The sequence below is a fragment of the Malaya genurostris genome, chromosome 3 (genome assembly GCF_030247185.1).
Source record: "Malaya genurostris strain Urasoe2022 chromosome 3, Malgen_1.1, whole genome shotgun sequence".
Classification (NCBI taxonomy): domain Eukaryota; kingdom Metazoa; phylum Arthropoda; class Insecta; order Diptera; family Culicidae; genus Malaya; species Malaya genurostris.
Genome location: NC_080572.1, coordinates 51,882,789 through 51,954,877, shown reverse-complemented (window position 1 = coordinate 51,954,877; position 72,089 = coordinate 51,882,789). Strand labels below are relative to the sequence as shown.

General features: G+C 36.9%; 3 protein-coding genes across 16 annotated transcripts in view; 1 reads left to right on the top strand and 2 right to left on the bottom strand.

The window, feature by feature from the left end:
- Nucleotides 1-4,176, bottom strand: part of LOC131436784 (protein Cep78 homolog) — a 5,202-nt gene extending 1,026 nt beyond the window's left edge. Inside the window, exons 1-5 of one of the 11 annotated variants that reach the window (XM_058605693.1) lie at nucleotides 3,759-4,176; nucleotides 3,521-3,702; nucleotides 1,108-1,174; nucleotides 444-1,047; nucleotides 1-387 (exon numbers count right to left, since the gene is read on the bottom strand). The exon at nucleotides 1-387 is cut by the window's left edge and continues 1,026 nt beyond it. In XM_058605693.1, coding sequence (XP_058461676.1) covers nucleotides 1-387; nucleotides 444-1,047; nucleotides 1,108-1,174; nucleotides 3,521-3,702; nucleotides 3,759-4,065 — 1,547 coding nt within the window. In that variant the 5' untranslated portion in view covers nucleotides 4,066-4,176. Of the gene's footprint in view, nucleotides 388-443; nucleotides 1,175-1,239; nucleotides 1,982-3,520; nucleotides 3,703-3,758 lie in introns of those variants that run through there. The other 10 variants (XM_058605692.1, XM_058605696.1, XM_058605699.1 and 7 more) reach the window with 10 other exon arrangements.
- Nucleotides 4,177-29,713: 25,537 nt separating this feature from the next.
- LOC131438231 (putative helicase MOV-10) lies at nucleotides 29,714-63,703 on the top strand. Of its 2 annotated transcripts, XM_058608104.1 has the most exons (9): nucleotides 29,714-29,880; nucleotides 29,933-29,966; nucleotides 41,055-41,162; nucleotides 41,226-41,402; nucleotides 51,685-51,750; nucleotides 51,807-52,524; nucleotides 61,409-61,697; nucleotides 61,755-62,056; nucleotides 62,185-63,703. In XM_058608104.1, exons 1-9 carry the CDS (start codon nucleotides 29,851-29,853, stop codon nucleotides 63,698-63,700), a joined length of 3,240 nt encoding a protein of 1,079 aa, XP_058464087.1. In that variant the 5' UTR covers nucleotides 29,714-29,850; the 3' UTR covers nucleotides 63,701-63,703. The 2 variants fall into 2 exon arrangements, with proteins under 2 accessions (XP_058464087.1, XP_058464088.1); XM_058608105.1 differs by lacking the exons at nucleotides 41,055-41,162; nucleotides 41,226-41,402.
- A 3,831-nt stretch (nucleotides 63,704-67,534) lies between these two features.
- LOC131438894 (putative helicase MOV-10) lies at nucleotides 67,535-71,637 on the bottom strand. 3 transcript variants are annotated; one of them, XM_058609272.1, is made up of 5 exons: nucleotides 71,486-71,637; nucleotides 70,509-71,427; nucleotides 70,318-70,455; nucleotides 69,784-70,260; nucleotides 67,535-69,183 (listed from the first exon to the last, which is right to left on the bottom strand). In XM_058609272.1, the coding sequence occupies exons 1-5, from the start codon at nucleotides 71,529-71,531 to the stop codon at nucleotides 67,779-67,781; spliced, it is 2,985 nt and encodes a 994-aa protein (XP_058465255.1). In that variant the 5' UTR covers nucleotides 71,532-71,637; the 3' UTR covers nucleotides 67,535-67,778. The 3 variants fall into 3 exon arrangements, with proteins under 3 accessions (XP_058465255.1, XP_058465256.1, XP_058465257.1); XM_058609273.1 differs by lacking the exon at nucleotides 69,784-70,260; XM_058609274.1 differs by lacking the exon at nucleotides 70,509-71,427.
- Nucleotides 71,638-72,089: the final 452 nt, after the last annotated feature.

Here is a 72,089-nt window from a genome sequence, read left to right as displayed (position 1 = left end):
ACTTTTGTAACTTTAATGTTGTCTCCACAACCACCTTCAGTGAAACTGTTATGTACAGCCCCCAATTCTTCGTTTAGCTCAGTGATATCGTTTAGTTGACTAGTTAGGCCACCATCTCCGATTGCTCGCTCCAGCATGTGAGATCGGTTAGGCTGTCTCGTGCTGATTGTTTCTAATTCTGAGTGCGGATCGCGCATCGCACGAAGGAAAATCTCCGACTTAGTTATACCGATGATACCGTCATTGCGCTGACTAGTGACTCGTCTTGGACTGAACAACTGGCACGGCTTCGGTAGAGCCTCACTTTTACATTTACGTGCGTTGGATCGTCGACTTTTTGGGCGCTCCTTGTTTCTGTTCTGTCTTTGAATAAGTAAGTCGTCACGCCTACAGAAATAGAGTTTTATAAAATCTAAAAATCATTAGCAATAATATCTACATACTCATGAACAATCTGGTTGAAATCATGCTTCAGCTTGTTCATCTGCGTGTTAAACTCTGTCTGCTGTAGATGCAATGTTTCTACCATCAATTGAAGCTGTGTACTTCGGTGTCGCTCGGCCGCCAGCTGGTGCTGTAAAAATTTTATTTGTTCCGAAGGTTTCAACTTTTTTCCTCCGGCTGTTCCGGTCGTAAATGATTGGTTACTGTCTGAAGATTCCACCTCAACTCCAAGCTTTATTAAAGTTTCGTAACAGGTTTCATTCGAGATTCCCAAATTTGCACGGATGTCGAACTTTTCAATTGTCTTGTTAATATTTAAACAGTCTACCAAAGATTTAGCACCCTTGTCAGTGAGACCACAGTTTCTCAAATGCACTTGCCGGATCCATTCATCATCCTTTAGAATCTCTGTTAGTTCTATCAATCCTTCATCTCCGATGTTTCGATTACCATTTAGCAATATATTTCGCAATCCTTGCATATTGTTGGTGTCTATATTTCTATATCGAAGTGAATGTTGCCAACTCTGAGCAAAGCGCTGTATTTTTTGATATTTGATCAATTCGGCTACTGAATGACAACCTCTGGCCGTCAGATGACAAGCTGAGAGATTTAAGGATTCTATTTTTGGTAGATGCATTACGGTATTGCAAACTAACTCACAACCTTCATCTCGGATCGCACTACGCGCAAAACTTAGCTCGGTGATGGAGCAATTTTGTTGCAGGCCCTGAAAGTAAACATTACTATTAGAACGGTAGAGGTCTGAGAAGCAAAGCTATAATCTCATTTTACACGCAAGACTGATGCGTCAGTATAATCATTAACACATATTTGAAACGAAAACATTCTATCGCATGTTATCTTCATTGATTAAACCCAGTTGTTCAAGGTCGCCTAGTAATGAAAGGAAGGGCTACGCAATCACTGTGATAACCGACTTTTAAGAACAGGCCCGAAGGGAACGTCCACGTCTGGTAGCTACTCTACTATTGATCGGGATTAGCTGAAATTGTACAGAAAATTCCTAGATGATCAGACCTGAGACTGGCATCATCTTCATCCTTCAATGTACATCTTCTGGTAATCCCAGAGTTCTTTGATCAGTACCGGTGCCGGCCAGGCCCGAACGTAGATCGTCTAAGTACTGGGAAGTGATGTTAGTCCAACACTTGTTACTAGAGGTATATATTACTGCGCACCCTTAAAGTGTCACGGGAGAAGGATATTTGTTAGTAAAAATTTCAGTAATGGACGTATTCGCGCGCGACTAAGTACGTTCCGGTTTCAAGATGCTCGGATGCACCACTGAATTCACAGACTTCCCGAGTGAACGGGTAAACAATATTCTATACTGAAGTCCCGGGAAGTCTTTATTCACAGTTCTTATTCGAGGAAGCTGAAGAAAAATTTGAAATACTATCGCATAACGGATGAAAACTATATTTTTAAAATTGGAATTACTTGCTACGAAATAAACGAGTAAATAGAATTTAGACAAAATAGTAGAATAATTGTAGTGACATATTCTTTAAACTATATCAAATCATTTTAAATCTTCAAACAAATATAAACAGATTTGACGCGCGTCTAGATTGTTTATTTTTTCCACTTTATTATTTACCGCGAAAAATGACGTATTGATTTTTCGATCGAATGTGGTTCGATCATTCAATTTATAATCTTGAAAGATAAGCAATAACATGGAAGAAAGAAAAATAATGATAAGTTGAATGAATGAAGAGATAATTTGGTAAAATAAAGTAATCAGATGTTAAACGTTGAAAAAATCCGGTAACTCAAAAAAAAATCTTGCAATTGTTGCCGCCGGATTTCGTACGACATCTAGGCTGGTACTGTCCGGAGAAAGATAATTGGTACTACCAATCTCCTAGTAGACTCCAGCCCCTATACCATTCAACTCAGCGCGTCGAGATAAAAAAAATGTTGGTGTCTAAGTTTTCACAAACTATTGACTTCTGATTCGAGAATAGTGAGGTAAAATGAAAAAAAAATACTCGATTTTCTCAGAGACCGATTTTATCGACTTTTTTAAACTTTTCTTTAATTAAAAGGCCCTTCAGTCATATAGCCTGCTATTGAATTTTGTCTGGATCCCACTCCGGGGTAACGGAGTAAAATGAGAAAAAAAAGGTCATCCAATTTTGTCAGACCGATTTCACATGCTTTCAAATGAGAGGTCCCATAGAACATTATGGAATTTTGTTCGGATACGACTTCTGGTTCACGCAGCCTGTCTGGGTTCGATTTTTCGAAGAGGCGAATGACCTTAAGGTTAAAACCTCTATAATCGAAACAAAAAAAGTTTGCAACGGGTTTTGCACCTAATGTTCTTATGCGGTTTTACATTCGAAAGTATATAAGCGGATTTTCCAAACTAAGTTGCACTTATCCGATTTTTGCATCCAGCCATTCATTTAGAGAAGCTATGCATGTAACGTAAAAAATATTCTAAACTGGGATCAATCTCACAGTAATATGATAAAGGTATATTTATACAACAAGGTGGATTACGAGAGGTTTTTGAATTTGTTTTGATGTAGAAACATTTCAATAACACAACAGCAAAAGAGTGCTCAAATTTTTATCTGAAAGCATACAATAGAAATTGACATCGTTGGGTTACATGGATAATTTAACACTCCAAAGACCAAGATAAAAATTAGCATTACTTCGAGTTGGTGGCTCAAAGTGTAGGGCGCTAGTCTTACAAGCTAGTTGTCGTATGTTTGAGTCCTGACCTGGAACGACTCTGAGTGTCGGTAGGATCAACCATGCAATGGTTCTGTACACTATGATTCGGCTACGAAATCTGTTGGATCAGTCGAGGGCATTATAGTTTTTGTTATTGTTTCATGAAACGGGTTCATCTCAAGTGAGGCCCGAAATGACAGTACTGACTCCGATAGCATCGAAATCTTCACATAATATCGGGTAATTAGTTAAATAATATGATGTCTCGACTAATGACTACAGATAACTAAATACAATAATTTCTCGAGTTTTTTTTGTAAATATTGCTTACACGATTTTGCATAAATTGTTTTTTACTTACATTAACGAGAGTTGACATATGTGTTCCGTGGATCGGAAGCGCTTCTAAGGTGAAAACGCTCACAACTTGATTCTTCACTAAAAAATGTCCCAAACTGTCGATTAAACGTGAAAACAAGCGGTTAGTCAACACGGTTGGACGTTCCGTAACCAAGTCCATCCGTTGACAACGGTTATCAGGTGCTGAAAATAGTGCAGGATTAATCCAGCATATTTGTCACGTTCAAGGTATTGCTCACTATCGTTAGGAACTTTTCGTAGTCGAATAGCGACCATCTCGAGCGAGGTATCTTCAAGCAGTGCATCAATGATCAGCAACCAATCACACTCTTTGAAGCGATCACCGTAAACATTTAGCGACGGGAAGTGTTGTTCGCAATTCGACCTACGCACTGTGCTCTCGGTTACGGCAAGCTCCGATAATGGTTGAAAATTCTTTGCACGACATAGCGCCAGATAACGGCGGTGAAAATCTTTAGAACGACGATTCACACCGTTTATTCGCTTGCCGTTTTTTATTTCGATAGTCGGTTTATCGGACGTCATATTGGACTGCTGGATTTTTTTTTGGTAATTTTCGAGATTATCAAACGAGTTGCGAGAGAAAACGCGAGTAGAAATTGCAGTGACAGTTGCAAATTTCTAATTGAATTGGGGCGGATTGCTACGATTACAGTACAGTGTTAGTAGAACCGTTATATAATTATAAATCAAGTAGTAGATTGTTTATTTTCTTTGATAATTGCTTTATGATAGAGATGGGCATTTCGCTCCTGAGCTGTTCCAGTGAATCGAATCATTGAAGTGAGTGAGCTGACAGCTCACAGCTCTTTTCAAAAGAACCGTAGCTCATCAGCTCACTCATTTGCTACCCCCCGCATACGCATGGCTGACAGATGGCTGACTAAACGCTGCCAGCTGGAAAAATATGGCTGGCAGACATTCTGGTGACCGGCTGCCTCACCGCTGCCAGGAATACAACTCAAACGATACAACCGTATCCACCAGGATTTTTCCACATTGAAATCTTTGACATTTTCAGCGAAGGTGAGAAGATGAAAACGCTCGGCTAACTTGGATACAGGCGACTTTGTTTTGTCAAATTGGATTTGACAACCGTAACTGAATCAATTTTGGTAGCCTTCTGGTGGCCATGGCTGCCCAGGTAGCCAAAACGCTATGCGGGCCAGTTTACTGCATTATGACGAAGGGAACACGCTACGAGCTGATCGGATCTTCGGCTCTTTAAGAGATTCAATTTAGTCGACATAAATTAAAGATAAACTAATTCGCATTGCATTCATTGCATCATATCAAATCAATGATTCAATTTCGATCATGCATACGAAAGAAAACCGGTGCATAAGAGAAACGGCCCACAAAATGAACCTTAAGTTCAAACCAAAAGAGTTGAGCGAAGGCTGCACTGAAACCGTTCGTTTTTACCAATTGCACTACACCAGTGCACCGTTGTAGCTCTGTGCAATGGAATCGTTTAGTGTAGTCAAAGGTTACTGTTTCTTTTTTCCATAAATATGTTTATTTCATAGGCAATATACATAAGTTTTTCCTCGCCGTTGCATCATAAATTAAATAAACATATGTCGTTTTCGTTTTTAAATTGCACTACACCGGTGTAGCGAAAACTGCACCTAAACCGTTCGTTTTTACCAATTGCACTACACCAGTGCTACACTTTTTCTGCACCGATACCACTGGTGTAGCACTCATCAAAAGTTTGGTGTAGCTCTGTGCAATGGAATCGTTAATTGTAGTCAATGGTTACTGTTTATGTTTTCGTCATTTTTGTTCGTTTATTCATGCCTCAGTGTAGCACTGCACCGGTGTAGTGCAAATTAAAAACGAAAACGCCAATAGATTTCCCAGTTTAATAGTAATGTAGTTGAGCAACCCGTGAAAACAAAAGCGCCGTCTGGTGGAGAATGTTGCGAATACCTCTGAGGGAGCCAAACGAACCGTCAAACTCCCATGCTCTAGCATAGGAATTTGACGGTTCGTTTGGCTCCCAAAGAAGTTGTGGCGTGTGTGAGTTCTTTCTGGTTTGTTACAAACAAAACAAGTTCTAATTTTGTACTACCACTTTATCAATAACATTTTTTTCCTTATATACTATAAGATAAAAAACACTTACATCTAATAGCGGCCCTTACACGAGTCATTAAAAATGTCATTAGTAAAAAAAATATATCATTTTAATGAACGTGTAGTGGTGCACTAATGACGAAATTTCTAACAAATTTGAATTACATCATTAGTTAGTCATCATTTAAAATGACATTTTTAATGCTCGTGTAAGGGCCGCTAATGATAGATTTTATTTTATTCCCGCGCTTTCGCATAAGCCTGAATTTCGTGTTTCTTACCTTTCTTGGCTTGTGCGCATGCGCGGTTGTACTATAAGGAAGAGAGAGAATACAGGCGTTACAAAACGATTCCCTATTTCCTTCTTTCCATTACATTTTCCAGCTTGCGATCCCAACTACGACAAGTTAAATCACGCTGTTTCTACTCCCTTCAAGGAGGTCATTAACTTGTTTCGAGGCATGTGTTTTATGCTATTCCTTCCTTTTTCGAGAAGGTTATAACCCTGCCCGAGATAAGTGCTTACATTACTTTACTTTAGCCCTTTGAATGACGACATCGGTAGTTGCTCTTATTTTCTAACGGATTTATGATTCGATGCCGTTACCCGGGAGCTAGACGATGCGCGAGATTTCATTATTCGCTAGCTTAAATTTAGAATCCTAGTATGGGACTTAATTCTAGGCACGCTGGTGAAACTGTCAACCACAGAAGTATTCGCCGGTCTGTTACTATGAGAGTCTGTACTATACTACTATGTATTGTGGATACAACCATAAATCGAATAAACATAGATTTCCCATTGTACGGAGACACTAACAGCGCTTCTAATGAGAAACGGGTGTACTTTTTCCATTAGCTACCAAAAAAATATCATTCATCCCAGCATATGAAGCAGAAGCTGCGCGGGATCATGCTTTCTTGAAAAGACGACCAGCTCTGTTTTCTCCGTAGAGAAATCGAATGAACAGATGAAGAGCAGAAACAGACAAGTTATCTTGCAAAGGTTTTTGCAGATCAATAGATTTGGGTCCAGTAACTTTTTAGGGTGATACAATGGTTCCCACGTTTTTCCAATTTTTCAATACCATGTTTATAAAAAAAATTATCTTTCGCTTCAAAATAAGCTTCAGTTTCAGCGATGACCTCCTCATTTGAGCCAAATCTTTTTCCCTGGAGCATTTTTTTAAGATCAGCAAAGAGCCAGTAGTCACTGGGGGCTAAATCTGGCGAGTAGGGGAGGGGGGGGGGAAGCAGATCAAAGCCCAATTCGTTCAATTTCTGAATCATCGACTCGTTGCTGTTTTTGTTCCATCGAAAGCAATCGCGGCACCCATTTGGAAAAAACCTTTTTCATGCTCAATTTTTCATGTAGGCTAGTAAATACACTTCCATATGATATCTATGTCATCTCAGCAATCTCACGGAGCTTCACTTTACGATCTTTCATTATAATTTTTGTCACTTCACTCACATTTTACGGTTTAACGGCTTCCACAGGTCTACCCGAGCGTTCCGCGTCATTTGTGTCGGTACGATCACGTTTAAACTCGGCGAACCACCGACAAATCGTTGATAACATTTTTCAATCCATTGTTTCTCTTGCACGGTGTTTTACCCATTAATAAACAATGTTTTATCAAAACACGAAACTCGGTTTTTTCCATTTTTTAAACAAACTACAAAACAACTTTACTCCAACCTCGATAACTCAGCTTTTTCTGGTCGGATCGACTTAAAATTTTGACCCGTTTCAAGCAAAGGTTAGTACTCTAGAAAGACGTGGTTACTGGTTTACTACGAGCGCCATCTCTGCTTTAGTCTCGGGATTTATTGATCCATGTGTTAGACAGTTGTTAATGTCATTCACGTAAAAGTTATAGAGGAGCGGACTTAGGCATGAGCCTTGCGGGAGACCTAATGTAGCTAATTCTGAATGTTGTTAAATCGTCATGTGAAAAATACATGCATTTCTCTGACAAAAGGTTGTGCAAATAATTATTTATAATCGCTTGAAGTCCATGTTGATGAAGCTTGTGTGAAAGAACATGCTACTTTAATGTCTAAAAATACAGATGCCATTTGTTGTTTTTGAGCGAAAGCAATTTGGATGTCGGACGAAAGTACTGCAAGGCAATCATTCATCCCTTTATTTCTACGGAAGCCAAACTGAGTATCTGACAACAAACCGTTCGTCTCGACCCAAGTGTCGAGACGTCAAAGAATAATTTTTTCAAACAATTTTCTGATGCAGGGCAACATTGCACTGGGTCTATATGAGTTGTGATTGGAAGCTGGTTTCCCCGGCTTTTGAATGGCGATAACTTTCACTTGCCTCCAGTCGGGTGGAACAATATTTTGCTCAAGAAACTTGTTGAACAATTCCAACAAACGTCTTTTTGCAAGGTTGAGCAGATTCTTCACCAAGTTGAATTTAATTCTGTCGAACCTAGGAGCGTTATTGGTACAAGACATGAGTGCTATGCAATATTCCATCATTGAAAAGGTGCTATCAATGGAACCATTATTTGGAGAAGACTCCCTAATAATGCTATGGTAGGAACATAATCTGGACAAACTTTCCTCGCAAATTCAAATATCCATCGGTTCGAGTATTCCTCACTCTCATTTCCTACGTTACGATTCCTCATTCGTCTGGCCGTATTCGAAAGAGTGCTGATCGAGGTTTCTCTTGAGGTCTTGGGATCCGTGTCATGCTACCCATATTTAATATCGCCATGCTAAAATTGTCGCAAATATTATATATTATAGATGATCTGCTATCATTGCATTCGCGTGCTAATTAAAATCTCCCAGAACCAATCGTGGAGCAGGGAGGGCTTCGACCATTTCATTAAGCTGTGGTTGACCAACTTGAGCTCTTGAAGGATTATATACCGGAGCAATGCAAATATCCTTTCCTTTAATGTTTATTTGGCAAGCAACAACTTCTATACTAGAAGTCGAAGGTATGTTTAATCTAGAAAAGGAATAACATTGCTTAATTCCTAGAAGCACTCCGCCATACGGAGAGTCTCTATCGAGACGTATAATGTTGAAGTCATTAAAATTTAAGGTTATGTTTGATGTAAGCCATGTTTCGCACAAAGCAAATACATCACATTTTTGACTATACAACAAAATTTTAAATGAATCAAGTTTTGGCCTGATGCTTCGACAAGTCCACTGCAGGACAGTGATTGAATCATTTGCGCCGGATGATAAATTATCCATCAAATGATACAAAACCTGAGAGAACTGGTCATTGAACTGATAACTGTTTAAAAAAATGTCTAGCTATTGGAAGGAATGCCGTTAAAATGGTCTTTAGAGGTTCAGAAATATTGAATGCTGCGAAAATTCATTCTACAATTTCTGAAAACTTCAGTAATCCTATTGGTGAATGTGAATCGGAGCCCACTGGATTATTGTCTTTTCTTGTGCTAGTTCCAGCATTGGTTTGTGAATTTGACAAACCAGGAGGCACAATTTTTGCTTTTAAATATGGCTTTTTAGATTTAACACGGGGATCGTTTTTTCGAGGTGTAATTCTAGGTGTCTTCTTTGGTAATTCGGAGGAAGACTTCCTCCTCTTAACAGAAACTTGATTAGTGACTTCACTATTTTCATCAGAATCAGATTCCTCTGGCTCTAGATTTGAAAAACCGTTTTCTGTTTCGAGTGGGGGACATCAATAATTGTTTTAAGCATTTCTGCATATGTGCGCTTAGACCGTGCTTTTTGAAGAAAGCTTAATTTTGTCTCTACGCAACTTAAATGCTGCGCATACTGAGAGATCATGAGGACTTTCCCCACAATAAACACATTTTTCAATATCTTTATCGCAAAGATTATCATTATGAGGCCCTTGACATTTTATACATTTAAACTATATTACTACAATAAGTAGTATCTGTATGTCCGAACTTTTTACAGTTCGTGCAATTCATAACATGCTGTACGAAAAGCCGAACAGGAAGACGAATTTTATCGATATAGCCATGGCTAGGCAACGCAGATTCGGCAAATGTTACTCGAAACGAATCTGAGGGGCGATAAGACCTATTTACATCGACAATAGATGCTGATTGCAATTGCTTGCATTTGTTTTTGCATGGAGTTTTTGAAACGACCAACTACATTTTTAATTATATCATCAGCTGTCAGACTTGCTTCAGTAACAACACCGTCAATTTCCACCTCCTTCGATGGAATGTAAACTCTATATTCAACAGAAATAATTTACAGGTTACAATTTCGTTCGCCTGTTTCAAATCGTTAACAACAACTCTAATTTTATCTCTATTAATATGAGAGATTTCTACAACTTTTGAAAAATGTGATGTCATTTCTTTTGTAATTTGCATCAAATTTAAAACGTTTTGTCGTGAATACGACTTACTTTACTATGGGGTGCCTTTTCAAAAATTACCCTCTGAGAGAGTGATAAGTTTTTGATCGTGAATATCTCTTGTTGTATCTAACGAATCAACATAATTTTTGCTACATGCCATCGGAAATATGATCACAATTTTATGATCAAATTTGGAGTTGTGTGACATAATCTTAAATAATTCAAAATTAAACTTTTCTGAAATGTTTAGTATAAACGATTATCAAAGAGAATAATTCATAAGGCGCGTTTGCCTTTCTCGTATTTTCAAAGCTCATAGCTCAGTGATCTGTGAAAGGATTTATATAATCTAACTACCAATAGAATCGAAATTTTTCAACTTAAGCCTGTAAAGAAAAAGTATGGAAGTATTTCAATAGTACACTATTGAAAAACCTGTCTCATTTGACCCATGTCAACACCAGCCAATCAGAACGCGTTCTGAGGAAGAGAACAAAATATCTGCTGCTGTACAACAAATCGTTCGAGAAAATGTTCCGAACAGTGTTTAATATCGTAGTGAGTTCCACAATTTGGTCCATCTGAAAGGCAGGAATGATTCCCGTACAGCATCCGGATAGTTTCTTTCAATGAAATGAAAATCCGAAATGGAATAATCGACATTGAAATTCTGTACGCGGCTATTTTTATAGCCGTTAGGACCGCCCATTAGTGAAAAAGCCACAAATGAAATCAGGTAAAAACAAGCCTCTCAACAAAAATTGGATCAGTTTGGATTCTATCGCCACTGCGAGCAGATGTATTTTGTGTCGTTTGCAAAGCTAGTTTCGGCTCCGACAAGAGCGATCACGTCACCGCTGCCAGTCATTTGCATTGGTAAAAAAGCAACGGTAGAGATCAGCCGTTCTAATGGCTCTAAAAGTTTTTCAAAGAACTATTAGGATTTGTTGTTCGCAAATCGAAGGTAAATATCCTCAGTTTAGTGCAAATCTAGAACAGTTTGGTTAGATTTGTGCACTTTTCGCTGTGTGAAATTCACAGTAATCGAGATCAAGTGAACCCTTCTTTGTTTTTGCGAAAAATGTGAAAAAAGGGAATGCTCGCATAATTCATGCAATTGATCATTGTTTTTGATTGTTTCCGTATTCACGACATCCAGTTATGTCTCTGACATTACCCACCCGCCTTTTTCTTTTTTCGAAAATAGACTATCCAAGGCCCAGTGGCACCCTCTGAATAATGTTTAGCCCTTGGAGTATTTAAGATCTTACAAGTATCCGGAATCGGATTCGGATGATCTTCTATGAGATCATTTTTGTTGCTTCAGCACCTCTATGCCTTTGCACCCCTTCGTCTTCGCACCTTTATGCGATGGCACCTCTGTGTCTCTACACCTCTGTGCGTATGAACGGGATGGCCTTCGTTGCTATCTTTCCAGTCGGGAAACGCTCCGAATATTGCTTTGGCGATTAGCACCAGCAATTTTAACTACCTGCAGCCGTTAATTCACGAGCCAGTATAATCGAAGCACAACCTCTTTGCTTGAATGGTTTTTACTGAATGATGGTTACTGTTTATGTTTTCATAATTTTTGTTCGTTTATTCATGCCATGGTGTAGCACTGCACTGGTGTAGTTCAGATTAAAAACAAAAACGGCATTAGTTATAATAGAAGTCCCAACAGCCTAATAAAAAATATATGTAGGTACTATAGACTTTATGTTAAAAATGGTTTTACAGTTTCTCATAATTATCATCTTCCGAAAACAAGACGCTGTATAAGAATTTAATTGGGAAAACTCACAATGCACCATTCACCCACATCCAATTTACAAAAAATGTTTCTTCATAATTCTATCCGATAATAAATAACTATGCGTATACGCAGTGTTTCTCATACCACCTCAGTAATGTATGAGGACACCAAAGCAAAACACAAATAGGGCGTGTTTCTTCTAAATATATATAATCACAGCAGTTATCACGCATAATTGCTTACCTCCGATTGGTGCGGGTGCAAAATTCGGGTGTGGTTAACTAAATAGCTCGTTCTTCGTTATGTTGTGACGAAGTGTTTAAACAGATCATAATGTCGGTTTTCTGGGATTGGCCGAGGGGGATGACAGTGTTGATTCAATTCCGATTTCTAATGAAAAGTTAGCCTTGAGACAAAAAGTTTTCGTTTTTAATTTGCACTAAACCGGTGCAGTGCTACACTGAGGCATGAATAAACGAACAAAAATGACGAAAACATAAACAGAAACCATTGACTACAATAAACGATTCCATTGTACAGTGCTACACGTCGTCGGCTACACCAAACTTTTGATGAGTGCTACACCAGTGGTATCGGTGCAGAAAAAGTGTAGCACTGGTGTAGGACAATTGGCAAAAACGAACGGTTTCAGTGCAACCTTACCTACACCGGTGTAGTGCAATTTAAAAACGAAAATGACATAAAAGACTGCAAAAATGCCGAATTCATGCGAAATGCATATCACTCTCTATTAATGCTAACTAGAGATTATCAATCCACATGAATCTCTATATGAACGGCACACATCTTCATTTAGAGAAATGACGGCTCAGTAACGAGCTGTTACTCATAAAATTTATTGTTTTCCTCTAGGTTAATGAGAAGCTGTATTAATGAATGAGTTCTGATATAAACTGCTATATTACTCACAATTTAAATTCTGACTTTTTTGGCAAACAAATGTTTTATCTAATTCGATCGCTTGTTTACTACAGAGTGGTTATTTTTCATAGATCACTCTATATTTAATGCCGCTCTAAATTCGAAAAAGTTCGGGCAAATATAGAAATATACATCGTTTAATTTTTACTCTTCCAAATATCCACAATCTCAATCAAACATAAAATGTAATTAAATGACCTGATTCCAAATTTTCAGGCAATTTGGTAAAATGTTATCATGTTTTTAGGATAGTTCAGCTCTTGAATGACAGACATTATAATTAATGTTTTTAATTTATTTGTGCTCTCAGCCGTAGCATATTCTTATATTACGATTTTAATGACAGTACTTGGCCTACGTAATTTTTACCAATCAATAAAAATCATAATTCTAAGTCCGTGTTAAATGTCAGGTCGTGATATGGCTCTTTTCCAGGCCTTTCAACATTCGGATTCAATATGTCTTCGTTGCTCTGGAAAAACTATATGCTGAAAATTTCTTGTTAGAACACACGTATACTAGACAGAATGCTGCAGATACTATTTTCAGTAGTTTAAAATTATATCTATATGGGATCTTTGTGTACATTACGATCCTTGTTGAATGTGAACTAATATTCCAAATGGAACTCAGAAAATGTTTTGTATCGTTTCAAAATCAATGCATCAATTCCTATAAAAAATATACCTTATGATAAAAAAAGAACCGGAATTTTTATTTTAAAATTCCCGCGCTTGTCCAATCGGTACACTTTTATTCTCTCAACGTTGGCAACACTTTTATACACATTCTGTCAAATTTTGACGCATATAGTACGATTACTTTTTGTTTGGCGTCTATACAAAGAAGTTGAAAAATTTAGAACAACGGCTCGCCTTCGAAGCGCCATTCGGTCGATTGTTGTGCGGTTTCGACGTCATATTCATAGATCCACACCTCATCACCAGTTATGATGCATTCGATGAATGTGGGGTTACTATCTGCGTTGGAAATCATCTCTTTGGCCACATCAACACGACGCTGTTTTTGAATGAAATTCAGTTTTTTTGGCACCAGCCGAGAAGCGACGCGTTTCAAACCCAAAACATCAGTAAAAAGGTGTTCGGCTGATCCATAAGAGATGCCCAACAACACAGCAATCTCTCTAATCGGTACAGAACGATTTTGCAACACGATTTGCTTCGTCGATTCAATGTTTTCTTCAGTAACAGATGTTGTTGGGCGGCCAGGGATCTCATCATGATCCAAGCTTGTACGACCACCTTTGAAGCGTTTATACCACTCGTATGCCTGTGTTTTTCCTAGACACGATTCACCAAAGGCCTTTTCTAACATTTTCAACGTTTCGGAACACTTAAATCCATTTGCAACACAAAATTTGATGCACGCACGTTGTTCTAAATTTTCATCCATTATAAAAATCGCCACACGAAAATTTTTCAACTTCTTTGTATAGACGCCAAACAAAAACTAATCGCACGATATGCGTCAAAATTTGACAGAATGTGTATAAAAGTGTTGCCAACGTTGAGAGTATAAAAGTTTACCGATTGGACAAGCGCGGGAATTTTAAAATGAAAATTCCGGTTTTTTATCATAAGGTATAAATGTTAAAAAATATATAAATGTAAATAAATTTATACTAATCCAACGAGTTCACAGTTACGTCCCGAAGATGATTTGGATATGAAATAATTTCGGCAGTTGCATCACTGATATTGTTTTATGTTGTCATAGCAGTACACTCAAGCAAATTGAGTAGTAAAAATCATAAGGCAAATCTTATGATGCATCAAAAATCACCAAAATCATAATTTCATAAGATTAATATGAACAATATACCTCTGCAACATACATCTCATCTATCACTATAATAGTTTTCATACGAACAACTTATGAACTCCACAATATATGAGAGAAGTTATGTTTGTTATAGAAATTTCGCACAATATTCCTAAAAAGTTCGTATGAATTTCATAAGGCGTTGTATTGGAATTCCAATTTTCGTGATTTCATAAGGCGGTCTTATGATTCGCTTACGATATTCTTGTGGCTAAAAACCATACGAAATCATTATGAAATTCCATATATTTTTTGCCTGAGTGTAGCTATGCCACACAATTACACAAGCGATACGATGGAAAACTATTCATAAAAAATCTAGATAAATTGTTGAATTACCGAAGGCAATCTTAAAAGCGAAGCTTACTTTTTACAATCTCCTTAAATTGAAGAAGTTATGACAACATGAAATTCAAGCAATGCGAAGAGATGCAAAATCTTTCAGAAATAAACGTGATTTGAATCACTGTCATCCCCCTCGGGATCGGAGGACTACCTCAAATCAGAAAAAAGGCAGTACACTTAGGTCTTTTCTTATGCGGTTTTTTATGCGACATTTTTATGCGAATTTTCGGAGCTATGCGGTTTTTTTTATGCGAATTTTCAGTGTTATGCGGTTTCCCTTCTGAGGTTTTTTTTATGCAAGGTTTCAGAGTTATGCGGTACGTAAACTCGCATAAAAAAAGACTTCAGTGTATTATGCACGATTCAGGCGATCCGTCTCCTTCCGTCACAGTCAACCTTCGTCACTGTCAACATTAATTATATGCATTCTTATAGAGCCATTCACACGTAACGTCAGCGCCACGGAACGTCTTGGGAGCGTGTGAACGTTCCGGTAAAGAAAGTATTAAACTAATTTTGACGGAAGCTGACGTTCCGGTGACGGTGACGGAAAAAGGCCGACCGTTTGAATCATACATTAGCGTGCATGATTAAAGCGATTGAAGGCCGAAATCGTTGTGAAATCGCCATACATGAAACACATGAGTATCAACAGTTTAGGTTTCAATTACTTAGGCATCACCCTCGTTCATCTGATTTGGCTTTTTTTATTTAAAAGATGTTTTATTCAGCCCCATTTGCGTACAAGCTTTTCGTGGTCGATTTAGCTGAGTTTTTAGATAAAATTTTTTTTGTATTGGATCTCGTTGTCACCCTTTTTCTAGGGGGAATCCTCCTGCGAGGATTGAGGGGCAGTTTGTTCGTGGTTCGTCTCGTCATCCATTGCCGTGGTATTGTTGTTGATTTCGTTGCTAGTTGCTGTAGATGCGCCTTGTTGTACATTGTTTGCAGTTGCTGGTTGGTTGGATGGTAAGCTGTTAACTGCAGCTGGTGTACTTTGTTCTATATGGGTTACGTTGGATGGTTTCGTTGAAGGGGATACTTCCCTGTTGTTGGTGACTGTCACAGGTGTACTGGGGTTGCTTGGGGTTGGTGTAAAGGAAGCACCGTTGTCCTTTGGTATAGTTGTCTCCTTGTCCAGTTTATCACATGGCTTACCGTAGTGAACAGCTTTTTGGCAATATTGACATGTGACCATCTGATTGTCATAGGTAACAAGTGATTTGCACGGTATTCTTGTATCCTGACCGAATGTCACATAAGAAGGTATAGGCCTCCTCAAGCGCATGCGTAACAAACGTACGCCATTTAGAATACCGGGGAAAAAATTCTTCCATTTTTCTTTTTCGATAGAGAGAATCTCTCCGTATTGGGACATAGTTGCGCGAATATAAGGATCGGGGACGCATGAGGGTAGATCATGCACACGCACTTCTATAGCACTATCACAGACTAACAGACATGACAGTATGAGTAAATTCTTATAAAAATAATTTTTCGTGATGCACTAGTTCCTCCTATATTGTACTGCGCGAACTTTTTACTATCGGTACACCCCTTGTGTTATGTGAAAGTTTTTTTTACTAGTTGGTTTCCCCTCGTTTGTCAACACCGATCACAGGGATGCCTGATTTCATCATAATATTTGAATAATATATTATAATCGTAATAATTTATATCACAATAAATTATAATTCAATTCAAATTTAATCCAATAATTTATATCACAATAAATTATTGGATTACGTTGATAATATATTTAACTTTTTTAGCGATGTTGGAAGGTAACCATTTATTTTTCTCAACGTTGCTCATCTAGATTATTTTTTATTGTGTTGGTAATTTTCATCCGAAATTAAGTGGCGGTAGACCAAAAGCAAGTAAATATTGTAACAAAACGGGTTCGATTTTGTATTGCGTTGGAGGATGAGAAGTAGCACAATAATGTATATAGCGGCCCTTACACGAGTAATTAAAAATGTCATTACTAAAAAATAATATCATTTTAATGAACGTGTAATGGTGCAGTAATGACGAGATTTCTTTCAAATTTGAAATACATCATTAAAAATGACAAAAAAAGGCGGGTGGGTAATGTCAGAGACATAACTGGATGTCGTGAATACGAAAACAACTGACATGTTCCTTAACACTTCCGAATATCAATTGTATGAATTATGCACGCATTCCCCTTTTTCACATTTTTCGCAAAAACAAAGAAAGCTTCACTTGATCTCGATTACTGTGAATTTCACACAGCGAAAAGTGCACAAATCTAAGCAAACTGTTCTTGATTTGCAGTAATCTGAGGATATTTCCCTACGATTTGCGAACAACAAATCCTAATAGTTCTTTAGAAAAATTTTAGAGCCATTAGAACGGCTGATATTGTGCAATGCTCTCCTTCGTTGTTTTTTCCCAATGCTAATGACTGACAGCTGTGACGTAATCGCTCTTGTCGAAAGCGAAACTAGCTGTGCAGACGACACAAAACACATCTGCTCGCAGTGGCGATTGAATCCAAACTGATTGAATTTTTGTTAAGAGATTTCCTTTTATGTGATTTCGTTTGTAGCTTTCTCACTAATGGGCGGTCCTAACGGCTATAAAAATAGCCGCATTCAGAATTTTAATGTCGATTATTTCATTTCGGATTTGCATAATTTATTGAAAGAAACTATCAATATGCTGAAGGGACTCGTTTCTAGCATTCAGAAAGGTCAAATTGCGTAATTCTCTACGACATTAAACTCTAAAACATTTTTTGCAAAAAAAGGCTTCACTTGATCTCGATTATTGTGAATTTCACACAGCGAAAAGTGCACAAATCTAAGCAAACTGTTCTTGATTTGCCGTAAACTGAGGATATTTCCCTACGATTTGCGAACAACAAATCCTAATAGTTCTTTAGAAAAATTTTAGAGCCATTAGAACGGCTGATATTGTGCAATGCTCTCCACCGTTGTTTTTTTTTCCCAATGCTAATGACTGGCAGCAGTGACGTAATCGCTCTTGTCGAAAGCGTGCAGGCGACACAAAACACATCTGCTCGCAGTGGCGATTGAATCCAAACGGATTGAATTTTTGGTAAGAGATTTCCTTTTATGTGATTTCGTTTGTAGCTTTCTCACTAATGGGCGGTCCTAACGGCTATAAAAATAGCCGCATTCAGAATTTTAATGTCGATTATTTCATTTCGGATTTGCATAATTTATTGAAAGAAACTATCAATATGCTGTAGGGATTCGTTTCTAGCATTCACAAGGACCAAACTGAGGAACTCACTGCGATATTCACCACTTTTCGGAACATTTTTCCTGGACGATTTGTTGTACAGCAGCAGATATTTTGTTCTCTTCCTTAGAACGCGTTCTGACATGGTGTTGACATGGAGCAAATGAGACAGGTTTTTCAATAGTGTACTATTGAAATACTTCAATGCTTTTGCTATACACGTTTAAATTGAAAAATTTCGATTCTATTGGTAGTTAGATTATATAAATCCTTTCACAGATCACTGAGCTATGAGCTTTAAAAATACGAGAAAGGCAAACGCGCCTTATGAATTATCCTTTTTGATACTCGCTTATACCAAACATTTCAGAAAAGTTTAATTTTGAATTATTTGAGACTATGTCACAAAACTGAAAATTTTATCATAAAATTGTGATCATATTTCCATGTCGGCATGTCGCAAGAATTATGTTGATTCATTAGATACAACAATAGATATTCACGATCAAAAACTTATCACTCTCTCAGAGGGTAAATTTTGAAAAGGCACCCCTTAGTAAAGTAAGTCGTATTCACGACAAAAATGGGTTGTATAGAGGTACAGTAAAGTAAATTCCGCATAATTCTTTAGGAGTATTATTATGGTTTTAAGAAGAACCGAATAGAAGTCTGGAATAGAGAACTGGACCCTGAGTTCAAGACCTAAATTTAGATCCAATAACAGACTCAGAATCCAGTTTCAGTCGCTGCTGGTTCTCGCCTTGATGGCCAGCAAGCGAATGCGAGATGCGACCGGAGCGTTTGAAGTTTTAACCACGCAGAAGGTGCATTCTCCGTCGCTGCTGGTTAACTCCCGCTGCTGTTGCTGGTTAAGGTCTTTTCACCTCGATGGCCAGCAAGCGAATGAGAGATGCGACCTGAGCGTTTGAGGCTTTTAACCACGCAGAAGGTGCATTATCTAGAGATGGGCAATTCGCTCCTGAGCTGTTCCAGTGAATCGAATCATTGAAGTGAGCTGACAGCTCACAGCTCTTTTCAAAAGAACCGCAGCTCACCAGCTCACTCATTTGCTACCCAGTTCACTGCATTATGACGCAGGGAACACGCTACGAGCTGATCGGATCTTCGGCTCTTTAAGAGATTCAATTTAGTCGACATCAATTATTTCGCATGGCATTCATTGCATCATTGCAAATCAATGATTCAATTTCGATCATGCATTTGAAAAAAAAAACCGGTGCATAAGAAAAACGGCGCACAAAATGAACCTTAAGTTCAAAATAAAAGAGCTGATGAGCTGATACATCGAATCGATTCACTTTGGTGAGCTGATCGGTTCGGAGCTGTTCACCGAAATGAGCTGTTTTGCACGCCTCTAGCATTATCTCTCGCTGCTGGTTGAAAGTTTAACTCCCGCTGCTGCTGCTGGTTAAGGTCCTCTCGCCTCGATGGCCAGCAAGCGAATGAGACATGCGACCTGAGCGTTTGAGGCTTTTAACCACGCAGAAGGTGCATTCTCTCTCGCTGCTGGTTGAAAGTTTAACTCCCGCTGCTGCTGCTGGTTGATGATTCCACTCCCACGACGTCTGCTTCCATCGAACGCACGAAAAGAAATGATCGATTTTCGCATGCATGCATAAATATCTGTTTATTAATCTTATTTTTGTGTATTACATCAACATTTTACAGTACAAGTGTTTTGACCCTTTGGCCTTTCACCTTTGTTGTTCATACGATTCGTTATTAATATTAGGTGTTTTAGTTACTCTTGTTTTACATACTAATGTTTAATCATAATATATTTTTTTTAATTATTTATAAAATGTCTACCTACTTATAACTATCCCTAACCTAATACGTACAAATTTTGAATTATTTGTATTTCAGAGATTGAGCACCTCTCTTCAAATTTCGTGCAGTATTGTTCGAAATTTTGTTCTAGTATATCCAGGGAGGCCATCTCATGTACTTCACTAGTCCTTGTCCAAGGGGGTAGATTTAGAATCATCTTTAAGATCTTACTTTGAATGCGTTGAAGCCTAAGTTTGTGTGTTCGTGCACAACCCCGCCAAACAGGGACTGCGTATTCAATTGCGGGGTAGATGATTTGTTTATAGACAGCCATCTGATTCTTCAGGCATAGTTTAGATGTTCTACAAATCAGCGAATACAGAGACCTAATGAGTATGCTGCATTTTTGAACGATTTTGTCAACATGTGACCTGAATATCAGATGTCTGTCAAAGGTGAGTCCTAGATAGATAACTTCATCGGACCATTGAATGACCTCATCACCGAATCGTATTCTGCATTCGTCTGATGGAACAAGTTTTGGAGATCTTGAATGTGGAAACAAGATGACCTGAGTTTTTGCTGCATTGATCACAATTTTCCAGCTTGTAAAATATTCCGTTAAAGCGTCCAGACCTGTCTGTAGTTTATTTTTCAGAGCATTAATGACACGACCTTTGTAAAGAATGGCAGTATCATCAGCAAATTGTGACAGAACACCACCACCTGGAAGAGGTGGGATGTCTGATGTGAAAATGTTGTATAGAATGGGACCTAGGATACTTCCCTGGGGTACACCAGCAGGAATAGTAAATCTTTCTGAAAGTGCATTATTCAGAGAAACCTGGAATGCTCTATCTGCAAGATAATTTTTGATAATTTTAATAAGATACATGGGAAAATTATACCGATGCAGTATGAACACCAGTCCATCGTGTCACACATTATCGAATGTCTTTTCAATATCCAATATTGCCATGGCAGTCGTTTTGGACACTGATTTGTTTTGCTGGATGACGTTGTTAACCCTTGTGAGCTGGTGGATGGTGGATCTTCCTTTCCGGAACCCAAACTGTTCTTCCAGAAATATATCCTGTTCATCTGCAAAAGCAAGAATTCGCCTTTGTATTGACTTTTCAAACAGCTTGGATAGGGCAGAGAGTAAGGTGATGGGCCGATAGCTCTTGGAAAAGGAAGGATCTTTCCCCGGTTTCAAAACTGGGATAACTTTAGCTAACTTCCACATTGAAGGGAAGTAACCAAGCTCCCAGCACCTGTTAAAAAGTTTAGCTAAGAAGACAAATGAGCGAATACTCAAATGTTTCAGCTCAATGTTGAATGTGTTGTCGAAACCGGGGGCCTTCATATTTTTGGATTTTTTCACAAAAGCCATCAGCTCATTCGCAGTGACTCTACTTTCCTCAGGAACCAAGCTGTCTGATTGGTCAACCTCAGCTACGCTATCAGCAACGGCTCTTTCATATGGACTAACAATGTTGAGTCCTAAATTGTGAGAACACACAAACTGCTGGCCTAGCGCAATTCCCTTCTCTACTGGTGTGATTAAAGGTATTCATTCAGCTGCGTCCTGGGGTGACATCAGAGGAGGAATAGGCTTCGGTTTTTTCTTAAGCACCTTCGTTAAGGACCAGAAGGGCTTTGAATGTGGGAGAATTTCTCGAAGCTTTTGCTGGAAGTTCCTTTTGCGAAGCTCAGATATCCTTTCCTGGATTATCCTAGTTAAGTTGTTATAAGTAGTCTTCCTATCTAGGGTGCCAGTTCGTTGATACTGCCTCCGGTAGATATTCCGAAGTCGGATGAGTTTCCTGGTGACACTGTCGATTTGAAGAGAGGAACTCGGCATATGTTGTACTGGAACCGTCCTATCACGAGCGACTGTGATTGAATGCTGGAAGGAAGATAGGGCCGCATCGATTTCCATCGGGGAATCAAGTGGCAAATCGATATTAATAAGTTGGTCGGCGATTTGTTGAAATTGGACCCAATCGGTGCGATAATAGTTCCTCCGAGGTTGAATAGGCACTGTTTCTGGTGAAGATCCCAACGTCAATATTACTGGAAAGTGGTCAGAAGAGAGCTCGTAGAAGACAACCGGAGAGCTGTCTATGGCGATGTTGCTGATGAATATATCCAAAATGGAATGAACTCCCGATCTGGAAAGTCGCGTTGGTTGATCCGGAGCGAAGATGTTGTATTGTCCAGCTTCGTAATCTTCGGCAAGTACGAATCCGTTTCGATTCTGTCTTCTGTTTCCCCACAGCTCATGCCGTGCGTTCAGGTCCCCAGCAATGATGAATTTGTTTTGTCGTCGAGTGAGCATAGCCAGATCTCGCTTCAATGATGCACACGTACCATCTCGAAGATTGGTTTGTTTGGGGCAGTACGCTGCAATGATGATGATGGGTCCCATCGTCGTTGTAATCTCAATTCCGATGGCTTCTATGAGTTGCAATTTAAAGGCTGACAGAAGCCTGTGCTGAATGGATCGTTTAATGGCAATGGCAACTTCCCCTCCTCTGGTAGTTGTCCTGTCGAGCCTGTGAATCCTGTAATTGGAAATAAAAATAGAAATTTCAGGTTTAAGATGAGTTTCAGTTAAAATAGCAATATCGGCATTCTTCTCTTGAAGAAAGTCGGACAATTCAGCAGTTTTGCTCCTGAGTGAGCAAGCATGCCAATTTACTATAACCAACTCATTATATTGCATATTCGATGATGAATTTGCCTAAGGCGTTGATTTGATCTAACCGCGTTCTGCAGTTTCGTAGTTTTGTTGTCATTGTTTCGAAAATGACGATCAGTTGTTCAGCAGAAAATAAATCACCAGAGTCATCCTTTGCTTGTGGTTGATTATTGCCCCATCCAGGAGGGATTTTTGAGGAAGATTCTTTTTGTGATCCAGCGGCTGAATCTTTTGGATTGCTGCGAGGAAGTGGCGGCAAATTCGGAATATCCCTCTTCGGTGGGAGCCGTGGGAAATTAACTTCATCCTTCTGTGGAACATTCTTGCGCGTTGATTGTTTGCGGGATGCCTGTTGTCGAATTTTTGTGAACTCAGCACGTTTGGGACACGATTTGCTAGTAGATGGATGGTCGCCATCACAGTTCACACATTTTACAGCGATGTCATCTAGTAGGCAATCGTTGGTATTGTGTGGTTCGGCACATTTCCCGCACCGACTTTTCATGTGGCAATTCCTCGCTCCATGGCCGTAGTTCAAACAGTTCGTGCACTGTGTGACATCCCGATGTACCGGTTTATACTTTTGCCATTCGATGATTATGTGAAATAACGATTTAATCGTTTTCAGTTGACTCATGGTGATGGAGCCCTTCTCCAGATGAATCAGGTACAGTTGATCTCTAAACTTTTTGTCCGTATTATGTCGCTTCATTTTAAACACCATCAAAGGCTTTAGTCCAGCCTCCGACAGTGCCTGCTTTAGTTCGGCTTCCATCATGTCGGGTAGTCCTCGAAGTACAACCTTCATAGGTTTGTTGGCGGCAATATCGTGTGTGAAGTATTCCGCTTTTGTCTGCTTCAGATAGCATTCCACTCCTTTGTAGTGGTTCAAAGCCGGAACAGTTATTTTGTAGCCTTCAGTACATAAACGGATTGTTGCCTGTAGTCCTTTGCTGATTAGTGTGTTGAAATCCGAGCGTAGAGTTGGTGGGAAGCCCTTCAGGTAGAAAGGCGGCATTTTTTCCTTCTTCTGCAGTTCCTCTTCGACATCAACTGGCAGATCAGCATATTGGTTTTTACTCAGCAAACGGTCGTTTACCTGTACATCACTTGGCTTCAGACGCTTAGCATCCTTTGGATCCTTCTCGGATCTATGGCGGTTTTTACCCATAGCTTGGGTAGGTAGACAACTGCGAATAAAAAATAAAACAAAATCGAAATTAGTCGTAGTAGGTTATTCGTCTATCCACATCGAGTGTTAGATGACGAATGATCGATTTTCGACCACGGTTCCCCTTTTATACGCATTCAGTTGATGAGATGTGCCTGACTACCTCAAAATCGTCGTCCTTGCGCGAAAAACCCAAGCGAAAGTAAAGAGTTTTCCGCGTTGTTTTCAAATTTTAAGAAAACTTAATTTTTGACTTGTTTGTGGTTATCGCACACTGTTCAAAATATTATCCTGAATTCCTGATCATATTTTTGATGAAATGGTGAAAGAATTATGTTGCTACCATTAATACAAGTCGAGATATTCGCGATTAAGTTCTGCCCATTCTTCCATATGGCTAATTTTGAAAAGGCGCCCCATAGTAAAGTAAGTCGTATTCACGACAATAATTCTCGTGTAAGTATGTATTAAATCTGTATCCTGCATGAGATTCGCTAGACGTATACGAATCAATACATTACAGGTAATTCTGTATAAATGGCAACTCTGTTGGTAAATGAAAAAATAAACACAGTCTAGATGACAGACAGGATGCTTTTGATAGGGTAACGTAGCGACATTATGACATATGCGTGTACTGTCCCAACTAAAGGAATATTCGAAATGACCGTTAAAATGATTGAAGAATCTAATTTGAGTGTCCTGTCTGTTAGTCTGTGGCACTATCTTCCATATATACTGGAATGTTGTACTTGATATTTTCATGCTCCACATAGTGCACATTATTATTGTCTTTAGCGAATTGAATTGCATCCAACTCTTTATAGAACTAGATATAAACAACATTATTGGTCTTATTGCATTGAAGTAAATGCACACGTTTAATGTCAAGATGCATTTGCTCCTTAAGCAAACCTTCAAGTTCTCGTATCGAAGGTCGAATTTTGCACTGTCTGAAGTCAACAATAATTGTATTCTTTCGTACCGGCGGTAGCTTTTGTTCGTTTGGTTCACTCATTTAGAGATCGTTCTATTGTTCACTACACAATACTGTACTTGATTTCTTCTGTCCCGAACGTAAGCGGTTTTGGTTTATCGACTGACTTGGTTGAGATGTACGAGCGAACTGATCTGATTTGGCTTCTTCGTACTTTTATCTGTGCTCAAAAGTTATTTTATCTCTGAGAAATTTATGTCAGTTTCGTTTTGAAATTTCAGACCACTACTTCCGGAACTTGTATTCAAAACCAGTATAGCCAAAGTAAATTTGTATGACCATCTACTAATATGTCCTATAGATTTAGAATTGTAAATCAATTGTTTAAATTTAGATGATGTTTCTATGTAATTGGCATATTTTCGCCAAACTGAAATGTAGAGGCGCTGCTTGTTTCGAGATGATATTTTCAGCAAGAGCTGTCACATTAGTAGGAAAATTTTTAATTACTTAATCTTTTAAGCAATTTCTTATGAAAACGGGAAAATTCATTTGAAAAATCATAGTAGAAGTTGAAGAAAAAGTTTTTACTCTGAGGTGGTAATGTTGATCTTAGTTCATTGTGCGAAAACTACACACTTAAAACCATTTCTTGAGCTCGGCGTAATAAAATGCCGAAACTGATCAGCAACACGTAAATTTGCTGATTGCTCAGTAATCAATACGCATGTTTCTGAACTTCGTTAAATGCATTCACTGATACTTCGGTAAAATGCTTCACTTTGCCGAAATTTGGCATAATTGCTTGCTGAATTTATCAGTAAACAACAGATATGCCGAGATCAGCAGAGACGTTTGCCGAGATTTCGGAACATGCGCTAGCTGTTGCCGAGATTCAGCACAATAGCTGTCATTTATTGCCGCGTAACATTTTCACTTCGCATTGCGCGATTATTTTCTGATGAAATTCTCTAGTGAAAAAATGGATAATCTTCGAAAAAGTGTGGAACCACTTGCAAGTAAAAATATTGAATAAATAGGTTAAATGTTTCGCTTTATAAAAGGCGACTTTATCAGAGCACTCGCGATTATAAGGGAAAACACCCAACTCGGGGCTCAAAGCGTCCTTGAGACAAAACTTTGGGGGGTATGCGAAACAATAACCCAATGCATGGGATAATTCAATGGATTAAAGTAAGTCCTCCTTTAAATGTTAATAACATGAATTTTTGATCCTAAATGGCGTGTTTATAATGTTGAGAAATCACAAACAAAATTAATCGACTAGATTTTTAATTACTGATGATTCGGTAATTTATTATTTCATTTTTTCGTTTTATTGGATTGCCGAATATTCAGTGAACGTTTCACTAAGCAAACAGTAAATCTTATGCTGACGATTTCGGCAATATTTGACGTTTGTCAAATTTGAGGGTGCCGAGACGCTCAGTAATTTTATTTTTGCCGAGATGATTGCTGATTACTCGGCTGTGCGAATCTCGGCATATTTTTAACGAGACTCAGCTATAAAATTTAAGTGTGTAGTGTACTTTTATTGCTGATATCTATTTGTACTATTGAATAAATGATAAAAATGTTGCAAATCACTACTGTCGATATGAAAATTTCCGAAAGAATCCTCCTTTTCTTGGTTCCATTTTTCATTGGCAGGTGTCGCTACCGGTAAATCAGCTTTGCGACAATGTGCCAATGAATTGTCGTCAGCAATGTAAATGCTCTCTTGTGGATTGTTGTGCTATATAAATATTTAGAAGGTATTAGACAGTTCCAGTGGAAAAGTTCAAAAAGTGTCTATTAAAAATCGCCGATAAAAGGCACACCGAGAAAAAATTAGGTACATTAGTAATCTTCTGTAAAATTATTTTTTTTATCTGATCTTTATTTTTTATAACGGCCAATAAGCCATCCATCAAAATTCACTTTGAAGAGTAATTTTGAATGACTCGGCACTCGCTGAGAGTAAGTCATAATAGTAAACATCAGAGAAAAGTGTTCTCTTTCGTCTGGTGTTAAAGTTTAGCTTTCATAGCTCACTTGCAATTTCTTTTGAAAGTGGAAGTTGACAGGTGGCTTATTGGCCGTTCTAAAAAAACGCGTGAATCCTACACTTCCTGTGAGCATTGTGAATTTACGTCCTCGCGCGTTTTCGTGAAATTGACTAGTTTTAGCGACTAAGGGCATATTCAGTAGTGTTCTAGTTCTATATGCATAATTTATGTCAGTTACAAATTTAAATCTGAATTTTATTACAAGAAAAACTGGCAGCCCCAGCAGTGTTCTACTCCTGTTGCAAATATACGAAAAATAGAACGGCATCGTAGACCAGTTTTAAATTTGACAGAAGAACTGATCGAATAAATAAAACTAGAACGGCTTACTGGGGATACGTTTGTTCCAGTTTCTGCTCTTTTATAGTTCTTCCATATAGAACTTCTAGCTCAGGGGACGGGTATAGCGTGATGGGTAAGTCGATGCCTTTCACGCAGCCCGCCTGGGTTCGATTCCCAACCCCGCACATAGGGTCAGAAAGTTTTTCTGGCCCGAAGAGGCGAATGACATTAATGTTAAAACCTCTATAATTGAAACAAAAAAAAAAAAAAACTTCTAGCTGCTCTAAGGCTGTGAACCATTTCGCGGTTAATTTTAACTTTTGGTTAAAATCTGACACTCGAGCAGTTAATTTGATGTTGTCAAAAATAACCCTGCTCGAAAGCATGGTTATTTCTGACAGATCGATGGTTATTTTCCGACACTCAAAAAATCTTGCAATGAAAATTCTTATATTAATTCTTTAGTTGGAATTTTTTCCAGTGGAAAATAAACCCAAATAACTGTCCGTCCGTCAAATTTTGAAATGGGCCGCGATTTAAGTTAAATTTAACTACTTGATACAAAATTAACACTCAAGTGTCAGATTTGAACCAAAAGTTGAAATTAACCGCGAAATGGTTCACAGCTTAAGACAAATCTGCGGGTAATTTAATCGTCTCATTTACTATTTCCTGTAGTAAAAAGTTCGGAAACCATCTATTTTAGATGAAAATAAACAGTTTTACCGACGACACGACCAGCCACTCACTATTCAAAACTGTATCACAAATTTAACTACCCCTCAGTAACTCGTAATGTCAAAATGAAATCGCTTGAAAAATGTTGGAAACTGGCAACTAAGCCTGAAAAACTGTTGTGTTGGAAATAACATCTACCGTTACCCTAGTTACATTTATTTACTTTTATTTACATTTATTTTATTAAGTTTAATATGGGTTTAAATTCATATAAGGAACAAATCAGAGTTGACTCCTTACTTATTAAGAAGTGTTCGTAGGATTTATCTTCGCTAGCGGAATTGTGCTTAATTTATTGGATCTACCGACATCATACCGAATTTTGTTATCGAAGATAAAGAGGCGTTGGAGTATGAAAAATTTTACAAGACGAAAATATTAATCGATTTATTATTATTGCGCCCTGACTTAATTACAGATTAAGATTAATTATTATTATAATTGTTCGCATCTTTGGAGTACCTTCAAGTAAAAACATCGAACTACGAATTAGTAGTTTTCTAATCAAACAAAACTATCAAGTTATGAAAAAATCCATGGGGTCTATTTTTAAAAAAAAACTATGTTCATTATAGTTATTTATTCTTGATTTTTCGCGATATGGATACAAAACTTGGTAAACTGGGCTTTTTTCTACTACCATTTCTAAATCTATATATCTTTAGACGACCAATATCGCCAAGCACCTTAAGAGATTATAAAGTCCGTCTAATTTGCAATCAAAGCTATTGCTCGAACCGCATTCGCATAGGCAGCCAATTCTTGATCACATTCTCGATCAATTGCAGTCCACAAAGAAGACTCTTCTCCCGACATGTTTTACCGGGTACAAGATTTTTGAGTGTTTGTTTCTTGCGATTTTCGAGTGTTTGGTTCACGAGATCTCGAAAATACAATGAGCTTAAAACATCAGAAATTTGCATTATGTCCTGATACTTATTATCCGGACGCGTGGCTCAAGTGTCATATTTGGTGTCCTGTAATGATCCGTCATAATAATCAGGTCAAGATAATTAAACGAATAAAATCATTCACTAATAATTTTATACTCGTACTTACAGAAGTTTGAAATCACTAGGGAAAATCGTTTTGGTTTTATTCGACATTCTGGTTTGTTTATTTACTATGGAGCTCCTTGGTAACTAGTTCATAGCAACCTAAACAGTGTTGCACAAGAAGATTATTTTTATCATTTTCAAGGGGTCACTATATTCGTGGTAACTGACGGTAAATCGCTCACTAACACTTTTTATTCCGATTTTTCTTCGGAGTGCCTGGTCGTGTCGTCGGTTTTACCCTTCCTCTCAAACAATTGAAGTATCGCCACAAACGAATTTCCAGACATGACAGTCACGATAATTTTTGGCGTACATTTACGGTCCTCCGTGAAACTGGCACCATTGGTGATAAATTAGTTGCACTGCTGAGTTCCCATCATCACATTCATAATGCAAGTGTCAAACTATGAGAACCCTTTCGATTCGTTAGCTCATTTATATATATATATATATATATATATATATATATATATATATATATATATATATATATATATATATATATATATATATATATATATATATATATATATATATATATATATATATATATATATATATATATATATATATATATATATATATTGAGATTGTATGGCACACTTTGGTCGAAATGATAACAATGCAATTAATCTCGCGCTCCACCAAAAAAGCCTCCTTTTAAACAATTGTGTGATTTTATAATTTCCATCATCATCACGAGCTTCGAATTTGAAAGTCACCTTTCCTTATATTCGACGAGTTTCAATTCGAGTTAATACCATTGGTCCCCGAGCTACCTGAACGTTTATCAGCTGAGTAAAGGGAATGATTCATTTGTTTGAATTTAATACAGGAATTATTTTCAGTTGACGTGATTCTGATTGAGAGAAGTGCAGTGCAGTATTATGCATGGCATGGTATACGAAATTAGTTTTTAAGATTACTCCGTGACTACATAATTACATCTGTAGAGTAATTTAAAGATTGCCTAGTAAAATAATTATTAACGGTTAACCAATTGATATGGGGAATTTATTTAAAAAATCCAAAAAGGTATTTATTACTTGACACGATAGATTTCATACTAAATTATTTCACTTTATAGGAATCTGAATGTGACTTCAATACTTATTTGTACAGTAAGTTCTATTTTCATTGTTTTCATTACCCAACAAAATGTACAATTCTCCCCCATGACGAGATGGACCAGCACTGGTCTTAGTCATAACAGCACAAAACAAAACAGTTCTTTCCTACGAGACAGACAAGTTGTTGCATGTATAGAATTTGATTTAATATAATCCCACATTATGTAAAAAAGAGTGCACTTCATTCAGACTATTTACATCATATAATGTGTTATCAGTGTTAAGTGTTTCTAACTAATTTAATATTCGAAGCAAATCTAATCGTTGCAGTAGGTTAATTTTGCGAGTACATATTAGAAGGGGGTGCATAAACGGTTGTACACGTGTCTAATACTGTCGGACTTCTGACGGTTATTTAATTTTTGAGGTGAGAAACATTTCTAAGTGACCTGATTCTAAAATTGTCTAACTTGAATAAAAAAATTCGGATCATGAAATTAATGAAAAATGTATTCTACTTTTAAAAAAACTTAACAATCTTCATTACTACAATTCTTGAGTGTAAACTGCTTACGAACTGCTCAGGGGCGATTCATAAATCACGTAGTCTAAATAGGTGGACAAGTAATTTATTCCTTATTACTGTTCATAGTTTTACTATATAATATTTATGCACATCACTACTAGTCAAATATTTGATAGTATAGCCGTATGAATAAAAGGTAGCATGCATGAGTTTCGGTAGTAAATACTACATGTGGATCAAGTTCCTGTCAAAAGCAGAGACTTTACTACACAACTTTCGAACATGTAGTATTTACTACAATTTTTCGGTAGGTAGCTCCAGAGGTTGCTACTCGTGTGTTTGCTGATAAAGTGCAGCAGTAATATATATATATATATATATATATATATATATATATATATATATATATATATATATATATATATATATATATATATATATATATATATATATATATATATATATATATATATATATATATATATATATATATATATATATATATATATATATATATATATATATAGAGAGAGAGAGAGAGAGAGAGAGAGAGAGAGAGAGAAATCGCATGATTATACACTGAGGTCTTTTTTTACACAGAAAAAATCGCGAAACTTCAGAAATCCCGCATTAAAAAATCGCGTAAATGGACCTACACTCCAACTTTTCTGTTGCTAATAACTTTTCTAAAGAAAACGAATGAAAACGTTTTATGATCCTCATTGTTCTGTGATAATCCTTTTCTTTTGTGATTCAAATAGTTTATAAGAAACAATATAGAAACAATTGTGCTTCAACACTAATATCAGAAATTAGCAGCTATAATACTTGATCATTGACATCTTCACATCTTTAAAACGACCCAAGTATGTCTAAATCGAATGAGTCACTTTCGAGAAAATTGCACGGACAGAAAGGAGTGCGGTTTGTCGTTTTAACCGGCAGTTTGAGATTTTAATCACCCTGTAATGTCGAAACTGGAAATCGGTTCGAATTTGAATCTAAACGTGTGACAATCGATTGATGTCGAAGTAAATTCCAGTTTTTTGTCATTATTTGCGGTACTTCCAGAGTCGGTATTCAGGAATCAGCATAATCCAAAACGATTTGTATTGCTATAAATTAATATGACGAATAAATTGCAATAGTTTTGAGTCAAACTTTGAAGCTTTTTAGGATTGTCATCTTCTATATCGGTTTGAATTTGAATAACTCATCAGCCTGTAGTTCCAGATTCGGAAGTCGGAATCATAAAAAAATCACCATTCACCATAAGTTTTTTAATTTGAATTTTTGTTTTTGAAATTCGATTTAGCCTTTTTTGAGAAAACGATTGAACTTTGAGAAACGACTCGATACCGGAACCGGAATTTGAAAATAGGTGCAGCTGTTTTGATTACATATGAATCCAAATGTTTAAAAATTAGTGTAGACATCTTTGAGAAATCGTAATGCGAATTAAATTTTAGGTACCTTTTGAATCGAAAACTGAATACCGCTAAAACTGAAATAGGTTTATTCGGCTTTCGACCATCCGAATCTGCAAACCCGATAAACCTGATTAATTTTTGTGAAATGGACATTTTTATATTAATCACCCTGTATCATCTTAACCAGAAGTTGAATCTTACTAAAAAGCGAGATGTTTTATAGGATCTTAAGATCTTTCATTTGAATCTTAGATCGGTTCAGCCATCTACGAGAAAAATGAGGTACGTTATTTTAAATTCTTTTCACATATCATCCTGTAGTTCCGGAACCAGAAGTCGGGACCCAATGTAATTCAGGAACCTTGTTTGGGAGTATACGACTTTTCATATGAATCTGAGTTTGTAGAAGACGGTTAAGCCATCTTCTAGAAAACTGAGTGAAATTGGTAATTTGAAGGGGAAAAAGTTTTTTACCCTCAAATTTATGCTAGGCGTACAAAACCATTTGCTTCTAAGCTGATCAAGTCATATGCGTTCTCGTCTAGCTGAGGGATCTTAACTAAAATTAGTATGCGTTCTTTGATGACACTACTCGTTATGTGTTGGAATATATCGTCTACTACTTTCAAATCTAATTTTTGGCTTTGTTTTTGTATGCGTTATCGGTATTTGATGCTAATTGCGAGTTCAAGTTCAAGTTTTTTGAAGGCGAGAGTTATTCTATTATTTCTATCTACTAACAGCTCATTAATTTTAACTTGTTTGTTCTGGTTTGCTATAATTTTATTCTCGCTATTTTTCAAGGTTTGTAAACTAGTTTCACTGTCTGGATTACCTGCTATTTATTTTATAGTAGTTCCTAAAATATTCATAAGTGCTCGTTTTTGTCTTCGAGGACTCAAATTATTTATCCTGTTTTTAGCATTTTTTATTTTTTCTGATAAAGTTTCCGCTATTTTATATTCATTGGTTATGTTTTCAATATATTCTAAATTGGTATATATTGTTTTTAGATTTATTTCGTGTACAATTCTCTCGTCTCTTATTTTGACTCTGACCTTGTGTAGTTTGAAGGCAGCGATACAGTTGTTGTGGGTGACATCTTTAAATGAGGTTGCATTTATTAATTGAGTGACAGATAGTGTGAAATGAGAGTTTGACGTGCTTTTAAGTTGTTTGTCTTTTTATTGTTTTATGCGGTTTTTGTGAATTTTTATGTGGTTGGTATCTTTGTAGATTAATTGGTTGTTTTCTTTAACTGTAGAGATTTTATAGGGGTCTTTATCTTTTGTTTATCTTTGCGTAATTTTTATGTAGTTCTTGTCATTAACCATAAATTCTCTAGGATCTGCTTTATGTTCGTGACGTTTTTCGTATGCTTCTTTACGTTTCCTAAGCTCATTTTGAATGGTTGTGTGTAATTTATTAGCGCTTTCTGTTATTTCCTTTGTTTTAGTTGTGTTCCTAGTATTAAATATTACATCGCGTGGTTTGTTTTTAATTACCGAATGAAACGTGTTATTGTATGTGTCCGTTAAAATGTTAATTTGGTTTTCGATTGAGAAATTTTTGTATTTATTATTCATAGATCGGTATAGTTCTAATAGTGTGGAATGAAATCTTTTAACCGTTCCGTTTGCGTTGGAGCAACTTGCATGGTGGATTTCTATTCCGAGTTCATTGAGGAAGCCAATAAAATCTATAGAAATAGAGGATGGTTCTTGATCACAAACGATTGTTTTGGGTCGCTCGAATTGCCTAATGCGTTCTGTAATCGCGTTTCTTAAATCGACTATTGTTCTAGATGGAAGTAAAATTATATTCGCAAATTTAGAGAAAGAATCTACGACCGTTAACCATTTTTTCCCTTTCATAAAAAATATATCGATGTGAATCCTGTCAAAGGGTGCTTTGCCAAATGTACTTTTTCTTATTAATTTTGGTGGTGATCTATCGTATTTGCTTTTTTTTTGCAGATTTGCTAGGCGTTTACAAAGATTTTCAGCTTTCTGTCGATTCCTGGAAAGAAATAATTCTGTGTTATTTGTAGTTTGTTTTCCTTGATTCCTTTGTAGGCTGCTTCATGAGTGTCTCTCACGATTGCGTCCTGTTCCTCTTCTAGACGAACGTCTTCTAACAGAACTTCTGAAATAAGAATCTTACATCTTATATTATTGTCGGAAAAATGTATTCTATAGGTTTCTTGAACAAATTGAGCGAGTGGGGTAGGTATTTAAGGGCCGTTGACTCCTTTCAGGTTGAGCAGTTCTTTGAAAATAGTACGGCGATGATACCTCGGGAATATTTCTTCGTATATTTACGTTCGAATTTCTGTTATCTTGAAAATGATTTGTGTTTTGAACACGTTAGGGTAACAGCTCCCTATTTCATCTGAGCTCCTATTTCCATCTCATCCCTTAACCTCATTACTTTGAACATGAATAAAATTTTACAACCTACCTGAACCAAACTGAGGAATGTTTTAAAATGTTTATCAAAGCTATTGTTACACTTGCCTATTGAAAGAAATGGTTTTAAGTTCTTCGGTTATCGTTTTTTTTTTTCATTTAAAATAAACTCACTTTTCAATTTAGGAAACATTTTCGTCTCAAGATTTACAGTTCGTCATGTTTATATATATCTTCAAATTGGTTCAAAATTTTAATATAAATGTTTGTCAGTGTTCATAATCAATTATCAATTATAATTTAACATGTGATTTGTCCGTTGATTAATAAACTTTTAAAGATTCACTGCAATCAAATACTAATAGATACTCAGAGAGAAAAGTCTAATTTTTTACTTCTCACTTTCTGTGAACCTGTACAAATCTGTATTAAATTAGGGAAATCTGTATAAAATCTGTACTTTGATTTAAATCAGTATGCGAACGCAAAAATCTATACAATACATATTAATCTGTATAAATGGCATCTCTGGCTCTACACTTTGTTTTAAGAAGGGCTAATAAATAAATAGTAACAATTACAGTTTTGTTTTTATTTAAAATTCACCAAATTAACTTTACAGTAAAATTTTAAATTTAAAGCGAAAGGTAACGGAAACGACCGAAAAATTTTTAAACGTTGAAATGATTTCAAAGTGGTTCTAAAAATGTCGTATGTTGTCTCATAGTTGGCATTAGGCCGTTTTTAAGAAGAATTCTGACATTTTGAACCTGAGAGTGTAATAGTGGAATATTTCGTTTTGATTGCTGTCGCCATTGCTAATTTATAGAATGAATAAAGGATCAACGATAGGATGGATAAAAATCAATTGAGATGGAATTAGAAGCAGAGTAGCGAACACATCATAAGTGTTTTTAGCTGTTTTATGAATATTAGTTAAATTTTGAAGAAATGTGAATCAATTCTCAACGTGGAGCAAGGCGAATGAAGCAGTAATATGAAATAGTTATAGTGATTTTAGTGGCTAAATCGAGGTTTGAAGTCCTTACAAATGAGATGAAATAGGGAGCCCTTACCGTAATTGGTTTCTCGGTGTACGGAATGAAGTAATCGTCACTTGTGTCTGCTGAGTGAGCTGTCATACCGTCACTGCTTTCGTTTACTGAAGTTTCGTCCATGTCTTCGTTTATACACTGAGGTCTTTTTATGCGGTTTTTTACGCGACTTTTTTAAGTTAATTTTAGAGTTATGCGGTTTTTTTTTTATGTGAAGTTTCAGAGCTATGCGGTTTTTTTATGCGGTACGTAAATTCGCATAAAAAAGACTTCAGTTCTGCAATTTGTATTCTAGACAACGCGTCTGCTACTGTATTTTGTTTGCCTGGTTTGTATATAATTTCGTAGTCGAATTCTTCTAGATCTAGTTTCCATCTGGTAATTTTGTTGTTGGTGTTAGTCATACTATAGGTAAGTGATCCGTGTATAATTTGAATTTTCTTCCGTAAAGATATGGTCTGAAATGCTTCAGGCTCAAACTATGGCTAAGAGTTCTTTTTCTGTTGTTGAATAACGTTCTTCCGTTCTATTCAAAGGTCTCGATGTACAGGCTATTGGTCTATCTGTGCCAATTGGTCCTTGCGAAAAAACGGCTCCGATTGCATAATCGCTTGCATCGGTTGTTAATATGAACTCTTGAAAAGTCCGGGTAAATTAGGATGGGGTCTAACATTAAAATCTGTTTGCATTTTTCGAAGTAGTTGTGATTTCAAATTCTGTGTCCTTCCTCAAGAGGGGTGTTAGGGGTTTGACTACTTCGGAAAAATTTCGAATAAAACCTCTGTAATAACCGAGAATTACAAGGACTTTTCCAGATTTGGGAATGGGCTAGGTTTTAATTGTTTCTATCTTATCATTGTTTGGTTTTACGCCTTCTTCAGTTACGGTGTGACCTAAAAATTGTACTTCCTTTCTAAAAAATTCACACTTGTCTAGTTGTATTTTCAGGTTTGCCTCTTTGAGTTTTTGAAGAATTTTTCGAAGATAGAGCTTATGCTCTTGTAAAGAGCTCGAGAATATGATGATATCGTCCATATAGACGAAGCAACATACTCCAATAAGTTCTCTGAGGATACAATACATCACTCTTTGGAAAGTCGAGGGTGCATTTTTTAACCCAAAAGGCATTCTAGTAAATTCATATTTTCCTGAATTTATCGAGAAAGCTGTTTTTTCAGTATCTTCATCGTAAAGTTGAATTTGATGAAAACCTAATACTTAGTCTATTGTAGAGAAGTAACATGCTCTTCCAAGTTTATCGAGGATATCTGCTATCTCTGGTATTGGATATTTATCGTTTATAGTTTTCTCTTTAAGTTTTCTATAATCGATTACCGGAATTTCTTTTTTCCTGATGCGTCTATTTTCTAAGACACAATTCATACTGGGGATGTGTAGGGAGAAATCGATTCTTTAATTATTACATCGTTCAACATTTTGCGTACTTGTTATTGCGGTATTCGTTAATGATTTGTTTCAATGCGTTTTCTTCTTCAACGTTCATATGGTCTTTCCTAAAATCGTAATTGGTTGGTTCAATTCTTGAAGGGGTAATGTTTTTCAATGCAACGTATTCGTTTTCGAGATTCAACTCGGTAAGATTTATTTCTGTGATTTGTTTGTTATTTTTCTGTATTGTAACTATTGCCTTACCCTTCTTGCTTGTGTGAAGACCTGGCAAAATACTGAAATATTTTAAATGTTTCTCCTCTTCTGTTAGGAAATCGCCTTCATTCTGTACTTTTATTGGGATAAATTGGTGAATTTGTTCATTTAAATTGATTCTGTAATTTTCCTAAAATTTCTTGCTTAAATGATAAATTTTCCTGCCAACTTTAAGTGTGTTTTTTGAATGTCGAGTTTTGCATTAAGAGCACGGAGTGCTTCGTAACCTATTAGACCATCGAAAATTCGTGAAAATTAAACACAAAGAACTTAACTCTTTTCTTTATTTGAAATATGTCAAGAGAAACTGATTTTTTTATTTCGTGAGTTCCTCGTATATTCGTTACATTATTCCATATTCGTCCTTGCAATTTTCAATCTTTGTGTGTTTCGGAGAAATGTATTTTTTGTTGGCTTCTGTGTCGACTAAAAATTTAAGAGCGCCTTCGGACGTATTAATATTTAAGTATGGAATGAAGTAGTTGTTTTTTAAGTTTCTAATTTTCTGTCTAGTTCCAGATGAAAATTTAATTCGTCAGAAATGAAGTAATCGTCGTCGTCCGAATCCATTGTTGATACGTCTGTCTTGTTCTCTGCGTCTAGTTGAAGGGTTTGGTTCTCAGTTTCTGTTACGTTATTATTAATTTGCCTTCTGGACACTGTTTTCATTGAGACATCGTCGTCAGTTTTTTTTGTGAGAGAAGTTTTATTTTTGAATTTATGTAAGTTCCCGAATGTTCCTGGGTTGACATGGTTCGAGTTATTAGTTGTTTTGTTCTCTTCGTTTGCATTGTAGGTTTTCTTAAAGTCTGATGTTTTGTGACTATTTCTTTCCAGTTTTTGGCGGCACACTGCGTTTGAGTACTGTGTTGCACAAGTGTATGCTTCTTCCAATGATTCGGGTCTATGACTCCTGACAATCATCGAAAGTTGCTCGCTTAGACCACCAACGTATCTAGTAGTGCTCATGAGACCAATAAATGCGCTGATTTGTTTGGTTGCACCACTAAACTCATTCATTGAATTTGCCGTACTTTTAATAGCGGTGTCAATTTGTTTGACTTTGTTATAATATTTTGGAAAACGTTCCCTGTGTGACGTAAAACAGAGATTGAATGTGTGACGTAAGATCTCGCTTATCGCCATACGAATTTTAAAGTGTGTCTTTTATTTCGGGCCAGGTTGATGGATTGCCCGCCGCGATTATAATTTCTTTTGTCTCTTCAATTATTTTGCTTTTTATCGCTTTTACTAGCTGAGCGAAGATAGGTTCGTCTGTACTATCAATGAAGAGGTCTAATGCGTCTTCGGCTTCTTGAATCCAGGCGAGAGTCTCTCGTTTATTCCCGGAGAATGTACTCAGATTGTTTATCGGATCAGGAGTTTTGTAATATGTGAAAGCATCAATTGGAGGTCGAGCTCTTAAAGCCGCCAGTTCCTCCATTAAATTATTTTGGTTTCTCCATTATATTCTTTCGCGTTTCTGTTTCGATTTTAGTTTGTCCAGCTTTTATGTTAGTAGTCCTAACCCTTGCTGTGACATTTCAGATCTTTGCTTACCGCTGGTGGGGGCGCCGATCTCTGAATTAGTAGTATTTATTGGTTTGATCAGAGTAAGCTACTAGTTCGCGATGAACAGTGCTCGCTTTGATTTTTAGTGTTATTTTTCAAGCGGTAGTACTTACAGAAGAACTATTTTTATCATCTTCCGGAGTCTCTGATTATTGCCACTATCCGTGTTGTAGGTTTCTTTGGGGAGACTATTGGGGCTTCGATAACTGCAAACTGTGTGATGTCCGCTCACCAGTGGTTCCCCGAGTTTTCGATTATTCAAGATGAATGTGTCACAATCGTTCTTCACAGAGTTTTTAGTCTTACAGTTTCTAGTGATTGCACCAACACTCAACCGTACTACGTTTTGGCTGGCACTTTGCTTCAAATCACAAAAATCGCACTAAGTTTCTGTTACTGTTGGAAGTCGGATTCAATTGAAATTCAGGAGCTTTGTATGGGACCGTAAATCCTTTCATTTGAATTTGAGTTTGTGAAAATCGATTCTGCCATCTCCTGGGAAAGTAAGCGACATTTTTTTCACAGTTTCGATGCAATATTTCCACAATTTTGTTGCATATCACACTGTAATTACGGAACCGGAAGCCGAATCCAAATAAAATTCCGGAACTTTGTATGAGACTATGAGATCTTTCATTTGAATCTACACAGAAAAAATTATGAATTTTACTGGTGACAGAATTCTACAAACGATACAATTTACAACAACTTAATTTTTCAAATGACGTATTATTCCACACGCACAGAATTTTACACGCTTCGAGTGTAATTTGCGCTCGGCTAGCCAGTGCCGCTGTATGGATTTATATGTACCAATTATTCAATGAACAGATATGAGTACTGTGGTTCAGTCGTGTAACCGATGTGCTTGTGATCTAATGTTTCTCGGTTCAAGTCACGCGCTTCTATTGATCTTTTGTTTTTTTTTTTCATTCGAATCAAGCCATGTAATTTTCAAATCAAACAATTTTACATGTTCTTTAATATAAATTTGTGTGAAATATGACGCTCCATTTATGTGCATCTTATAAGATGTAAAATCACAAGATTTTTTCGAACTGTGTAAGTTTATAAAAATCTCCGAGGAAAGTGAGTGAAATTATTTTCACATTTTTGGTGCATATCACCCTGTAGTTTCGGAACCGGTAGTCAGATCCAAATGAAATTCCGGAACTTTGTATGAGACCATAAGGCCTTTTATTTGAATCTAAGTTTGTGAAAAACTGTTAAGCCGTCTCCGAGAAAAGTGAGTGACAATTTTCGCACATTTTTAATGCATTATTTTCACATTTTTGGTGCATATCATCCTGTAATTCCGGAAGCGAAAGTCGGATCCGAATGATATTTAGGAACTTTATATTCGACCATAAGACCTTTCATCTGAATCTAAGTCTGTGAAAATCGATTCTGCCATCTCTGAGAAAAGTGAGTGATATTATTTTCACATTTTGGTGCATATCACCCTGTAATTCCGGAACCGTAAGTCGGATTCAATTGAAATTCAGGAACTTTGTATGGAACCGTAAATTCTTTCATTTGAATTTGAGTTTACAAAAATCGATTGTGCCATTTCCGAGCAAAGTGAGTAACATTATTTTCACATTTTTGGTGCATATCACCCTGTAGTTTCGGAACCGGAAGTCAGATCCAAATGGAAACATCCATTGACACTATTATGCTAATCACGTTATTGCAACTCATCCAGTGCAGAGCTAATAAAAGTCATTCTCATTGACTAAAAAATAGACGAAAATGACAAGAAATTACTGTCACTTTCAGCTTCGCTTGCAAACAATGAGAACGAAATCCATGTCCAGTCAATGACATAAGCGGGACAGTAGTTTCAAAATTGTGTTCTTTCTTTCATACGCCCTTTCAGTCATTTGCAGTTTTCAGTGAAAATACCATAGTATGCAGAGTCGATATTCAACCGAATTTTTGAGAATCGAAAATGACAGAAAAAGCTTTCTCACTGACTTTTACCTGGTTTCCAAAAAGGTTCTGGGATGCAATTACTTCGATTTGCCATAGGGGCAAGCGTCACAGATTTTCAATACATCAATGAAAGAATGAGAATTGAAATTCTGCTGATGCTCCCTGAAGACGTTAGTTTGGTTTCGTCTTGCCATAGAGGAAAGAGTGACGTTGGCAATTATACTCTCTCATTTTTTCGATGAGAAACGAAAATGCTTCGTCTCTCTTCGTTTGTTTGGTGTCGGTCATTTACGAATGAGACAGCAAAACATTGAAAACGAGACTGTTGGAATGGTTTCTTTCATTGAGAATGCGTGACAATTTTAAGCTCTGATCCAGTGAATTAATTCTCCATCCATCATCCAGCTCCATAATATTTTGTCAGATTCTCCTCTCTTTGGATAAATAAATCTGTTTGTCATTCAGAACTTTATATTGGACCATAAGATTGGATTGCTCTTAAATTATCAGATTGTGAATAATATCTAATTACAAATGTTTATTTTCAGCGATTGACACACGGAAAAAAACGACGCGCAATGAAGTTTATTTTTCTTTAGAACCAGATTTTAAGCACATTCTTGAAACGTCACCAAAATATAACGAAAACACGAATGGTCAGTCGAGCAAATTGTTTATTACAGATTTCTATATGACGCTAACGAAATTATTCTATTCAGTTTCATATCATTCAATACCATCGATTCCATTTACTGCTAACCAAAGCTCTAGTGCATCGTCACAAATGTCTGGAAACACTATGAATAACAACATGAAGTTATGCATACCTCCTCCGGATTTACTTCCAACTGAAACAAGATCCCAATGGAAAATGGGAAAGTCGAGTGATGATTCGGGTATGTTTAAAAATTCATAGACTTAGTGTGTGTATTACTCAATACTCTATGATCGGAACTTAGGTTCCGAAGGTGTAGCAGCATTCTATAACTTGTTATTCCGATCAACATGTATCTAAACTATTTCTCTTTTTGATACTTGTTAGCAAATTTTGTTATTGTATCTACTAACGAGACCAGACTTATATCAGCACTTATTACAAAAACAACTTTTAGTTATAATCTTGTTGATCGGGATATACTAGTATTCGGCTTGATTTTCATCTACTTTTTATTTATTTCTACGTCTTCTAATGAATAATAAATTAAATGCTCGGCCGTTTTGAATCTGTTGATTACTGTCTGCTGAGCTTAAGTGTCTTTTAAACGAAAGGTGGTATTGGTACTATTTTAAAAGGTGGTATTCTAATATTTGGCATCATCCATAAAAATACTTACATCTTGTACTGATCCAGAGAGATGGGTTGTTCAAAGCTCTACACATTTGTGATTCCATTACCATATACAACGGCTCACGTAACGGGTGGCAACTAAAATTTTGGAATTTCTTTCTCAAGCTGTCGAAAAAAGACAAACATACTTGGAGAAGATCTGATGTATTGAGATTAAAGATACATTGTCCATTGTTGAAAAAAAAGTGAACATTTGAAAACAGTCCGTAATCGGATGTTCGGCGAAGCTTCCGTTTGATGTCGGAACAGGAGCGTTGTACGGCATTCATGTCAACTTTGCGAATGCATCTCTTGATTCTACCAATCAACTGTTAGCAATTCGTGGCTCTCCAGTTATTTTTGTACACCAAGGAGCTCAAAACTCCGAAGAAATCTTCGATTGGGCGACACTGAGGTAGATTTATCGAGTTGTGGTTTTTGGGTACAAATGGGATCGAATGGGTATTCAGGAACGATTGTGTTTTTTGGCGCAATGCGATGACGCTTTATCCGGCCAAAACACGTATTGTCCATCAGCATGATGTTTTTGAAAAAACGGGATCAAAACTTTCTACAAACATTCGTTCTGGTACATATCTTGATCAGAGCTGCAAATTGTCAGTCATGTCAAGTGGCCTTGACAGACTGAATAAAGTCATCGTCAACTGTAATCAGTACGGTCAAAGTGTCTGTCAAATGAGATACTCGATAGTTCAATGACCAAGTAGAAGTATACTCAGTCAAAGACTGGTGACGCATTTTGTTCTCTCTCTCATTCTCCCATTCCCTGTTGAAGTAACAAAATTCCATGAGAGTACTAACATAAACATAAATTGATAAAGTTCATTGCTCTTTGCAAAAAGTCATCGGACTTCGGAGTTTATTGGTGTAAATGAATTTAATTCAATGTTTATGCTGCTTGATTAATATTTAGTCACATCGTAATCAAGCAGTGACAGGAGAAATGAAGATAATATCAATCGCATCGGTAATCAATGAGCGTCCTGGTGAGTATAATATCGAGAAAATTTAAGTTATGACAGTTCGGCTCTCAGATACTCAATATATGATGATTGGTAGAGCCTGGTTGGCAGCAGTCCAGTGACACAAACTTTCCAATCTTCGTCGTGCAAAGTTGCTAGTTGATAGTGACATTTAGCAGCTCTGATCTTGATTGATTGCCAACCCAGATGGCTTGAACCATGGCTTAGAAATGCCTTTCTCGGAAATAACAATGTACAGCATCACTTTCTGTTCAAACTTATGTTTAAACTAATATTTTATGTTCGGATGTACAGTAGAACTATCCGTTGAATAGTATCGATCGTTTGCGGGAATCTGCGTCTTCGAAAGTCGTCCAAAACAAAACTTTTTCCGGTAAAAATTTTAATCAACTAGCAGCATTGAGAATTCAGCGTTGAAATCTGTGCCTCAGTATATCCCGGGGCTCGTGTCTTCTTTCGATACTTTATTCCGAGTCTTTTCAATGTTTTGCAGATGTACTGGTGAGAACAGTTGAAATTTTTTTGCGGCATCCCTTTGACTCAGTGAATCCTTGTTGTTGAAGGCACGAGAAAGAGAATGAAGTCCGTTTGCGTCCATAATTTTGGCTGGTCTTCCACTACCTTCCTTACGAGCAGTTGTTGGGCATCTTAGGATATTGTAAACTGTCGAAGCCGCAACATTTTTGCTTTTAAAATGTTGTACCGTATACTATTTGCCGAGATTTCTGCCACTCGTTACACCGTAAAATACAAAAAAAAAGTTAAATTCTTTTGTTAAAAAGATGTACAATGCATTGTATTGCCAAAACCAATCATAAACCTAGGGATAGGAGGCGACTAATATTCACCAAAACTCATCGTCTGATGGTTCAGATAGCTAAACAAAATTATAATATTCCTACGCGGGAACTTCCCATTGCCACGTCAACTGACAGGGAATGATTGATTGAAGCCGAATTTCACGAGAAGCCCTGTAAAAGTACTTGTAATGTAATCACATCACGATCTATGCGTGATAGTCCAAAATTTCACATCAATTGGTCAGTCAAAAATGGCTTTACATTTGGCTAATATAGCTCATACTTCAGTTTCAATAAAATAATGTTTTAACACCATCGAATTCTATTCTAAACATGCAGAAAAATGTATTATAAATTTTCATATATTACACTTTGAATTCAAAGATATCTTATTTTGAATCAGCATTTATTTTCATTTCCTTTTTGATTCAAATACATTCGATATTTACTTCGATGAAAAAAAAAGTGTTTCTATGCGCACCGAAATAAACAAAATGAGCATTAAACTCAAATATATTGTGCTTTGAATTCAAATATGTTTTAGTTCCACATGGATCTAATTTCATTTCTCTTTTTCATTTATTTATTTATTTATTTGGAGCAGGAAAAAGCCCAATGGAGCTGAAATATTAATCTCTCACTCCAGCAGGCATAAAACCTCCTCATCGTTTATATCAACAGATTGCAACAATCCAACAGATACATATATGTACTTAATACTATCAATTAAAACTAACCCTAGCTAACTAACTCTATAGTAATTAGATGACACTAAACCCATCGGGTAAACGATGGTGATTTTGCATTAAAACTAGAGAAGAAATGAAATATGCTTTAAAATGGGAGGTAGAAGGAGGGAGTGGTGAATGAGAGTTGGCGAACGAAACGGGGTTAGGTTCGGCATGTAGATCTAATTAGTGATCGAAAAAGATGGTGGAAGACGGATAAAAGAAAGAGGGCGGGCAAACGTGGTTAGAACCGACATATAGATCTAATTAGTGTTCGAAAAGATAGAAGAAGAACGGAGAAGAGGAGATACAATAGGATCAGTTACAACGAGCATATTTATTAGTTTTCACTTGGAATCAAATACAATTGTTATTTGATTCAATGCAAATTATTTTTGTTTCTACAATCAGGCTTTCGTGCGATTGTGTGTAGATTCAATGGTGGATTTTTTTTAAATTAAATAAATTGATACTTAAAAAGCATTTTTGACTAACTATTGTAAATTAAATTTTTATTTATTATGGAATGCATTTCGTGCGCTCAGCTAAATACGGTTGCGGTATTGACTGCTCTACTTCCTTTCTTTCAATAATTTTCAAAAACTCTACTATGAAACCGTTCTTTGGAACTATATATATATATATATATATATATATATATATATATATATATATATATATATATATATATATATATATATATATATATATATATATATATATATATATATATATATATATATATATATATATATATATATATATATATATATATCGAACGTTTTATACATTCATCATCAGTGTATCAGGGTTTAAGTTTAGTTGGGAAGCCAAGCGATTTTCACTTCCGTGTGCCGAGCTTCCAATCGTTGTTCTTTATTCGTTCCCTAGGTCGATGCTAATTATTCCGATTCGTATTTATTGTTATATTAATCGTAACTAGAATTTTCCGGGCGACTCATAAGGCTTGTCCCAAACCCCGGTCTCGCCGGAGGGTCATTGTTGTGGTTTCTTTGTTGTCTGCCACTCCACAAAACCAGCACCTTCGACAGGTATTAAATTATGCCTACTGTAGTGTTATCGCGCTCTTCTTCGCTCGCACCCTCTCAATCTGCTACTAATACGATCTAGACGCGTTATTCTTATTTATTGTATGTTCTCGTGCACAAGAACAAATTAGGCAGTTTTGATATATGTAGGTTCTTTGACCTATATACCTGATAAATCAAAACTGCCTAATTTGTCTTGACTACAGATACACCATAAAAAACGAATTAAGGTGCCCAGTTGAACAATGGTAAAAAAAAACCGAGATCAGAAGTTTTTTGTCAGAAATATTGGCCCGAGTGCTAATGAGAGTATGTGCCTGGACGTCTGTCACTTTTGCCTTACTCCGCCGAATGTCATATACCATTCGAATCTGTTCGTCAAGATCGCAAAATGTCTGTGTGTGACGAAAGTATGCACTCACTTTGCTCCGAAATAGCTGAACCGATTGTCAAAACTTAGGCTCAAATGAAAAGCACTATTGCCCTATAGATTTTTTTCATATGGATCTGACTTTCGGTTCCGTAGGGGAGCCAAAAATTCAACAGTTTGCTTTTAAAACTTTAATAATACCGGAAGTAGTGGTCAAAACTGCGAAACATAACTCACTCACTTTTCTCCTAGTTTGCTGAACCGATTTTCCAAACTTAGACTTACAACTTAGACTCTATACGGAATTCCTCAATTTTGTTCGGATCCGACTTACGGTTCCGTAAATACATAGTAATGAGTGTTAGCAATTTGAGAGTGGTGAGATTCTATTACATTGGGCTTAAAACTGTTCCAACTTATAGGTCATGTTAGTTGTTGAAAATTTTAATGAAAAACCGGGAAAAATATTACTAGCTTAAATTACTTAATAGTAACAGTTGTTAGCATCAGGACTTATTTTCAAGAAGTGGAAAGTAGGAGACAATACCCAATTTTGCGTTTGAGCAAATGCCATCTTGAGACAATACTTGTGTTATGCTCATATTCCTGTGAGATGTCAATAGGACTCACGAAATTGGGAAAGTTGTCGATTTTGATCTAATCCACCGTTTACAGGGAGTATTTGAGTATCTTCCGTGACAGCTGAAACTGGATTCTGATGACCAGTATAGAGTCTTAGAAAGATTTAGAATATGAATTGATGTATTCAGTGAATCTATGTTTAATTTTCTTTAAGATCCTCAACTATTCCAAACTATGATCACGAGAACGTTTATATTGATGTAGATGAAGGAGAATTGAATTTAGTTAGAGCTTTTAGAACTGATAAACTCCTAACATTATTAATAATTGATTTTATGGTTTCCATCACAATCAGAGCATGACAATTTATCTGAAGGCAAGGATGGCTTTTATCGTATCAAAGAACGCACACTAGCAACTCTTCACCCGATTGAATCAGTGCCATCAAAGAGAGACGGATATCATCGCAGCAACAAAAAACCGGCGTGGTTCATTTAACATAGAATAGACACCAGTTAGCTCGCTACTGTGCGGATTCTCTCTGAAGCAACAAACGGTCGCTTATTCTCTTTTCGCGATCCGATTCTATACAGGCAGTTGATAATTGCGATAGAATCATTTTACTATTGCCGCTTATTCTAATGTCGTTTTCGCTTGAGAAAACTGAAACTGACCCAGGGTAGTTTCATCGAACAAGCATTTTCCACGAAACTATGTTGGGTTCGCACTTAGTAACGGGGGTTTGAGCAAACCTGATATAAAAACCAAGTTTGAAACTGACTCGATTTTCAGTTCAACAACGTTGAAATTAGGTTCGAAACTAGCTTCAAGCGAACGGTTTGACAGCAGTTAGGGTGGAAACTGGGTTAGGTTTGGCATCAAGCGAAAACGACATAACTATGTGCATATAACCTTGGTATATGTTGTGCCTATGAAAATGTATGTGAATACTCCACACAAGGGTTTTGAAATATTGCAACCTAGTATGAGAATCATCAAGTCGAATCATCGATTCGATTTTCTGCGATAATTGTCAACTTGCGATTCTCTCTTGGTAAATTCCATAATAATATGGTTCGATGTGTTTGTACATCTATACATTGAATCAGATTCTTTTGACACTGTCTCACTCAGCGTTGCCAGGTTGCCAGATTTTTCTCGCTGAGCCAGACACTCTAACTAACCACATCTTTTGCCAGATTTTACGAATTTTATTAGATTTTAAAAATTTTCCCATGTTTCGTTAGATCTTCTTGCGTTTGGCCTCAAGGCGATAGATGGTGAGACCTTTTTGTTGTTTTTTTTTGTCACTGAAAATGAAGCCCGGTCGAAATTTTTTTGTATGTAGTAGACCCAGACAAATCCAGAAAAATTTTTGGGTCAGAGAAAGATTTTTGGAAAAATGACCTGGCAACGTCTCGCTTGTATTCTCTATCCACCAGAGTAGCCATGGGCGGCCAACATTCGAATCGATGCCATTTCATTCCAATTCTCAAGACATGTTTTCGTGTGCAGGAAAAAGCATTCGGTTCAGTAGCCAGTTGTGTTTAGCCCGAGACATGAACTTCAATCGTTTATGGTATACATCACGCTACGGATCGACTATTGTTTTCGTACATTAATGCTCGTGCTCGTTTTGAGTACCAGCAAAACAAAACCGAAAATCTGGGTTGTGTTGGCAGCTCTGTGGTTTAAACATGCACTCATCGGTGTAGCTCGGTGTGGTGATGCCAAACTCAGTACTCACTTTTTAAAACTAGGCATGAGAGTTAGATGCTATGAAATCAAAACTGAGAACCATCAATACCATCATAATTTGATATCAGTGGTGCTCTGTATAGGTGAGTGTGTTTGTTTAGATCAGTGATAAGTTTCATCTTTACCACCATTTTACGAAAAAATCGAGCCTCATGATCGAGTTTTTGCCACCCTTGAAAATGACATTAGTAATTCTCGTGTGAGGACATTAGTAATTCTGTGAATTGAAATTGAAGTGAAGTCTTTCCAACCCACCAAAAATTCCACAGTATCTAAAAAATATTAGTTTCATACTGCTTTATAGTACTCATGGCACTTTTTTGCAACTTGAACCTACAGAAAAAGTTTGCTCGCTACTGAACAAGGAGCTGCTTCAAAGTTTGTTCTGTCGCGTCAGGTAAACATTCAAGTGTGAATATTTCCTTTAAAACAAGCTGTTTAGAAGTCTATTCAATAGTTTTGTATGCTACTTGAGCCAAATCATCTTTCATTTTTACGAACTTTTGGTTACTTAGGTTAATACAGATTGTAAATATTTCCTACTCTACCGGATGAGCAATTCTACAAAAGAAACTCTCCAACATTATGCTAATTTTTACAATACAAAATTTTTTAATTTATATATATATATATATATATATATATATATATATATATATATATATATATATATATATATATATATATATATATATATATATATATGCATGTTTTTTTCTTTGGGTTAAAGCGAATGGATAAGTAATCAGAGAAATATTGGAGAGAAACGTTAACCACTTAGTCGTTTAACAATACAATTCTGCTCTCCGAGCACATAAATGCGAACAAATAATTGTTGGGCGAGACGAAGTTCGACGGGTCAGCTAGTATATCTATATATATATATATATATATATATATATATATATATATATATATATATATATATATATATATATATATATATATATATATATATATATATATATATATATATATATATATAAATGCAGAGGTCATTCTTTGTAATCGCATCACGTAAGAACGGCGCGCAACAAGCTGTTTTGTGTGAAGATTCCACATGCATATTTGAGCCACGTGCTTAAATGGGTATCAAAATTATTGCTTGATTGCTTGCCAAATGATGGCGAAATGCATATGACTGTTCTAGCTATATAATCGGTAGAAGTTCTGATAGTGGATAGTGTACAATGGAGTCAGATGAGAATAATACAGCAAATTATTAAATGAATCAATAAAAAGATTGTGCTGTAGAAGCGATAAAGTCAAACTAAGAAATTTTCCTTGCATTTCGCTTTTAAATGATTTAGACTAAATTTAGATTACACTGAATTGCCATAATAAATTGAGACTGACATTTTATTTTCTGTGAAGAATGTTCAAATTGGTAAGATCAATATCAAATTAAAATTGAAGCGAAGTCTCTTCAGCCAACCAAAAGTTTCACAGTATCTGAAAAATATAAATTTCCTAAATGCTAAAGTACGCGTGACATATTTTGGCAACTTGGACGTACAGAACAAGTTCTTAGCGAACTTTGCTCACAGCTGAACAAGGAGCGGCTTTAATATTTGTTTCGTTGCGTCGGGTGAACATTTAAGTGTGGACAATTCTTTAAAAACAAGCTGTTTTGAATGATATTCATTAGCTTTGAATGCTGCTTAAGCAAAATCATTTTCTTTTTTATGATCTTTTGGCTACTTGAGCTAAATACAGATTGTCAATATAACATCCCCCCCCCCCTTTTTGGAAGGTTTTCAATAGTTCCATGAATAACTTAACTTTTCTTCTAATTTTGCGCCTTCCCAACCGTTTAAAACCCCCTCATTTCCTTGACACCCCACCCCCTCTTGAACACCCCTCCACCCTTGAACACCCCTCCCCCCTTGAACCCTCCTCCTTTTGAACCATCCCTTGAATTCTCTCTTGAATAATACCCCCCCAATCCATTGAACGATTCCTGCGCACGGGCCTGGATTGTAGGTTTAGTAATCAGTAAAATAATGAAGAGAAACGTTAACCACATAGTCGTTTGATAATTCTACCGTCCGAAAACATAAATTTGAATAAATATATTTGGGTAAGACGAAGTTCAACGGGTCAGCTAGTCTATATACCTTATGATCAAAAAAGAACCGGAATTTTCATTATAAAATTCCCGCGCTTGTTCAATCGGTAAACTTTTATTCTCTCAACGGCAACACTTTCATACACATGCTGTCAAATTTTGACGCATATCGTACGATTAGTTTCTGTTTGGCGTCTATACAAAGCAGTTGAAAAATTTTCATGTGGCGATTTTTGTAATGGATGAAAATAATCATCGATAGTTGATTGGCCTTAACGAATTGCATAAGTATTTGACCGTCGAAGGAAAGAATACTAGATCATTGAAAAAATTGTTTGGCGCGCAATGAGTTGTTTTGTATGGATATTTCACATGTATACTTGATCCATGTGATTCTTCATTTCGAGACACGTGCTTTATTGGGTATAAAAATTATTGCTTGGTAAATGAATTAATGGCGGAATGCATATGACCGCTGTAGGCAGGAGGAAAACATCTAATATCGCTTACCAGGATTGAAGGATTGTGTGTGATTAATTCAGATGAATAATATTGACCATTGTGAGTGCGAGTTTAACAAAATAGAAAATTTTTGAATGAATCAATGAATAGATTATGCTGTAGAAGCGCTAAGGTCAAACTAAAAGATTTTCCTTGCATTCTACCCTCGAATGTTTTAGATTACACTAAGCACACATGATAAGTGGCAATTAGATCAATGTTAAAGATGATTACCATAATGGATTGAGACTGCCATTTTCTATTTCATATTATGTGAAGAATGTTCAAATTGGTAAGATCCATATTAAATTATGGGTCAGTTAGTGCTATTATATATTTAAACTCGAAGTTTGAATATATAATAAATGACAATCGTTAGATCTCATCGCTAGCTTAGAGCGAATCCTAAACCCCTAACCAATCCATGTTTTCGCGACACCTGTGGAAGAGAATGATGAGTCGTCGTCCTTCCAAAAAGTAGGTGAAGCAACATTTCCTCTCCTCCTCATCCTACGCTATTGTTTTTGTTTTTGGATCTGATTACTTTCCGAGCTATGCATACTTTTATGTCAAAATTTGCAGAGTAATTCGCCGCTTTAAATTTAGAGTTTTTTTAAATTGTCCTGATTATTTCAATTTTGCCCTACTTATTGTAATAAAGCGATCGATGACCAGTCTTTCTTGTCACAATTTTTGGTGAAGCAAACGAATATTGATGTAGAAAACATGTGGATCGATAAAACAGATGTCATCTCTCTGCTAGGTGGATTAAGCACGTTTTTAAATTAATTTTTTAAAAATTTTTGATGAAGGTAATTACAAGTATCGTCCGTAATTCCAGAACCAGATGTCGTTTCTTGATAAAATTCAATGACAGACTACAAGATAATAAGACCTTTCATTTTAATCAAAATTTGTGAAAATCGGTTTTCATAATGATCACTTAGTCTTTGTATATGAAGAGAATCATTCAATTTTCGGTTATTTTTAGCGGTTTTTTCACTGGTGAGCGATCCAATATCTCCAGTACCTCTCAGAACGCTAGACAAACACAAAGGTTCGTAGAATATTCTATAAATGCAGAGAAAAAACTTAACAATTCGTTATCCTTAGTTGAACTACAACAGAATGCGACTCGACAGGTGAAAAGTATGGCCTCCAAACCTCTAATTTCGATAGCAAAAAACCTCAACAAGACAACACAAGAACCTAGACTAGGCGCCAAAGCACAGCAGAAAACAAAGGAATATGTAAAACGACGCAATGCAAAGAATATATCGAATGTTGAACAAAAGTCTAATATTGAGAAAGATGTCTTAAATATTACATGGTCCCTAACAAAATTACGAGTGTCACGGAGCAACAATTTTGAAGGAGGTATTACAGCATGTGTAATCTGTCAGCAAACCTTTACCCTCACAGAAAATTACCACCGACATTTGTCCACTTGTGCTTTTGTCCAACCGACGAAATCCGCAGACCAACAAGTGTTTGGAGTAAGAATGAATTTTGTTCCTGGATGTACTACAAAGTTTTCCCTGGTGGTATCAAACAATTGTGCTGCGGTTCTTGTCTTACGATCTATTACAATCATCGATAAGAATGGAAAACAGATACCGGTTTTTTGTGGAACAGAAGTACTACGAATGGTGCCTGATTATTGTTTCGAAGAAATAATTTCTCTGGACACTATGATATCAAATGTTCAACTGATCCAAGGTATACAGTATTCTTTGGTCATAATGGCCTCGTCGTTAGGTGGAGAAAAACACATCGAAATTGTTGAAATACATCGTTTAAAACAATTTAACGGAGCCACCAAAAAACAAAAGTGAGTATCGTAATTTGCTGATATTTTTTTAATCTAATATATGGGTTTATTTTATGAGTATATCGTCATAGTAGAATACTCTAGTTAGAAAAAGTACTTGCCTTCAATTCTATAGAGTTTACAATAGTTTACAAGTTTACTTTTTCTGACATTTTTTTCGTAGAAAATGTCATTTGTATTGTTCATTGATTCCGATCTTCTTTACAAAACAACTGGTGGTTTCCAGTCAATTTACAAATCGATGTCATTTATCAATTGCTCGTATGAAGTGAATCGTTGTGCAGTAAGGTTTTGCGCTAGTTGTCGGAATAGTTAGAAATCCGAAGGTGTTATATCCGGGAGGTATGGCGGGTAAGGTAGCACTCCTCGTTTCAGCGTTTGGAGGTAAGTTGGCAACGTTTGTAATGTGAAGTTGCGCATTATCTCATTAATCAAGTAACAGACTTCTAGTTTTGAAAAAAAAAATGGTATAAGTGACGTAACCTACAAAATGCATTTTATCTCTCCACTTTTCTCGGAGATGGCTGAACCGATTGTAACAAGTTTAGGCTCGTTTGAAAGCTACTTTTAGGTCATCATTCCCGGATCCGGATACATAATAATATAAGGGACGTAACTGACAAAACGATTTCTTTCTACTCTCAATTTTCTCGGAGGTTGCGTAGCCAATTTCTACAAGTTTAGGTTCGTTCGAAAGCTAATCTTAAGATGTGAATAAAGTTCGAACATCAAACGGCCGTCACTTCTAGTTTCATAGACATGATGATGTTAGTGACGTACTGGACAAAATGCGATTTTTTTCTCTCCGCTTTTCTCGGAGATAGCTGAACCGATATCAACAATCCTAGGCTCGTTTGATAATTCCGGTTCCGGTGATATAATCGTTAAAGTGACGCAATCGTCAAATCGCATTTTTTTTAATCCGCACATTATTTTTAGAAAGTGACCTATGATCAAGTTAAAATGTATTACTGATACTTTTGGTTTCGAGAATGCTTTCCGATATGCGACGTACCAATTGCTGCTGATTTGCACTTGTGCTGGGGGTGCTACTAACAAAGGAGTAATCTGAGTGTTCATTCTATTATTTTCATTTAACGAGTTAAAAATTTTAAGCTGGCTAGGTCCTACATAAGGATTAGATATAATAGAAATGGTATTGACTTGCCTGTTAGTGTTGAATTGAGTAGATGATGGCAGGAATGTTGACGAAGTTCATAAATCGGTTTGCGAGAACTTGAAAGGATTTTGGCGTAATATTCGTTGCAGGTGGCAGTGTTGAGTTGATAGCAGATGACAATTTTTTGTATTAATTGTCGTAGTGGTGTTGACGGGTGGCGGAGGAGGCGGAGCGGTATTGATGTGGTTGCTGGTCAAGAGTGTCGGTAAAGAAAAGTTTGAAACGATGGTGCCGGTAGCGGTAGGTGCTAGTGGTAAAACTGTAGTATTTGGCGGTGATGGAAAGCACGGCGAGTGGTGGCTATGAATGACGGTGATGAATCAACAGTGTGATCGTTTGCAACAGTGGTCGCTGTTATAGTTTGGTTAGATGCAATGGTCGTAACAGCAATTTCGTCAGCAGCAACGGTAGGGTTATTGTTCGGTTCTGAAACGAGCGGGGACTATAGAATTCGAAGTGCGTTGAGTACATGATGGAACTTCGACCCGCGGAGTTTTGTCAGGTTGAGATATTTCATTTCTGGCATTGAGAAGGACCAAATTGTGGAATTCAGAACGGAAGCTCATATTCGCCATTGACTGAAGTACCAGTTGAATAATTCCGGGACTAGTTCCAGTTTCTTGACGTAGATGGCAGCTTGTGCACCCGATCTGTCTCCGTTCATGGATTATCATAAACTGAAGCTTGCAAACGTTCATCAGGGTTCATTTATAGATTCGGTTGATTTTGATGTTTCGTGTTTGGACCAATTTTTCACTATTTAAACAATGGTTTCGTAGTGAACGTTGTATTAACAATAATCTTACATCTTTTTGCATTCGTTTCGTGAAAGAATTAAAGAAAATTCTCAAATGAGGAAAAAGTTATTAAGAAAACAAATCTGGAGTAATTTGTGAAATTATGGAAAAGCACCCAGGTGAAAAGAAAGACGTAGTCCTACGTCAAAAACCCATAACACTTGTTTGTCTGTCTCATGCTCGAACGACGGTTTTAATGCAGAGAGCATTATTTCATTCTTGCTTTACCAACTGGGTAGGTATAAGACAGGTTTCATTCATTCTAGCCTGCACAGTTGACTTTTAGTATCAGTAAATTAATTATTGAAGAACTTTGGATATTTTCTTCCAGTGAAGTTATTGTAATTCGCACGCGTGTGTATTTCTATTTTGCCTTATTATTTGTGTGTTGAAAAAAGTGTGTCGTGTTATGTGTTATAAATTTCCCCTACCCAGTGCTTGAGCGGAAAAAAGATATAGAGCGAGAAGACTAGTGTTTGTTGTCTGATGAACAGAAAGGATGTTTGGATATATGCTACTGGTCGTGAGGCGGCTAGGCGGGTATGGATGTACGCTTTACCATACCCAGTCGTGTTTTAGAGCCGTGTCTATCACAAGGCTTAGGGTGTCGAAATGGTAGCGCGTATGCACGGAATGCATAAGAACGCAGGTTTGAATCTTGTCTCTGAGCGTATCTTTTTCCAAAAAAATATTTTTTTCTGTGAGTTTCTCATTTATTTGGCTTCCCCAATACATGTTTCCATTCAATACTTTGCTGGACTACTTTTAAAAGTCCAATCCTAATGGATCTTATACTATAGAAATAAAATGATCTTTCGAGTAATCTACCAAGTCTCGAAATTCTACTCTTCGTCCGATTTAATATGAAATTTTTACTTCCGAAAGAAACAAAGAATTCTCAATACGGAATGCTTTGCAATTGGAGATAGTCACAAGTAAATAGTGTGATTTTCCTCAAAATGGTATGCGTTTATTTTAGGAATTATGGAAAAATGTTGATCTAATAATTTAACTTTTTCATAGAAATCGAAGTGCTGCACAGCTAATGCGTAGCCCATCAATGCAAACAAAGGGTAGTCGAAATGGGCCAAATCTAGTGCATTCGGCGGAGAGCTTTGCAACTCCCAGCCAAGTGCTTTGATTGTATCCTGAACCGGTTTTGCATTGTGTGCAGTTGTATTGCCGTGTAGCAATTACTTTGCCGTGTCAAACACAGATAATAGATATACAAAATTTTTCAAAATTCTGTGTAAATTTAAAATTTGCTATACGTTGGAAACACTACTGCCACCTACTCGACTATTCGCCCCGATCTTTCAAAACGTTCCACTATGTTCCAGAACGATAACAAAATCCGTCTGCCTGTTCTCAAAGACATCATATTAACAAGATATCCAGCTCATACATTTCCCGAACAAATCATTGTCACACAGGGTCTGCTGTTATATAAATTTTTCAACTATTTTAACACTTTTAACACTTATCGCACGATTTCCTTAAGTATTGAAGACAATTTTATTTCTATGTCAAATAAATCACACGAGAATTCGATCGTAATAAAACAAAAATAAACTTGCCATTTTAACCAACAGCAAAACAAAAATCTAGCGTGAAGGGAATGTTGCACCCAAAATTGTGGCTCATGTGAAAGCGGCATCCAAATTGTGGAGTCACCTCGTGTCGATCGTGGTGACATCTGCAAGTGTTCGCCACGCTGATTGAGCAAATTGTACACACAGGGCCGTTGAGTATGGCAGCCGGCAAACCAATGCAAGAGGATATAGCCTATTTGAAGCTCTGGCGAAGCTGGATGTAAAGCTGTGTAATGTAGGAACAGTCAGCACATTACATTCTGTAGTCCATCATTGATGGAAGACATGGACTGAAAGGTGAGTGAGGAGTACTCCCCCAACGACCACCAGGCGATCATCTACAAGATAGGCCAGAGAGCTCTCACATCCATACGAAGAACTAGGATTTACGAGCGGATGAGGACGACGAAGGTATTCGACAAGGAGACTTTTATCGAGGCACTTCGGCCAAACAGCGATGCAGCAAACTTCGACCCAGGCTGGTTGACGGAAGCGTTAGCAACGGCATGTGATGCAGCAATGCCGAGGAAGATTGAACCAAGGAACGGTAGACGCCCCGCGTACTGGTGGAATGCGACGCTCAGTACCCTCCATGCGACTTGCCTCCGAGCTAGGAGACGAGTTTAAAGGGCAAGAACTGAGGCCGACAGAGAAGAGCACAAGGTTGCGTTCCGTGGAGCTAGAGCTGCCTTCAAACGAGCTATCAAGTAGAGCAAGGCGAACTGTTACAATGAGCTATGCCAGAGATCCGACGCTAACCCCTGGGGAAACACCGACCGCACCGTAATGGCTAAGCTGAAGGGCCCATTGATGCCAGTCGAAATGTGCTCAGACACACTGAAGGGTATCGTGGAGGGTTTATTTCCGAAACACGATACAACAACGTGGCCACCTACGCCGTACAGCGAGGACGATGCGGAATTTGCCGTAAACCGACTGGTCTCCAACGACGAGCTCGTTGCCGTGGTGAAAAAGGTTCCTGGTCCGGATAGAATCATAGAGAAGACAGAAAGGGCATCCTTACAAAATCATACCAAGAAGCATTAAAATCAGTTGAGACAAGAAATCATTATGTGCTGAATGTACACATATGTTTGTTTATTTCCTAACTTGTATTGTTTCCATAGCATTTTGTCGGAACTAGTAGACGCTTATTAACGGAGGGTCGATATAATTACATTATTACTGAACCAATTGGGTCACGATCACTGACCCAACATTTATCAATGAATGGCATGCGCCATTGTAATCTTGAGTTTATCTTTGGTACAACGGTTATCACAGAAACTTCCGGCAGGCGTCATTATCGTGGGGTTTGCAGACGACGTTGTATTAGCGGTGTCTGGCGAATTAATCGAGGAAGTCGAAATGCTGGTATCGGAGTCAATAGACACTGTCGAAAGATGGATAAATGGAGTGAAGCTGCAGATAACCCCTCACAAGACAGAAGTGCTCGTAGTCAGTAACCGCAAAGCTGTCCAAATGCTGGCTTTGAGGCACCTGAGCGTGATGGTCGACGACCACCTAACGCACACGTCGACTACGCCTGCGAAAAGGCGGCGAAGGCGGTTAAGACAGTAGCGAGGATTATGCCAAACGTGGGCGGTCCGAGAAGTAGTAAGAGGCGCGTTTTGGCAAACGCAAGAGACGCCTCTTGGCAACGAAGAAAAACCGTGGAAAGCTAAACAGTGTGTTCCGGCTCATGGCTATGAGAGTCGTGAGTGCCTACAGAACAATCTCGTCGGAGGCTGTATGCTATCACTCCACAGTGGTCCGGATCCACAATTTAGGGGGACAAAAACATTTGTGGCTTAGCCTTGTACTTTAGAGCTATGATGTCTTCAGAACAAATGATCAGTGAAAGATAAGCCATATTTTGAAGCATATGGTATTAGGGTGGTTCTAATTATTAGGGTGATCCAAAAATTATTTTCCGTATGTGTTGAGATAGAGGACTGCATCCTTCGGCAAAATTGTAGGAAATCTTATATCAAGCAACTTTGCCGAAAACACTATTGTAGTATCTCTAACGGTTTTAGTGTTACAGCTATTTTAATAGAGCAACTTAGGGTGTTCCTAAAAAAATCAGATTTTTTGCTCTAGCTTTCTTAATTTTCACTTCTCGATTTTGGTGTCTTTGAATATCTTTTAGAGTTTGTTGAAACCAATTTGTTCATAACTAGCGCATTCAGGTAGCGTTTTCTGAACCGAAGTTATGAGCAAAACTAGTTCAAAAACAGATCATTTTTAAACTGCTATATCTAACATTGGAGCAAATGAAAAAAAATCGGGTTCTTTCATTTGATACAAAATACTTTCGAGCATGTGTATAAAAAAAATGGCGGAGGAGATATTTTTTTAAATTTTTTAAATTGTGTTCAAACATTGGTTTTTTTCAGTGAAAAATGCTCTTTCATGTAAGACATTTATTAGCTATATATATTAAAATAAGGTATTGCTGTCTTCTAGCGTTTCAAAACTAATTCAGCTGCATAATCGGGAAGATGAAGTACACTCACGTTGGTTGTTACTCTATTCGATAATGCTATTACAGGATCAGACGTTAAAAGAAATCGTTTGAATACATCCTCTAGATTCACTAAACGATTGAAGTTCTGAGGATGGAACTGCCTATACTTGCGAATTGATTTATTTCGACTCTCTTGCGCTTCCTTACTGTACATTATTTGCTATCTGTTTGGTTCCCTTGTAATTGATTGTTGAGCAAGAAGGCTGGATAATCTGGAACAACAATTATCCTTCATCTGTTTCCCTTTGCTGCCCAAAATAATAATCTTTCAAAAGGAAAACACGGCACTAACAGCAGGAAGTGGACAAAGTAAATGCAGAAATTGCAGAGCTTTCTCCCACAGTACTGGGGAAAGTATTTGTATCAACGAAGCTAGTGTTCTGCCTGAACGATACGAAAGTGTTAAACGACATAACAGGCATACACTCCCAAACTTGGTACATATGCAAGCGCTCAGGAAAAGCTCTTAATTTTTCAAGAACTGAAACAAATGAGAATAATCCAAACAAATATCAATTAATCCAAACAAATATCAATTAATCCAAACAAATATCTATTTGGAATTCGCAATGATTCGATCTATGGAACTTTTGCTAAAAGTGAGTTATTGTTTACACATTGAGAAACCGACATGGCGCGTGTCCCGACAAAATCAGCATGTCAAGGAGCAAGAGACATACTAACGGTATTAAAAGAGCAGCTAGGGTTACGTATTGGCAAAGACATCATATTAACAAGATATCCAGCTCTCACATTTCCAGAATAAATCACTGACAAAATCCTTTTTTCGAGCATGGTGCCCTCAGGTGAGTCCGCATTGAATCTACATAGAAGTAGGGAAGAGAAATGTCAAATTCTGGCGCGCAAAAATAGCAGCACTGTGAACCCACACAATTGACATGATATGTTGAATGTGATGTCGTGCGATGGCGTTCCTATACTGAAGATTGATTTCGCTCCAAGCTGACAGGGTCTGGCATTGGTGAACCATTACCTGGAGGCGGCAACTCGAATGATGGTATCTGGGCCCGTAGATTTTTCAAAGAATATAACACAGTAGCGCAAATCATCGAATTAAATGGAAATATACTTGAACGGTTTTTTATAATCTTAACGTTGATAAACAACAATGTGAAGATTTCGGTACCTGCTTTCCAGGAGTTTGCTGAACAAACAAAAATTTGTTTTGTGGAGCTGTATGGATGGTATGCTCTGTCGCCAACCGTGCATAAACTTCTGGTGCATGGGACGGCAATTATGAAACATGCTTTGCTTCCTATTGGTATGTACAGTAAGGAAGCGCAAGATAGTCGAAATAAATCAATTCGCAAGTATAGGCAGTTCCATCCTCAGAACTTCAATCGTTTAGTGAATCTAGAGGATGTATTCAAACGATTTCTTTTAACGTCTGATCCTGTAATAGCATTATCGAATAGAGTAACAACCAACGTGAGTGTACTTCATCTTCCCAATTATGCAGCTGAATTAGTTTTGAAACGCTAGAAGACAGCAATACCTTATTTTAATATATATAGCTAATAAATGTCTTACATGAAAGAGCATTTTTCACTGAAAAAACCCAATGTTTGAACACAATTTAAAAAATTTAAAAAAATATCTCCTCCGTCATTTTTTTTATAAACATGCTCGAAAGTATTTTCTATCAAATGAGAGAAACCGATTTTTTTTTATTTGCTCCAATGTCAGATATAGCAGTTTAAAAATGATCTGTTTTTGAACTAGTTTTACTCATAACTTCGGTTCAGAAAACGCTACCTGAATGCGCTACCCATGAAAAAATTGGTTTCAACAAACTCTAAAAGATATTCAAAGACATCAAAATCGAGAAGTGAAAATTAAAAAAGCTAGAGCAAAAAATCTGATTTTTTTTAGGAACACCCTAAGTTGCTCTATTAAAATAGCTGTAACACTAAAACCGTTAGAGATACTACAATAGTGTTTTCGGCAAAGTTGCTTGATATAAGTGTTCCTACAATTTTGCCGAAGGATGTAGTCCTCTATCTCAACACATACGGAAAATAATTTTTGAATCACCCTAATAATTAGAACCACCCTAATACCATATGCTTCAAAATATGGCTTATCTTTCACTGATCATTTGTTCTGAAGACATCATAGCTCTAAAGTATAAGGCTAAGCCACAAATGTTTTTGTCCCCCTAAATTGTGGATCCGGACCACTGTGCACTGAGATCATGCCCATCTGGTATGGATCGTCGGGGCATCAGTGAACCGGAAGTCATCCTCCAACCGAAATCACTGGACCGACCCAGGCACCCTGCCGTTGGAACCGTTTACAGGTTTCGGGAACGTCGGTCCGAGGAACCTTCCATCGTCGAGGAGCTTTTCCGTCGGTGTAGGCTAGATCGTTTGTTCGACTCCCACATACCAAGTTCACTTATGTGCAGGTAGGCTTGATGATCCGGCAATTTCACCTCCTATATATAAAAAACACAAACACACAACATTGCGTCATTAACTAGACATCATTCGCTTTTAGAGAAAATAAATTAAATCTTTAAACGCGATTTATTCAATTCCATTAACCAATCTAGAATGTAATTTTTGAATGCTTGTTGCTTCTTTTTAAATTGACTGTTGAAATCCATCGACTCACATCGAAACCTTTATATGGTACTCTGTGATATTAAGCAAAAATCATTACTAGCTAGAACGGACAAGAAAATAATGAAATTCCAATTTTGTTGGAGTTTGAACACTGTTATCCAAATTTTTCTCATACTATTACGTATTTTTCATTGTAGAACTCCACTAAAATTAGTAAAACTGCCAAGTTACGAAATACCTGTTGCAATAAAAGCGTTGTATAAGAATAATTTTAAAAATGAAGGCGCTCTAGAATCGCACGAAATCAGAATTCTCACAGATGTGGAAGGATCCAAAATTGCAACTTCGTTGACCAGTGCCTCGTACAAAAGCCAGTTACGGCTCCTTAATCAAATCGAAGAATGTCATTTGCGAGACGAATTCAATAGTTATACAATCATCGATCCAAAGTTGGTTCAAAAAGGGAAGAACCTTTACACAATTCCGGTAATTCATAATAGAGATTCTAATTTACTCATTGACCATGTATCTCAATCTGTCTAGATCAATCAATTCAAGAATCGACCATCATTGATAAAGGAGAATATTGAAGTCCTTATAAGTGTTGACAAAGGTCATCGCGACCAAACTTTGATCGGAATAGTGGATCGTGTGGACACCAAGTGGATTGTAATCCTGATGGATCGTCAGCTACCTATCGAAAAGGTATCTAAAGTTCGTTTTTTACAAAATGTGACTACCTTCCAAATGGAGTATCGTGCCTTAGAGCTTTTGGATGACGGTGTTATAGATAAAGTGTTATTTCCACAAAACACACTGAAAAATGTGACACTTATGTATACCAGGTGCGAACTATGCAACATACACACACACACACATATATATATATATATATATATATATATATATATATATATATATATATATATATATATATATATATATATATATATATATATAACTTTTTTTGTAGTTTTCAGTGGTTTAGCTCGAGCATAGCAACGAACAAAGAGCAAATGACAGCTGTGCGAAACATTGTTAATCGAACATCATTCCCAGCACCGTACTTACTATTTGGGCCTCCGGGTACTGGCAAGACCACTACGTTAGTGGAAGCCATAGCTCAAATTTACAAACTTTGTCCAATGGCCAACATTCTTGTGGCGGCGTCAAGTAATTTCGCTGCTAATGAATTGACAGGAAGACTGTTGAAAGCTGTTCCAGATGAAAGTATCTTTCGTTTCTTTTCCCGTTCTATTGAACGCAAACTAAACGAAGTCAACGGCGATGTAGTGAAAGTGTCTAACATGATCAGTGGAAGTTACGATATGCCATATTACGAAGATATCTATCAGAGTCGGATTGTCGTCTGTACATTGACAACAGCAGGTCGTTTAGTTCAAGCGAACATAGTGAAGAACCATTTTACTTATATTTTCATAGATGAAGCCGGTAGTGCCAAAGAGATATCAACTTTAGTACCAATTATCGGTTTAGCTATCAATGAGGAAACAATCCATGCAAGCATTATTCTTGCTGGAGACCCAAAACAACTTGGCCCCGTTATCCAGTACGATTATTTGAACCAAACCACCCATAGCGTATCGATGATGGAACGAATGCTGAACTTTGAAGAAATGTACAGAAAGACACCCTCTAACGGAAAATTTAATTCATACTTTATCACACAACTTTGCGATAATTTTCGGAGTGCCAAAGCATTACTGGATTTACCAAATAACATGTTTTATGAAGGGCAACTGAGAGCTAAAGCTACGCCGGACGTTGCGCATTGGGCTTTTCATTGGCATCGATTGCCTAATCGTCAATTTCCAATAATCTTGCATCCAGTTATAGGCGAGCTAGTTCAAGACCAGAATACTTCGAGCTATTATAACAAATTAGAAGCAGAACAAGTGGTGTTCTACATTCAAGATATTCTGTCTGACGGCATAAATAATAAACAAGTGAAACAAAAGGATATTGGTGTCATATCACCGTACGCACGACAAGTTTCTTATCTGAAGGAATGCTTCCAGGAACACGGTTGGGATGACATAGAAGTTGGTTCTACTGAACAGTATCAGGGTCGAGAAAAACTTATTATCATTATATCAACGGTACGATCAAACTGCTACACCATAGGGTTTCTGGGGAATGTGAAACGTCTTAACGTTACAATAACCCGAGCTCGCGCCCTCATGATTATTGTTTGTAATCCAGTAACTCTTGCTCGCAACAAACACTGGAAGCAGCTTGTGGAGTACTGTCGAAAAAATAATGCAATTGCTGCGACAGAAAAAAGTCAGTTCAAAAATATGAGGAAAAAATACAGAGCCGATAAAAAAAGAAAAGATCCGAGTGAGAATAACAACTTGAATGTAAATAGAAATAGTCAGACGTTGGATTCGTTTAAATTACATCTTACATCGAACTTACTTGAACGAGAAATGGAAAAGCTCACTATCGACAACGGAAAACAAAAATAAACACTGCCAAAAAAAATTATATATATATATATATATATATATATATATATATATATATATATATATATATATATATATATATATATATATATATATATATATATATATGTATATATTTATATATATATATATATATATATATATATATATATATATATATATATATATATATATATATATATATATATATATATATATATATATATATATATATATATATATATATATATATATATATATATTTCTGTATAGTTAAAAGACAAATAAATTAAATGTACTTATAACGTAAATGATGTGTGTTCATTAAAGTACTTTATTCGGTATTTGTTTAGTTCAAGTTTTACTACAGCTCACTACTACCATATACTTTACTGCTCACCTAAGTCTTAAAGCCTGTTCGCACTATTTTCCCGGACGACCGGGACGGGACCATCCGGGACTATCCGGGACGTGTTTTTTCCCTCATCGGCGATGACTGAGCTGCCGGCGTGTGTATGTATTGGAATCTCGGATCCGGGATAAAATTCATTTGGTTGCCACCGATATTCCTCGCCGAGTTTTTTCCAGCGCCGTCGGTGCGAAAAACTCGGCGAGGAATATCGGCGGCATATATTTCTTGAAAAGATATGTGAAATAAAGTACTCTGCTGTTCATATATTCTTACAAAACTCTTCTTATTTCCAGGTAGAGGCGTTGATGGGCACTGGAAATAATTTCTTTATCCGTGTTGTTTTCTTTTGAGGTTTGTTTTGCTTTTTTGTATACTGCATTAAAATGGACATCTATCAAACACCCCCTTTCCCCAGCCTTAGCTTTTGTGATATTTATTTCATACAATAATAAAGAAAAATCCATTCTACGTTCGATTACTGATTACTGACTCGGCAATTCATTATTCGATAATAATCGCTTTTGCCGAGCTAACAGCAAAATTGCTACTGATAATTTCAGCAATAATTGACAGTTAACAAATTTGGTATTACCGAGATTCTCAGTAATTATTATTTTGCCGAGATGAGTACCGATCTCTCGGCTGTGCAAATCTCGGCATTTTTTTTGCCGAGATTCTAGAGATGGGCAATTCGCTCCTGAGCTGTTCCAGTGAATCGAATCTTTAAAGTGAGCTGACAGCTCACAGCTCTTTTTAAAAGAACCGCAGCTCACCAGTTCACCGCACTGGTAAGGTGGAAACAAGCTATGAGCTGAACGGATCTTCGGCTCTTGAATAGCGAGTTCTAAATGAGAAGAAATGTGTGCTTTCATTTGTTCTACCAAATGTGCATCTATCCTTGTTTAACAGATTGAATGTGCCATTGTCAATAAGAAATCTTACCTCTCACTCAGTAGGCTAAGGTACATTTAGGGATGCCAACAAATGTGACATAATAATGATTCGCACACAAATTAGTTCGCATAGCATTGTTCTTTGTGCATTAATGATTTCGATCATGCATATGAAAGAAAAACGGAGTAAGAGAAACGGCACAAGAAAAACGGTGCGCTCAAAACGAACCTTCAGTTCAATCTAAATGAGCTGATGAGCTGATGCATTGAATCGATTCACTTTAGTGAGCTGATCGGATCGGAGCTGCTCACCGGTATGAGCTGTTTCGCACATCTCTACGAGATTCAGCAATAAATTTAAGTGTATATGTAAACATATCTCACACAATATTTTGTTACTTTCATTCACTTTATTGCCACGTAAGATAAGAATACAACAAATTAAATAAATAAATTGCTTTCCTGTTTCAACATTCCAATAAATAATTTTATATAACCAAAGATAAACTAAAGAGGTATAACCAAAGATAAACTCAAGATGGAATAGTTCTTGATTTTTCATATACCATTTAAATAGGACCCCTCGATGAAATCGGTTCATCGTCCCCCGCATAGCGTTTTAGCTACCTGGGCAGGCATGACCACCAGATGGTTACCAAAATTGATTCAGTGACGGTTGTCCAATCCAATTTGACAAAACAAAGTCGCCTGTATCTAAGTTAGCCGAGCGTTTTATTTGTCTCACCTTCGCTGAAAATGCCAAAGATTTCAATGTGGACAAATCCTGGTGGATATGGTTGTATCGTTTGAGTTGTATATCTGGCAGCGGTGAGGCAGTCGGTCACCAGAATGTCTGCCAGCCATATTTTTCCAGCTGGCAGCATTTAGTCAGCCATCTGGCAGCCATGCGTATGCGGGGTCAGTTCTGGTGACCAGAGATGCCATTTATACAGATTTATCTGTATTATACAGATTTTTACATGCACATACAGATTTCATACAGAATACAGATTTTGTACAGGTTTTTTAAACTGAATACAGATTTATACAGATTTTTCAAAAAAAGGAAAGAATAAAATAATTTTGTTCGTCTAAGTTCTTCTTGGTAGTAGTGACGAGATGAGAGTTTTGTAATCAATCGCCGAATCACAAATTAATCTAAAAATTTTAAATGGTGTTGATGGTTTAAGTTGAGCGCTGAGATCCTACATCAACTCACCAAGCCAACATTTTGAAAGTATATGAAATTGGAATTATGTTTTGTTGATTTCGATTGGTGATGATAATTTGAAAGCATTTAATGTCGTCGTTGTAGAATGATATGAATATTGAGCACTCATTCAATTTCTCATTATAAAACCATACAGTTTTGGTATAACATTACCTCAACAAATTTTCATTATAAATATTTCGATTTTATAGTGGATACAGATAAATACAGATTTTTCATTCTGGGTAATACAGATTTTCTATGAAAATATCTGGCATCTCTGCTGGTGACTGACTGCCTCAGCGCTGCCAGATATACAACTCAAACGATACAACCGTATCCACCAGGATTTTTCCACATTGAAATCTTTGACATTTTCAGCGAAGGTGAGAAGATGAAAACGCTCGGCTAACTAAGATACAGGCGACTATTTTTTGCCAAATTGGATTTGACAGCCGTCATCCCATCAATTTTGGTAGCCGTCTGGTGGCCATGGCTGCCCAGGTAGCCAAAACCATAAATTAAATAAACATATGTCGTTTTCGCTTGAGAAAACTGAAACTGACCCAGGGTAGTTTCATCAAACAGACACTTTTCACTAAACTCTGTTGATTTCGCACTTAGCAACGGGGGTTTTAGCAAACCTGATATAAAAATCAGGTTCGAAACTGACTCGATTTTCAGTTCAACAACGTTAAAACTAGGTTCGAAACTAGCTTCAAACAAACGGTTTGACAGCAGTTAGGGTGGAAACTGGGTTAGGTTTGCTATCAAGCGAAAACGACAATAGATTTCCCACTGTACGGTGACACTAACAGCACCTCTAGTGAGTAACGGGTGTACTAGTTTCCAGCATTTACGCACCCATTCTCCACCAGACGGCGCTTCTGGTGTCACGGGTTGCACAACTACATTACTATTACACTGGGAAATCTATGTTTATTTGATTTATGCCAAAACGCTATGCGGAAGATACGGTTACTATATTATTTTTCTTAGTGTACGATTTATTTATTTGTTGTTTAAATACACTGCAGCAATAGGATGTCAAGCCGAAATACTTCACCTATTTGAAGGATTTATAATAGTTCTCGTATTTCAAGTGAGTTATTCCATACAAACCAATTCATACAACCTTCTCATTCTGCCACCAACGCAGAAGACGATAACATACAGTCGATGCCGTTCGATTGACCAAATGTCATCATACACACACGGGGAGACATGGGATATGTAACCTTTTACGAGATTGCTTTTGACATATTGAAAATAATCTCGAATGCAATTATACGAAAGTAATCAAACATATATTTTTAAAAAACATTCAAACAGTACTACAAATTAAAATTACGAGCAAGGATTAGTTATTTCTTCCATCAATGTTGCCCAACTTCCTTGTTGCTTTTAATTTCAGTTACATAAATATTCAATCAAAGGTAATATGTTATATTCACGAATCAGTCAATTATTTCTACATGAAGTTTTTCTTAGTTAAATAACGGATTCTTAGTATTTCTCATTCTATAACGGTTTGTTTGGTCCTACTATTAAACAGTTAATTGAAATTCGTAAAGAAACACCGCATCACACAAGACTGTTGAACAGCGCATCGAACATTGCTTCCCGCTTCGAACGCAGCACAATTTTAGATGGTTTCAAACTGAAACAACGACCAACAGTTGCTTTATATTTAGTACAGTATTCGATGAATTCGTACCAGTTTGGATCGGTCTGTAATGTGTAACTGTTACCAATAACTATGAGCAATGCCTTAGCTCTAGTCATGGCCACGTTTAATCGTTTTACATTATTCAGAAATCCAACACCAGATGTATGCGAACGCACTGTTGACAGTATAATAATAAGCTTTTCACGACCCTGGTACTGTTCGACAGATCCGATTTCAATTGAAGGCCATTCTTTGCGTAGACACATCTGACGTAGCTGTTGTGCTTGCAGTTGATACGGTGATACGATTCCGATTTCATCCTGTGAAATTTTTCGTCCATTTACACCCGCTCGCATGATAAATTCCAGGTAAAACTCTACAGTTTCGATTTCTTTGAAGTTGGCGAGACTTTTGCTGTTGTTGATTTGTTCGTTGTTTCCAAATACGGTGTGGAGGATGATTGGAAAGCTTTTGTTTGGGAGCCACTTCCAGTTTTCTGCCAATAACACTTCGTCCTTCGATGCCACAGAAATTAATTCACTATCGTAGAATTGCTTGTTTGCGAATTCTATCAGTGCCGGATGCGACCGGAAGTTTCTAACTAGTTTAGTTATCACCTGTTGATTATACACATTTTTGTTCGGACATTTTTGATACACAGGTAAATTCATTAAACGTTCTAACATGGATATACCGAGCCCCATTTTATCGGCTATTTCGCTTCTTATTACCGGTCCAAGTTGATAGGGATCGCCGGCAATTATTACACTTGCGTTCAGTTTCTTTTTAGTAGTGACTAGACCCGCTATTGCAACCAATGAAGCTGGTTCTGAAGCACTGCCACACTCATCAATAAAAACATAATCGAAGTGATTGGTGCGAATACAAGCTTGTACCAACCGTCCACACATAGACAAACTGCAAATCAACACCCGTGCCCGATATATATCCTCCCACGATGGCCATCGATGTCTACCATCAACAAAATTGGAGCACTGTATAAGATCTTCCGGAAGCTCGTCGATTCGCTTTTCAACCGAGCGAGAGAAAAATCGAAACAGCTGGTTTTGAGGAATATATTTCATCAGTCGTAAGGTGATATCATCGCAAGCGGAATTGGATTGGGTTGTCACCAGCACGTGGCTTGTCGGGAATTTCGAGCAAATTTGAATAATCGCTTCAACGAGAGTGGTCGTTTTTCCAGTTCCAGGAGGACCAAAGAGTATGTACGGTAACGGGTAGGACGATCGATTGACAATGTTAGTGACAGCAGTCTGCTGTTCTGGGTTATCCACGAGGCTAAGATTGAACCAACTTGTGCTGAAATTTGTGAATAGAAACATAAGGTTCGACCTTAATTATTTATTTTAGTTCAGATAGGTCAGGAAAAAAAAAATTTGAAATAGACAAATACCATGTTTTCATTAGTAAATAAAAACCGCATTCGAAAGATACGCAACAGGTAGAAATGATCACCAAAACATCATTTTTAATCGGATGTTTTTGAAATTCTCAGGGATGTACACATACCAGCTATGTTTTTGAAAAGTTTGAGTTTTTTGGATAGAGTAAAAGTCCCATCAAATTCTGTTCTCTTTCGCACACACTTCCATCCATTCTTTCTTCAATGCCTTGTCGTTTAGGAAGACTTTCTCTGTTTTTCGAAGCATTCCCTTTTTAGAATTTTTGCGCTTCTGGCGGCATTTTTCTGTATATATTTGGACGCCGGTCATTATGTAGGACTTGCTATGTTAACACATATTAGCATTGCACTCAACAAAATTTCAACCAAAACTTCATCAATTTCACCTTTTCAATGAAAAGTTATACACAAAAAGTTGCACTTTTTTCGAGTACAGTTTTTAGTCCTAACGAAAAATTATCTATAGTTAAACTTGGAAACAAGAAACCTAAACTCACATTTGAACTCCAGGTTTCGCTTCTTTTGGAATTTGTTCAGGAAATAGAAACAGCATCAGCTCATCCCGTTTCACAAGTGCTAACGCTTGCAGCTCCAGTCGACAGACGATTCGATTGGCTAACAATTTTATTTTGACACGACAGTTTGCTTCAACTATTTCGTCTAATTCTATAATCAGATGATCGTATAATATCTGCACGATCACTCCGTTGAGCTCCATACGGCCGTCTTTGGAATTCTCCACGGTAATTTTAACAATATCACCTTCCGCTAAATTTGTGGGCAGTTCATTGAAATGTGCTGTTTCGATTTTATACACACGTGGTTTATCTGTAGCAGTTACTACAGCACTGTCCGCTTTGTAATTAGATAAGTCACACTGAACGTTCAAATCCTGCACGTGAATCATAATTTCAAACATTTGACAATAATTTGCGGCATTTAAACGGTTTCGTTGATCCGTTGTGCAGAGATAACTGTTCATAATTCATTTTAACAAAATTTGCTCAATTAATTCAATATACTACACTTACCGAACAGATTCATAATATTGATTTTCTATTTCTGTGTAGTCAGACGATTTACGAAAATTGTTTGCTACTACCGCACAAAGTTCTTTCGGGGGAAGATACTCTTCGAGCTCGTTTAATCTAATCCGTCTTCTATGGTTTCTGAAAAATAACTTTTTTTTATTTAAAGTAGAATTTAAGACTTTTTTGATTACTTGGATGAATGAGTCAATTTATTTGATCGTTGACCAACAGATTGTTCAGAAATTTCATACACCTTGATGTGGTACTGTTCGATAAATTCGAGTTGATCATTGGCTAAACGGAATATTAAAAATAACGAGTACAATTTATGGGCTTTAACCAGCAAACTATTCGGCACTAGGAATCCCCGACTATCGAAGCTTTGCAACGTTGTTTGCGCTGTACTTATTGCAAATAACTCAAATCGCTCATGGTGAAGACACACACAGTCGACCTTAATTTGGCATTTTTCCAAATTTGTGACCACAAGTGTTGACATAAGCTGGCATTCATCGTAACGAAGGGTAACCAACAAAGGACTTTTTGTCTTTCGCGAGATGGAACTCTCCTGCATTGTAAACTCATTACCATGCATATTGAGGTGGCGATGAAATGCCATTGCATTTGGAAAATTCAACCGACAAATGATGCATGATCTTCCTCGGATAAAAAAACTTGGATCGGATGGACGCTTACAAGTACTCACATACGTAAGGTTTACGGAAACCGTCACGCGATGAACCTCCTCTCGTACCAGCGAACAGAATTGTAGATTAGAAATAAGGGACTCTAAACTGGAAGATTCTCGAACAGACGAAGAACTACTTATTTCATCTGCAGACTTGCACTGATCCTTTTTTTCAATTTTTTCTATGAGCCGTTTAACATCTATCTTATATTGTTTACGATCTGCATCAACCTGTTCAACAAGTGGACATCGTTTCATCAGCGCTTGAAACTCTCGTAAACGCACATCTTGGCGATGTTGATTAAATACATCCGTACTAAAGTATCGGAACATGGGTTCTGATTGTAACAATCCTTCGTGGCTTAATAAACCTTCGACGTAACATCGCACTATTGCATTTTCAAGTATTTCATTCACTTTCGCTGCAGAACAGACGATAAATTTAACAGACATGGAATTTTAATTGAAAACATAATTTACCTTTTGGTCTCGAATACGCATGCATTGTCGAGCATTTCTCTGCCATGATATCAATTGTAATTTAGGAACGTATTCACCTAAGACAAGACCTGACAACTGAGGGGGGTTGCTTTTGTTCCAAAATGGACCAGTTTCTGATTGGCTGATTTTGATGTTGCCACCCGCACATTGTGAAAAGAAAAAACTTTTGCAGGCAGAGATGCCAGATATTTTCATAGAAAATCTGTATTCATTCGTATAAAATATCTGTATTTATCTGTATTCTCTAATAAAATGAAATTTCTACAATACAATTATGTTAAAAGGTATTATTCCAATAGATTATGGTTATAGAGTGGTAGATTAAATTTCATATCTTATATTCATCGACGAAATTTTATAGTTTTTTCCTATCAACAACAATTGAATTATGGTGCCATATACTTGTCTAATTTGAAAATGTTTACTTCATAAGTTGAGATGGATTTCCAAAACCCAATATGCAACGTCAAGTCAGGTAATACAACTATCAGTCTGGCAATAATGTTTCGTGATGCCAAAACTTGTCTAACTTTTAAGTTCAATTTAGTTACAAATTTTAATATGAATGCATTTCAGTGTTCTT

What these genes read in the sequence shown, in the direction of transcription:
- LOC131438231 (XM_058608104.1), top strand. Translation starts at nt 29,851, where the DNA reads ATGGGGAATTTATTTAAAAAATCCAAAAAG. An exon ending in AACGCTAGACAAACACAAAG is followed by an intron (nt 51,751 to 51,806) that starts GTTCGTAGAATA and finishes CGTTATCCTTAG; the next exon opens with TTGAACTACAACAGAATGCG. An exon ending in AGAACCTTTACACAATTCCG is followed by an intron (nt 61,698 to 61,754) that starts GTAATTCATAAT and finishes CAATCTGTCTAG; the next exon opens with ATCAATCAATTCAAGAATCG.
- LOC131438894 (XM_058609272.1), bottom strand. Translation starts at nt 71,531, where the DNA reads ATGGCAGAGAAATGCTCGACAATGCATGCGTATTCGAGACCAAAAG. An exon ending in TGCGTATTCGAGACCAAAAG is followed by an intron (nt 71,428 to 71,485) that starts GTAAATTATGTT and finishes TCTGTTCTGCAG; the next exon opens with CGAAAGTGAATGAAATACTT. An exon ending in CAATATTATGAATCTGTTCG is followed by an intron (nt 70,261 to 70,317) that starts GTAAGTGTAGTA and finishes AATTATGAACAG; the next exon opens with TTATCTCTGCACAACGGATC.